We start from the raw sequence: 61,974 nt of genomic DNA, 5'->3' as shown, positions 1-61,974 counted from the left end.
AACACTGCTCACCTTCCGGCAGAAGAAACAAAAACACATGTGATCAACGTAGCCTTTTGCCCGGGACAAGAACTAGGGGTACGGTGTTGCAAAAGGGACAAACATCGCCATTTGCGGCATTCCCAGGGGAACATACAGCGTAACAGTGCCACCCTGTGGCGGATTTACATTACTACCTTACATATATAATATTTTACATATACTCCCTGTATGCGCCAGCATTCGTGTCATTCCCATCCCACAATATGTAAAAGTATTAGTTATTAACAACAACCACAACAACAACGACAACCCCCCCCATGTCTTTGGTACTGGCGGCGGCCCGCTGACACGTGACTGCGGTGACGTGGCAGCGGCACGCGCGACTTTTCAAGGCGGCGGTGATGGATTCTCCTCTGTTCGTCGTCGCTCGCAGGTTTGTAAATTCCCTCCCAAACAAAGTGTACTTACCCATGTTTACAAGATAAACATGTCGTTGGGGTGACGCCTGTGGCGGAAACACGTGTTACAGTTTAAGTAAGTGTATTTTTTGCTAACTGCTGTCGATGCTAGTCAAAGAGCGGGAAGGCTAACTTTAGCTAGCTAGCCACATGCAGATAAACTCTAAAGGTTATAACGGTAAGACGGAACGGCGTCCATTAGCCTTATTGTGAAAACAATGTTTTATAAAGCATTTACCTTCATTTAACAGTACTGTGTTTCCGTTCGTCGGTAACTCCATAATGTGTTACTAAGCTGTTGGGTAACTTTGCTAGCAAGTTGAGCTTAAAATGGGAAGCGAACACGTTGCATCCAGTACAGCAGTGTTTCTCAACCGGGGGTCCGCGGACCCCTAGTGGTCCGTGGTGTAATTGCAAGGGGTCCGTGAAAATAAAAGATCTTTAAAAAAAAAGATGCTATGACATTTATGGAAATAGGATTATTTTACTCAAACGTGACCGAGACCTTTATCTACCTAAACTATAAAGGGTAACAGGACTTTTTTCTCTAATTACATCTGTTTCACAAGTGTAATTTATTGTATTTTAATAAGAGATCTCGCTCCCGTTTGCATTGTTAAAAGTTACTGCATAAAAATTCTGTTGTTACATATATCTGAAAGTTACTGAATACATATTCTGTTTTGTTACATATATCTGAAAGTTACTGAATACATATTCTGTTTTGTTACATATATCTGAAAGTTACTGAATACATATTCTGTTTTGTTACATATATCTGAAAGTTACTGAATACATATTCTGTTTTGTTACATATATCTGAAAGTTACTGAATACATATTCTGTGTTGTTACATATATCTGAAAGTTACTGAATACATATTCTGTTTTGTTACATATATCTGAAAGTTACTGAATACATATTCTGTTTTGTTACATATATCTGAAAGTTACTGAATACATATTCTGTTTTGTTACATATATCTGAAAGTTACTGAATACATATTCTGTTTCGTTACATATATCTGAAAGTTACTGAATACATATTCTGTTTTGTTACATATATCTGAAAGTTACTGAATACATATTCTGTTTTGTTACATATATCTGAAAGTTACTGAATACATATTCTGTGTTGTTACATATATCTGAAAGTTACTGAATACATATTCTGTTTTGTTACATATATCTGAAAGTTACTGAATACATATTCTGTGTTGTTACATATATCTGAAAGTTACTGAATACATATTCTGTTTTGTTACACATATCTGAAAGTTACTGCCTAAGAATTCTGTTTTGTTAACTATATCTAAGTTACAACTGAAAGCTCTTAGTTTTGCCCCAAAGAGTGAATAAATGCTATAATGCAATTTAAAATGCAGTTTCTACTGTTTCTATCAAATTGCAACCCCCCTCCCCCAAGATCAGGTGGAGGGGTCCTCAGGGTAGATCAAAAATACGCAGGGGGTCCAGCACCCCAAAAAGGTTGAGAACTACTGCAGTACAGCAACCTGACCTTACAAGGCTGCACAGCATTTGCAGTATGCATTGCAGGCAGGTCAAATGCATGTTTTGTTGCGCTTTGTTGCATATTGCTTTCTTGCACTGTTCTATAGTCTTTATTATCAATACCTTATCATATGGCCATGAAACATGTTTTTCATTGCTGAAAACTTGTAAAATGGCAGTTTAAAACCGTTTGTTTTTTCTTTTTTTTTCCGGGGGAGCATGCCCCAGGACCCCCCCCCTTACAGGGTTTTGCCCCCCCCCTCATATAAAACTCTGTCCTACGCCCTTGTGTACAGATGAGGTTAAAACTGCTCTTTTTAGGGCCTACTGTACTCCGCTCTATACAGCCCACTTGTGGTGCACTTATAGCAAAGCAACAATGAAAAAGCTGCAGATAGCGTATAATGATGCATTCAGACTCTTGCTCACGTTTCCAAGATGGACAAGTGCAAGTCATATGTTTGTGGCTCGTGATGTTCCCACTTTTCATGCTGTGTTGGGGAATTTTATGTACAAATTTATTTGTTGAGTAATTGATTCCAAGAATGTAATTTTAATGCTCTTAACTGAGCCTACACCAGTGTTTCCCAACCCAGTCCTCAAGGACCCCCTATCCTGCAGATTTTCTTTGCAACCCTGAATAGGTACCCATTTGTAGTTATTCAACCAATCAGCCGGGAATTATGTCAGACGTTGCACACCTTGCATAATTAAGTGCTGTGAGATGATTGGTTGAGTAAGTACAAGCAGGGCTACCTATTCAGGGTTACAATGAACATCTGCAGGATAGGGGTTCCTTGAGGACTGGGTTGGGAAACGCTGGCCTACACAAAGTGACATCAGGTACTCCTCTGGTTTCTGGAAGCATTGGAACAAATGTCTGTATAGCTTTTAATCATTGTGGGCTTGTGAACTGCTGTTTTTGGCTATATTTTTGTGCTGTTGTTCTGTGTTGTATTTTGTTTTTTTAATATGGACCTGCCTATGTGTCTGATAAGATTCGAATTGAATAATAGGCAGGGGTGTCCCTCTGCTGGACATTAAAGTCCTCTACTCTGGAAAACAGGGACACCCTACTTCACGGCCGAACTGTTTCCTGTGTAACCTACATGACATTTTCAGCAGTGAAGCAGAACAACTCCTCTTAATGGCCGGGTACAGACGACAGTAAATGGTGGGTTTAAAATAGTGATGTAGTCCAGTAACACCGCATAAATCATAGAAACATTCTCCATAGAGAGGGGCGGGTTCATTGCTCTCAGTGCCCCCATAAGCTGTAGGCCGAAGTAGTCAACGGAAATGTGGATTAAACATCTAAAGTTTATCTTAATTGAATGTAACTTTATAAATGCCTATAAACTGGGAGTTTGCGCCTCTTCTACCCTAAGGAGGAACTGCCTGATTTTTTTTCTGGGATAGTTTTTCAAAAAAAAATTTTTTTCATTCTTAGTAACTCAAAAGTCGGGCAGCATGGTGGTGCAGTGGTTAGCGCGGTCGCCTCACAGCAAGAAGGCTCCTGGGTTCGAGCCCCGGGGTAGTCCAACCTTGGGGCGTCGTCCTCTGTGTGGAGTTTGCATGTTCTCCCCGTGTCTGCGTGGGTTTCCTCCGGAGGCTCCGGTTTCCTCCCACAGTCCAAAGACATGTAGGTCAGGTGAATCAGCCGTACTACATTGTCCCTAGGAATGAATGGGTGTGTGTGGGGTGTGGGGTCCTGTGATGGCCTGGCAGCCTGTCCAGGGTGTCTCCCCGCCTGCCGCCCAATGACTGCTGGCTGCAGCAACCGCGCAACCCTGAGAGCAGGATAAGCGGTCAAGATAATGGATGGATGGATGGACTTAAAAGTCTTTATAGCTTTTTTTGTTTGTTTTGAAGATTAAATAAAATGGTGCTATATTGTTTAAATTCATTAATAAAGGGCAGGAAATTTGGCTTGGTTCCTGACCTTTTTTTTTTTAATGAATATGGAATTTTCCAACAATAATAACTAGTTGTATGATATACAGCATGTTATTTCCAATCTTATCTTTACTAAAATATAGCATTACATCAAGCATATGTATTTCAATATTCATCTTAAGTCTGTACATCAATCCAGAACATTCTCGTCTATACACCGGAAGAACAGATGAGTAATACTCTCTTTTTCTAGTCCACAAAAACCACACTTATAGTCAATATCTAGCTGGACTCTTACTAACACAAGCTTTACCGGATACATTCTATGCAGTATCTTGAAAGACACTTCCTTAAACAGTATCTTGAAAGACCAACCTAGTGTCAGGTTTTCAACTGTACCTCGGGGCATGTCGTTGCCTCATTTCACCTTTGTCACCTTCGTGTAAACATTAGTGTCAATTTACGCCACCTGCTGGTTACGTTCATGGACAACAACGTTCTCGCTCAAAAAACCAAAAAAAATACAGCAGAAAACAAGAAAAAATTAAAGCGTTATTAAACGAACAAATAAATATGGAAGATCAAAAGAAATGCATACATATAACTGAAGATAGTGATTACATGTAAACAAAAACAACAACAACAACAACAACAAAACTACCACAGTGTAGGAGTAACATGGTATGGGAGCATCATCAAAGTGCTTGAAACAGGTGACATTTTTTTCTCATTAATTATTCTCCTAGATTGATATTTTGACTATTATAAAAGATTTTGCCAATAAGGAAGTTTTTTATTTCCTTTTCTTTCTTTTTTTTAAAATATCAAACAGGTTATGCAGCACATAGAGAACAGTGGGTTACATGCAATAGGAACACACAAACTCAATAATTCACCAAAAACACATTGTAAACAACAACAAAAGAAATTGCCAGAAAATACTTTTGGCTAAAAAAGAATGATAATTTCCAAGTTTTTTAGTTACTGATTTGTTTTTGACATTTTTTTAAAGTTTCAAGTAAGGAACTGTCAGATAAGACCCCCTTATCGCGTGGCGTAAAAGCTGCATTGTAAGCAAGATGCGCGTGCAGAACGTGTGGCGAAACACGGCCGAGAAACAACGTGCGTACCGATGAAACTCACAGGTGAAAGTGTATAAAACTTCAAATTAAACGGAGAGAAGGTAGAAATTGGAGAAAATGGAAATCTCAGAATATGTCGAAGGTCTGAGCAAGGAAGACAGAAAGCGTTACGAGTCGAAACTTAAGCTGAGCACTGGAGAACGACTCCCTGATCTGTTCATGCTCGCTGAAGCTCGGTGGACAAGCGATGTCACCAAGTCTCCAAACATCGGCTGGAGGGACGAGACTCAATACCTCACAGACACACCAAGTATATTTACCAAAGAATCGATGAAGGCATGCAAGTCTTTAGAAACATATTATTACTTTGTTGTTGGACAGGTCCGAGACTGCTTTTACCATCCGCTGTCCCGGGTAAGGCGCTAAACTGCAACCGCAGGCTGTAGAGGGGTAGCGCCTTACCTCAGCAAGGGCCCTTTGGCTAAGGACGACGTCCCTACTGGTAGATCTGCTCCTCCTGCATGCCTGCATGGTACTTCCCCTGGTGCCCAGTCCAGCCAACACATTGGGATAGGAGAAGGGAACTCTGATTTCAAATCCACCTGCTGCCTTGTGGGTTGATGCCTCTTTAGGCAAAGGCTAGGAGAAGGTCACTCTGAATTCAAATCCCCGGGCACAGTCTACCCAGCTGTCAGTACCCAGGGGGGGTAAACCATGGCGGCTCCGCTCAGTCAACTCGGCAGCAGTTCTGGCAAAAAGCGACAGGATTCTTCTGTGGCCGTCTCAGCTACGCTGTGCCACCGAACAACAGAAACTCTTGCCAAGGGGGCGCTATAGAGCACCTTCTTGCTGGTTGTCCATCGTGCCCGATGATGACCATCTTCTTCTATTTGTGGGTCCTTTGAGGACTCAGATAGCAGAAGATACCTGCGCAGAGATGGTTTTTAAAGTGGCATGGGGGGTGCGCTTCTCCCAACGCCACATGACTTGATTGTAGAGGAGATGGTTCCGATGGCAAGGGGGGTCCCTAGACGACCGGCACCTCCACACAACTGCAGGGGGCTGCCGGAAATCCAGTTTTTCGGAAACCGCCTCGAAGCGTGCCGCCACAGCTTGCTTTTCTGTTGGGGTGAGCTCCCTTAGCCTTATGTCTTCCAGACTCACCCACAAGGCAGCGGGGCAGTGGTTGATAGGTGCCAGGGCGTGTCCACCAGGGTGGGCCTGCACACCATATCTCTGGGGCCCACTGCTGCTCCGAGACCCCCTGCCAAGTTAGCCTGGGGCCACAAGACCCCAGTTACCACATGTGGCCACGGGGAGGCCTGGCAGGAGTCTTGGTGAAGGGGAGGCTATGTACTGGCAAGGGAAGGCTTACACGCTAGGATGCTTCCCTATTGGCCACAGAGGCTAGCCAGCGGCAGCAAGCTAAGGGCAGGAAGGACACAAGTGGGTTGGAAGAACACATGCACCTTCCCTCCAACTACACACTGCTGCACTAGACGCATCACAACACCCTGTGTGTATGTACACACACACACACACACAAGAGCACCACATAGTGTCATCTAGGGTGCAGCCTCACATTTGAATATGGAGATGGTGAATCATAGATATCTTGTGTATATACCATCTTTGTATTAACTTGTGTTTTACTCGTTTCGGGTGAAAGCGTGTATATTTGCTTCATCGAATCAAAGGTAAGCCCTCATAGGCTAATTGCTTGTATAGTTGAATTGTTTGTATTCAACAAAAGTTGAATTGTTTGTACGGTTATGAGATCGAGGCTGGGGTCAAATTATGACCTCAAACATCATGACACAAGCAAGCTGGTGGACTAGTGGTCAAACTTGAGGAGGGCACTAACAACTCAACCTGTGGTTTGGCAGTTGCTGTACTAGGACAGTATCACATTTAGAGCTGTTTACGTACGTGTGTTCAGTCACAACACTTATTTGTTTGGGAAAGGGACACACACCAGATATGAGATGTTCTCCTCAAATCTTCACGTTTGATGTTTGCTCTTCTGACCACGTCTTCCAGTCCTCCCGATGGATCGCATGAATCCACGCCTCCCTTCTTCATTTTTCGATTGGAGTTTTCTCTTTCGGCATGTGATAAAAATGCAGATGCTTGTTTTTACCATCTTTACAATTTGCACAGCCGACAGGTCAGCCTAGCCCTGGCCCGTCATTCCCACTGGATGGAGGCGGCATGTTTTCGACACTGTCCATGGCCTCTCCCACCCGGGGAAAAAGCCATCTCAAAGACTGGTGGCAGCCAAGTTCATGGCTCAAAAAGAAAAGAAAAAAAGACACGAGAGACTGGGCTGACACCTGCGTGGAGTGACAGTGCTCTAAAAGTGCACTGCCACACCAAAGCCCTTCTGGCGCAGTTCCGGTCCCCGAAAGGAGGTTTGACCACATAAACGTAGACCTGATGGGCCCCCTGCCCCCCTCCCACGGTTTTACTTACCTCCTCACAATGGTGGACAGGACCACTTGATGGTCAGAAGCCGACACTGTCGTTGACGACGTCCACCGAGGTAGCCTGAGCATTTTCCTTCTGGGCCACCCGGCTCAGCACCCCATCTACCCTCCCCTCTGACTGTAGCTCGCAGTTTACATCTGAGCTCTGGAACGCAGTCGCAGAGAGCCTAGGGGTGAAGCTCCACCACACCACCGCATACCACCCACAGGGCCAGTGGGTTGTGCAAATGGTTTTATCGCTCTGTGAAGGGTGCTGTTTGGGCCAGCCTCAAAGACAGCAGCTGGCTCGACAGGCTCCTGTGGGTCATGCTGGGCCTCAGAACCGCCCCTAAGGAAGACCTCAAGTTCTCATTCACTGAACTAGTTTACGTCCCCAACACCACAGCTCCCTGGTCTGCAGCCTACCAACGGACCACGCTTCTGGATAACGTCAGAGTTTTTGCACCAGTCCCCACTTCGCAACACGGCCTCTCAGTCTTAGGTCCCCGCAAGTCTGCAGTTGGCAGAATATGTTTTCATCCACTACGATGTCCACTGTGGACCCCTGCAGCCTCCCTACAATGGCCTGTTCTGTGTCCTGGAGACCGGGAACAAGCACTTTGTTGTGGACGTCGCTGACAAGCCGGAGCACATTTCCATGGATCGCCTCAAACCGGCTCACCTGGACTTGGACCGGGCTGTTGGACTGGCTCAGCCCCAGCGGTGGCGGCACCCTCCTACCCGGCCCCCACTCCCCAACAAGGTCCCCAAGGCTCTTCATCCCCAACCCTACCTTCATACTGTCACAGGGTCCCTAAGGCTCCTCCAGCGGGAGCCCCGGCCCCCACTCCCATTCGGCAGAGCCATTCCAGCCAGGCCATCCGGCCCCCACCTCGTTAACTCTTCCTGTTATGGTGAATTCTGGGGGGATGTGTGTAGTGGACTTATGGACATAATTCACCATAGCTTGTTGTTTGTATTAAGTTGACTTGCTCACTTTAAGGGCTCGGGGTGTAGCCATGGTAACAGAGCGCCGTGTGGTTGAGGCAGGGTTGTGAAATTAAAAAATAAATGACACAGACGTTCGTGTAGTGAAAGAGAGAAGTTGTTCTGTTTTCTTCCAACTTCCACATTATTTCCTTTGTCTTTGTTACTCAACTGTTTGTTTTTAACTGTAGCCTACTTGCTTTTGCATTGTGCTGTGTCAATTTTTGCCAGGCTGAGATATTTTGGCTATCAAATGTGTGGAATGTCAAGTCACCAGGTGCATTATTGCGTCCATCCATCCATCAATCTATCTATCCATCTGTCTGTCTGTCTATCCGTCCGTCCATCCATCCATCCCTCCCTCCCTCCTTTCCTTAACCCTGGGAAGTTACATTGAATGTGAGCTCCTAATTACAGTTAAGATAAATGATGACTAATGATAGCAACATGTTAATGAAACAGGATGTTGTTCTAAGAAACCTGTCCTAGTGAGTTCCTTTACTTTGCACGCTGTTGAAATTCTTTGGTATATTTATAAACCAGTGGAGACCCAATAAAATGTGTTTTCATCAGTGCGTATCCAGTGCCCCTTCCCGCCTGCCTTATTATCAGGACCCTGTGGTGTGACTAATAATACTGGCTGTAAAGACGGAGCAAATTACTAAGTCAGACCTATCGCTTGTTCTAGCGAATGTTGACCTTCTTGCATTGCTGTACTTTTTCAATGTATTGTATTTTTTCCGATGTTCCTTTGTTCCTTTCTCCACAGTGCATAAAAATGAAAGGTAATAAATAAAAGGCTTTTAACAATATCATAAACTAAGTACTTTGTTGCAAAAAAGTTTTTTACTATGTCTTAAATGAGTGATATTGGATCTGCTGTATACCATTTTGGCTATATTTTTTAAGGATGTATTAGTATGTTGCTGAGATGTTCTGTTATTGTTAATAAATGTTGGAAAATAGTTACAGCCAACAGTTAAAAAAAGCCATACTGGTGACCAACTGGACTGGACTGGCAACCGAGGAACTAACTCTGACTAATGGCCTCAAACTGTATTGAACTTAACAGCATTTTTCATTTTGAACATAAATAAAGGTATCACTTCAGGTTATCTCCCATTTCAGTTTGAGAGGCTCTAGGGCATGCAATAAGGCGGCACTTGTTCCAACAAACTTGTTTAAAAATATGCAAACAAGTTTGTTCCAGCAAAGCTGTTTGCATGTTTGCTCACAGAATGTTCCCTCCTTTGCACAAGGGTTAATATACTATGGGTAGCTTGTTTTAATAATGGCACCTTGCCTTACAAACACTATCAGGTTAAGGTCGCAGTACTGACACAGTGCTTATCAGTCTAATAGCAACAAAGATAAAGAGAGAGAAGAGGCATAGGTTGCTGGGAAAAAGACAGGAATTCACTTGGATGATCTTCAGTGTTGTTTCCCGATTCCTGCATTTCAGAAGTTTCTTGAAACAAGTGTAAAACAGGTACTGTTTGTCTGCTTCTTAACTAAACAGCGACACCGTGACATGATCTGCCCTACTGGGTACATCCTAATATTTGATTGGATGGTAGACCTTCCTGTACGGATACCCTTTTCAGGACTTTTTGGAATCAGTAATGGTTTTGGATGGGTACAATGGGTATAGTCATCACTTCTCGTGGTATTCCCTTGTCTTGATTTCTGTCCAATTGATTTAAAACCTTTGTCTTCAAACTCTTGAATGAAAATGTTGCGCCACAAATAATGTAATATTGTTTTGGCTGCTGTGAAAAAAAATATTTTAGTTTCCAAAGGAACTTGTTTTATATTTACAAGAGCTGGTTGATTCTATGCCATCTAAGCCCTTGTAAATGTACAACAGGAAAACTCACATTGTTCAAGCATGGCTGTTAGCATATGTATGTGGTGACATAGACCACCCATATCAATGTCAGACGCTCACAATATGTAGCCCCTGTGGCTTTTTAAGCTCTTATTTGGCCTGAGAGATGTATTTATAAATCACACATTTTGTGTATGATGTGAACTGTGACTCCAAAACCAGAACTGACTGCAATCAGCCCCCCCCCCCCATCCAAAGGTTTATGTTCTCTGTCAGAGATGGACGTGGACCTTAATGTGACTGAAAACGTTATTTAGCGTTTTGATAATATTGTGCAAAAATGGATGAAGAAACACATCGACCATGAGTGGTTGAAAGTCATAATATGAAGTTTTTTATCTTGGTCCCTTTTACTGTGATTGCCAAGCGAGGACGGGTGTGCCTTGCTCTGGGATAAAACATGGAGGAATGCAGTAGTCTGACAAACCCAGAGGAAGTTAAAGGATGTAAGTCATATACTTCTTTTTCAAGACAAAAATTAACAAATGAATATAAACATTCGTTGCAATTAGGAACTGATATTGTGCAGGTCACCTTTTTAAAAAAAAAAATTTTGATTTTTTTTTTCAACAGATGGCAAAAAAGGGTAAGTTTGTACCATAAGCGTGTTTGTTATGTCAACCCTCTGACTGATATCTGTATATTTAGATTTCTTTGTGATATTCATAAGCGTTCCTCTCATCAATATGTTTAACAGAAATGGCAAGAAAAAGGAGAAGACACAAAGTATTGCATTTTTTCAGCTGGTAAATATCATCAGTCATATAATTTCTGGAGCACTATTTGTTTCAACTCATCCATACTCTGTTTTCCTTTTGAAGACAAAATGAATTATTTGAAGCATTTTGCAAAAGACTTTTCTCGTTCAACCTAGTTTCGATTTGCCACTTGGAAGGACACTTTAATGATGGTGGTAGGAGGCTTGTGTGCCTTCATACATGGTGCAGCTGGCCCTTTTATTCTTCTGGTGTATAGCTGGATGACCAACACCTTTGTGAGTTATGAGATTGAGATCCAAGAATTGTCACACGTTAATAAAACATGCATCAACAACACAATCTACTGGACCAATGGCTCAATATATGAGAATTTTGAAAACACCACTGTCTATTGTGGGTAAGTGGAGATTCATTTATTGCTGCTTAATGCATTGATTGGATTCTAGTTGTAATAAAGAGCTGCTCTTAATTTAATTTCTGTGTATCAATTCCTTTGGCAGGGGCGGTATCGAAGATCAAATGACCATGTTTGCGTATTACTATGTTGCAATTGGAATAGTCGTCCTGCTTTGCAGTTATTTACAAGTAAGTACATGCACATCAAGTTTCCATAGTCGTATTGCAATTTGGAAAGTGGAACATAGCAGTACAAGTCAAAATTAAAATCATTTGTGAGTATGCCTTAAGGCAAATTAACAATGTTTCCCTAAGTATACAAACTTTGTCTTACTGAAAATATCATTATTGTAGACAGCCCTCTGGGTGACAGCAGCTGCAAGTCAAATTTGTAGAATCCGGGCAACATACTTCCAAAAAGTCATGCAAATGGAGATGGGCTGGTTTGACCTCAACTCTGTTGGTGAATTAAACACAAGGATATCTGAGTGAGTTGTGGGCCTGTCTGGAGATAGATATATGCAGGCTGGCTAAAAAATGTTTTCTAAACCTAATAAAGTTGAGAGACTTTTTTTTTTAAACGTTACATTTTTAATGTGTTCTCTTCAATTTAGTGGCATCAACAAGATCAATGGTGCCATTGCTAATCAGATGCCGGTCTTCATTGAGAAGATCTCCACGTTTATCTTTGGCTTCACGGTGGGCTTCATAGGGGGATGGAAGCTGACTGTGGTGGTAATTGCAGTGAGCCCACTAATTGGCCTAGGTGCTGGACTGATGGCTTGGGTGAGCAGCAATTTGACAGAATGATTGACTGGTAACTGCAGTTCAAAAGTACCAGCCTCCTGCTTCTAAGCTTTGTTGTATATTGCATGCATTGTTTTAAATATTGCAGCATTTTCTGATTGGAGCAAAAGTAATTTCAGCATTTTTCTGCTTTACCACTGAAGAGTTTGGCCAGAATGACACAGTGGGAGATAAAGGCCTATGCAAAGGCAGGCTCGGTGGCTGATGAGGTCCTATCATCCATTAGAACAGTGGCAGCCTTTGGAGGAGAGGAGAGGGAAGCTGAAAGGTATTTTTTTCATGCTTTCACATGATTAAGAACATGCCATTGAACATGAAAATGAAAATAATACATAAAATCTGACAGGTATGACACTAGCCTTGTGGAAGCCCAGAACTGGGGTGTGAAAAAAGGCACTATCATAGGAGTGTTTCAAGGCTTCATATGGTCCATCATATTGCTTTGTTTTGCTTTGGCATTCTGGTATGGATCTAAACTCGTCATTGACACTAAGGAGCTCTCTCCAGGTGGTCTCATGCAGGTATGCAAGAAAAGTAATTTTCATTTCCTTTTTATTCTCATTTTCCTTCTGAGATACTGTCTAATGCATTAGATCTATTGTTATTCTGCAAATTCTTAATTCTCTGGCCTCTGGTTCTTTTCCAGACATTTTTGAGCATGCCACTGTTCACCCATTGCTGAAGAAACCTAATTTAGATCCCCTGTCCCTAATAACTACAGAGCAATCTCCCAATTGTCTTTTTTCTATTGAAGGTTCTGGAGAGAGTAATTTCTTCTCAATTGATTTCTTTTATGAACATTAATAGTGTTTTTAATAGTTTCCAGTCTGGTTTTAGATCACTTCATAGTACCGAAACAGCTCTAGTTAAGGTCATTAATGACCTAATGCTGACTGCAGACAGAGGTGACTGCTCGATTTTAGTTCTTGTAGACTTAAGTGCTGCCTTTGACATAGTCGATCACAACATCCTCTTACATTGCTTAGACACTTAGGTTGGCATCAAGGGCTCGGCTCTTAGCTTATTACGCTCTTACCTCACCAACAGAACTTTTTCTGTTGTTCTAGGTAACTCTACCTCCTTGATGGCTCAGTTGAGTTGTGGTGTCCTGCAAGGTTCAGTTTTTGGCCCCCTTCTCTTTTCTATATACATGCTGCTCCTTGGCCAGGTCATTCAAAATTACGATGTGCTCTACCATTATTATGCTGACGACACTCAGGTATACATGCCACTAAAACCCACAGATCCTAGCGCTCTAACAAATCTCACAACTTGCCTCTGAAATTAAATCCTGGATGTCCAAACATTTTCTCAAACTTAATGATGATAAGTCTGAGGTCATTCTGTTCAGTCCCAAAAATTCCAGCAGCCCTTTTGTTACTAATCTTGGTGGTCTGTCAGGTAGTCTTAAATAGGCTGCTAGGAATCTTGGGGTAATATTCGACGCTAACCTCGGTTTTGAAATCAAATCAAACATGTTGTTCAGTCATCCTTTCCCCAGCTTAAACTAATCTCCAAAGTTAGGTCATTTTTATCAGGAATCAGGAACAATTTATTTGTCGTTTCATATTATGTACTACATACACAAAAGAAACAAAATTCCATTTCCCCCAGCCCACAGCAGTGCAACACAAAAACACATATCAATTGCCTATCTGCAAAAAGTTGTACATGCTTTTGTCTATTCTCAGCTTGACTATCTGTTCTCGGCTTGACTATCGACACTTTATTCTGGTGTCAGCAAAGGCTCCCTCCACCGTCTGCAGTTGGTACAAAACTCCACTGCTCGGTTCATTGCCGGAACAAAGAGGCATGACCATATCACTCCTGTGCTTGCCTCCCTACACTGGCTCTCTGTTATATTTCGAATTGATTTTAAAATTTTATTGCTCACTTTTAAGGCTTCAAATGGTCTTGCTCCTAGATACATTTCTGATTTATTGACCTGGTATATGACCCCTCGACTATTAAGTTCTGCAGATGGAGCCCTGCTAGTTATGCCCAGGTCTCGGTTTGTTACAAAGGGTGATCAGGCTTTTGCTGTTAGAGCCCCCACACCATGGAACCCTCTTCCTGTTGAACTAAGACAAACCAAGTCTCTAACTTCTTTAAATCTTTTCTTAAAACTTTGCTTTTTATGAAAGATATTTAGATATTGAGATATTTGTTTTTATGTATTTATACTGTTTTTGTTTTTACTCTTGCTTATTTGGCCTTACTCTTATTTTTGCCTTGTCTGGTTTTATTTCTTTGCAAAGCACTTTGTAACATTGTTTTAGAAAAGTGCTTTATAAGTAAATGTATTATCATTATTATTATTATTATTATCTATGACACTTAGAAGGTTTTGAGTTGACATGTGGTGGCCTCGTTTGTCCCCAGGTATTTTTTGGAGTACTCATAGCAGCTCTTAACCTGGGCCAAACTTCACCCTGCCTGGAGGCCTTTGCTTCCGGTCTTGCAGCAGCAAAACCTGTCTTTGACACCATCGACCGGGTAAGACCAAAATGTCCCTATAGACCTGGCTAGATATCATCCAAAACTAAAATTGGGGTAACAGATTTTAAGACATTTGGATGTAAACCATAAAACACATCTGTTTACTTTTCACCTTAACAGGAACCAGAAATCAACTGTTTCTCAGAAGAGGGTCACAAATTAGACCAAGTGAAGGGTGATATTGAATTCCACAATGTCACATTTTATTATGATTCTCGGCCCGAGGTCAAGGTATCTGTGTGCATAGGAATACTTTGACTTACATTTACACTTCTCAGAGTGAGACTTTCTAAGGGCCATGTGTGTTGTTTTTTTTCAGGTTTTAGACAATGTGAGTTTGCTGATCAAATCCGGACAAACTACCGCTTTTGTTGGACCAAGTGGATCCGGAAAGAGCACTTTAATCCAGCTAATCCAGAGGTTTTACAACCCAAACAAAGGAATGGTAACGATCATCCCACTTTTACAGACACACAGGACATCATTAGAAAGTGTGCAGGCTATTGCGCTAACACGGTGTTACATCACATGTCTATATCATCCCAGGTGACTTTAGATGGCCATGACATGCGTAGCCTGAATGTCAGGTGGCTGCGCTCTCTAATTGGTGTTGTGGAGCAGGAGCCAGCACTGTTTGCCACAACCATTGCTGAGAATATTCGTTACGGTCAACCAGGGGTCGCCACAGAGGATATTATCAAGGCATCAAAAGAAGCTAATGCTTATAATTTTATCATGGACCTGCCACAGGTACCCACAACACCTTCTCTTCTGAATAACAGTATAGTAGTTGATTTAACTAAAGCTGCAATCCTGAACATCCTTCTTTTTTTTTCTTTTTTTTTTTGTTTAACTCACAGAAAAATATGGTAGTACTATGAACTGCATTGGTGTCTGACCACATGGCAAGGCCCCAGAGATCCATGTGAAATGAAACTTGAGTTACCTTTGCTGTTATATCAGCACATTTTATACTGGCAAACATGAAAACATAGGGGTGTCCGGGTAGCGTAGCAGTCTATTCCGTTGCCTACCAACACAGGGATCGCCAGTTCGAATCCCCGTGTTACCTCCGGCTTGGTCGGGCATCCCTACAGACACAATTGGTCGTGTCTGCAGGCAGGAAGCCAGATGCGGGTATGTGTCCTGGTCGTTGCATTAGCGCCTCCTCTGGTCAGTTGGGGCACCTGTTCGGAGGGGAGGGGGAATTGGGGGGAATAGCGTGATCCTCCCACGTGCTATGTCCCCCTGGCGAAACTCCTCACTGTCAGGTGAAAAGAAGCGGCTGGCGACTCCACATAATATATCGGAGGAGGCATGTGGTAGTGTGCAGCCCCCCCCTGGATCGACAGAGGGGGGCGGAGCAGCGACCGGGACGGCTTGTAAGAGTGGGGTAATTGGCAAGATACAATTTGGAAGAAAAAAAGGGGGGGGGTGGATCCCCCAAAAAAAACATGCAAACATGATTGAACCTGAGTTTTAGCTATTGATGTATTAGTCTCTGTTAGCAAAGGCAGTATACGAGCTCTTCCATATTTTCTTGTCAGCGACATCAACATTGTTTCTTCTTCAAACTGGCAGCTACTTGCCTTATTCATTTGCAGTCTTGCTACAAAAGACATAAAAGAAATAGAACACTATGCACAATATCAGGAATGTCCTGAGTGATAGTGAATATTAAAATAATCCACTATCAAGATCTCATGATATGAATGTTTGTAGATCAGCTATTGTATAATGATGCCATGGATGGGAAGTATCAAAACTAACTTGTTTTTGCATGTGACTCTTCAATTACATCATCTTATTCAAGTTTACTTTGGTGCAATGTAACCTTTCGGCACAATATTTCAGAAATTTGATACCTTGGTGGGGGAGGGTGGTAGTCAGATGAGTGGAGGACAAAAGCAGAGGATTGCCATTGCCCGAGCTCTGATACGTAACCCCAAGATCCTGCTGTTGGACATGGCCACCTCTGCTTTAGACAATGAAAGTGAAACTGTCGTCCAGGAGGCATTGAATAAGGTGGACCCCTCTCTATTAGCAACCTCAGTGTTGGACGTAGACACAGTCACCTTTGATCCGTGACCCCAGTGATACCTTACATGACATGATATACCATTATGTATTTCAGGTGTGCACAGGCAGGACAACCGTCTCCGTCGCCCACCGTTTTTCCACAATCAGAAATGCAGATGTCATCATTGGGTTTGAGAATGGACGAAGTGTGGAGAGGGGAACACACAGTGAGCTTCTAGAAAAGCAGGGTGTCTACTTTACTCTGGTTAGCCTCCAAAACAGTGGGGGCAGTACTTCGGTGGAAGAAAACGGTAGGTCTCATGCATGGGGCATTCTCCTGTCCCTCAGCTTTGCTTGACACACGGCTGAATCTGTTGCAATGGTTTATGTGCCAGGTTTGGACAGCGAATCTAGTGAAGAAGAATCTGACATAAAAGCAAGTAATCTTAGCCGAGAAAACTCGAGATCCAGCATAAGGTAAATCCGGTTAACAGGCATATTGCATTACTTTCGACCACAGAATCATCCGTGAAAGCTTTTTGTTACAGGAAGAAAATGGGAGACAATGTCTATTGGCAATAACTGTGTTTTTCTCAATGCATTTCCTGTAGATCTCTTTGTCTGCGATCTCAATCCAAATTGTCTAGAGATTATTCACCAGATGCTATATCTAGTGATCTCAAAATAAATCCAGGCAGTGAAATGAGACCAGCAAAGGTGTTGAGCTTCTTTTCTGGATAGTGCCATACATGAATATAACTATTACCAACTCATTCCCTTGAGGGAATGAAATTATTTAGCTGTAACACAAATCTCTCAACAGGAATATGAGGATGATCCGGAGGACGATATAGAGCCAGCTTTAGTGGCATCTATCTTTAAGTACAACCAAAAAGAATGGCCTTATTTACTGCTGGGATCACTGGGAGCTTCCCTCAATGGCGCCGTCAGCCCTATCTATGCTGTGTTATTCAGCCAGCTCTTGGGGGTGAGGAAAATTATATAGTCATGCTTCGTTTCCTTTTTTCTTTGTTATCCTTATATTCACTATGCTTGTACACACCCAAAACTATGCAAACATTTACAGACACAAACTGAAGTAAAGATATATCCTCCTTATAAAACTACTACATCCTCACATCAATCCTCACCCCTGCAGCGTAAGAACTTTAAAACACTAAGCAATTATGTAAATGAGATGGGTGAGGTAAAAGTCTCATGCATGACTTGTTTTAGCAGAAATCAAGTCTCACTTTCTGGAAGTTGTTCATGTCTCTTTTGTATTCTCTAGACGTTTTCCATCCCCAACTTGAATGATCAGAGGCAGCAGATCAACGGAGTATGTGTTTTGTTTTGCATTCTGGCCGGGGCGAGTTTCTTCTCCCATTTCATTCAGGTCTGCATCACCAAGTGTGATTTAATTTTATGGTTAAGAGCAGATAACTTACACGCCAGCATAAATTGATGCCAAGTTGTCGTAGAGCAGAATCAAACCAGAATATGGGTAAATTGTTGGCATGGTCATTCATCCAGGGGTATGCCTTTGCTAAGTCTGGGGAACTGCTCTCCCGCCGCCTAAGGAAAAAGGGATTTCAGGCCATGTTAAGACAGGAGATAGGCTGGTTTGATGATCCCAGTAATAGCGCTGGGGCTCTAACCACCAGACTGGCCACTGATGCCTCCATGGTCAAAGGGGTGAGTAACAGTGACCACAAAGCTGCAGGCCTGTACCCACATAGCATTATCTTCAATATTAAGAAGGATAGCTTTCAAATCGTTATTGTGTTTGAGTTCTGTATGATTGTTCTTGTTTCTGTAGGCAACAGGACCTCAGATTGGCTTAGTTGTGAATTCCTTGACCAATGTTGGAGCAGCTTTAATCATTGCCTTTTACTTCAGCTGGAAGTTATCTTTGGTGGTTATGTGCTTCCTGCCACTCATCGGAGTGTCTATAGTCCTCCAAGTAAGACTGCTGACAGGTTTTGCAAATGAAGATAAGAAAGCAATGGAAGATGCGGGTCAGGTAAGATCCTCACACATGACTTTTCTCACCTTGCCAACATCCAGGGGAAACTGGGCAGATGGAGGGTGCGGGTACCTTGTTGGGGGGGGTCCATTTTGTCAGTGCTTCTGGCAGCAGTGGCATCTGCAGAGAATGGAGGTTGGCACTGAAAATGTTTAAAGTTTGTAGTATGTTCTTTACAACACATTTGCAGCTTACCCAGTTGTGCAATCAAGAAGAAGAGACATAATTTGGCAAACTGATGCAAACGACCATTTGAATATGATAAAATAAGAACCCTGTATGAAGTCATAGAGAATTAGAAATATTGTGCCCAAACCAGCTTTGCAGTCTCCCTTATTGCCACATGGTATCAACTGTTTGCTGACGATTCTATGGTGCAGTATTGAAATGGCTATATACAAGCCTATACATACATATTTAGATTTTAAGGTCTGTTGTAAGACTTGTAGTAATACTGATCTAAAACCAACAAGCTCATCGTGTATTGCTTATTGCCATGTGAACTGACCACTAAACAAAATCAGCATGTAGTTTTTTGTCTTGTTTCACTGTAGAAGGTTGGGTGGCAGCAGGGATGGCCAGGTATTTACTGGGGGTGGCCTTGGCTCAGATAATCAAAAATAACTGTTTATATTTTTCCCGTTTTAATAAATAAACATTTTTCCACACTTCTCTCCGAACATTCAGTAATTTTAACAGACATCCATTAATTACCTTGTGAAATCAAATACTACAGAATATGATCTCCGTGTTCTCCCACAGCTGTCCAGTGATGCTTTTGCCAAAATCAGAACCATTGCCAGCCTGGCCAAGGAGAGCGCTTTTGTGGAGCAATTCCAGCAGCGCCTTGAGTCTCCGTACAAGTCTGCCAAGAAGAGAGCAGTCATCTATGGCGTCTCTGTTGGTTTTGCCGAATGTATTGTTTTCATGGCAAATGCAGCTTCATTCAGATATGGGGGCTATTTGGTTAGCGCTGAAGGAGTACATTACATGGTGGTTTTCAGGTTTGTCCGTTTGACCATAGGCTTCACAGAATAATGTTCTTCCCTCATTTTACGTACAGATGTAATTAAAACCAAAATAGATTTTGCCAATCAGCTCTACTGATCTGTATTCAGATGTTTTGGTTTGCAGCGGCGCAGTCAAAGGGAACTGAACTAATGTTATTCCTTATTGCTCCTCAAGAGTAATTTCAGTCTTAGTTGTTGGTGCCACAGCTCTTGGGAAAGCTTCTTCCTTCACCCCGGATTATGCCAAAGCCAAGACTGCTGCTGCACAGATTTTCAAACTACTGGATCGGATTCCTAAAATCAGCATAAGCCACGCAGATGGAAAGAAATGGGTAGGTGAAATGTGTTCACCGTGAACAAGAGTGATCAAAACATAGTAAAGTGGGCGTCCGGGTGGCGTGGTGGTCTATTCTGTTGCCTACCAACATGGGGATCCGCGGTTCAAATCCCGTGTTACCTCCAGCTTGGTCAGGCATCCCTACAGACACAATTGACCATGCCTGCGGGTGGGAAGCCGGATGTGGGTATGTGTCCTGGTTGCTGCACTAGCGCCTCCTCTGGTCAGTCGGGGCGCCTGTTCAGGGGGGAGGGGGAACCGGGGGGGGGGGTAGCGTGATCCTCCCATGCGCTACGTCCCCCTGGCGAAACTCCTCACTGTCAGGTGAAAAGAAGCGGCTGGTGACTCCACATGTGAGGAGGCACGTGGCAGTCTGCAGCCCTCCCTGGATCGGCAGAGGGGGTGGAGCAACGACTGGGACGGCTCAGAAGAGTGGTTTAACCCCCCCCCCCCAAAAAAAACAAAGTATTTGGTGATGTCATGATCATTATTTACTTTGTATATGATTTAGCTTTATCTTCCATCTCTAGGACAGCTTTGAAGGTAAAGTGCAGTTTGTCAACTGTAAGTTCACCTATCCAACACGGCCAGATAGCCAGGTGCTGAACGGGCTGACGGTGACTGTGACGCCTGGACAGACTTTGGCATTTGTAGGTAGCAGCGGCTGTGGGAAAAGTACCAGTGTTCAACTGCTGGAGAGGTTCTATGATCCTGATGAGGGGGAAGTGGTTTGTACACCGATTTACACTTTTATCATTTGATTTTTGCTAATCATAAAATGTTTTACTCAAAAGAAGAGCCAATTAACGAATAGTTTTCACTTTCACGTTCAGCTGATTGATGGTTGCCCATCTCCGAAAATTAGCGTGCCCTTCCTGCGGGCTCAGATTGGCATAGTGTCCCAGGAGCCAGTGCTGTTTGACTGCAGCATCGCTGAGAATATACGGTATGGAGACAACACACGCAGCATTGGCATGGAGGAGATTGTTGACGCTGCTAAGAAAGCCTATCTCCATGACTTTGTGATGGCTCTGCCAGATGTGAGTTGTCCAGAAAGACAAAAACCATGTTGGAAACATTATTTATAACCTTTCATGTGACACAATCTAAGACCTATCAATTTAACAATAAACGATATAAAGAAAAGTATAAAACATGCAATTTTGTTTGTACAGTTCGACAGCATTTCTGATGTAATTTCCCATCGATGCACTTCTAACTGACAGAAATACGAGACTCAAGTTGGTTCCCAGGGGTCTCAGCTGTCTAGAGGACAGAAACAACGCATTGCCATTGCCCGGGCCATTGTCAGGAACCCCAGGATACTTCTGCTTGATGAAGCCACCTCTGCCCTTGATTGTGAAAGTGAAAAGGTACCCAATACCAATATGTCGTAGTGGCCTACCATATACATGATATACAGACAGATGACAAATTAAAGGAAAGACCTAAACACTTGACCCCAACGGTGAGGGGGTCCGGGGGCTCTGTTATGCTGTGGGGAGAATTTTTCCTGGCATGGTTTGGGTCCACTTGTACGGTTAGAGGGAAGGGTCACTGTAAATCAATAGAAAGTTATTCTGAGACATTTCTATCCTGATGGGAGTGGTCTCTTCTAGGATGACAATGTGCCCATCCACAGGGCACAAGGGGTCACTGAATGGTTTGATGAGGATGAAAATTATGTAAATCATATGCTATGGCCTTCACAGTCACCAGATCTCAACCCAATTGAACACATATGGGATATTTTGGACCGACGTGGTAGACAGTGCTCTGCACCACCGTCATCAAAACACCAAACGAGGGAATATCTTTTGGAAGAATGGTGTTCCGTCCCTCCAGTAGAGTTCAGAGACTTGTAGAATCTATGACAAGGAGCATTGAAGCCGTTCTGGAGGCTCGTGGTGGCCCAGCTCCTTTCTGAGACACTTTTATGTTGGTTATTCCTTAAATTTGTCACCCGTCTGTATAGATAAATTATCAAAGACACCCTCCTTCAGCCGATTTTCAAACGGCAAGTCACGTTTTCCGATTCTATTCCGTTGCCTACCAACACAGGGATCACCGGTTTGAATCCTCGCGTTACCTCTGGCTTGGTCGGGCGTCCCTACGGACACAATTGGCCATGTCTGCGGGTGGGAAGCCGGATGTAGGTATGTGTCCTGGTCGCTGCACTAGTGCCTCCTCTGGTCGGTCGGGGCGCTTGTTCGGGGGGGGAAGGGAAACTGGGGGGAATAGCGTGATCCTCCCATGCGCTACGTCCCCCCGGTGAAACACCTCACTGTCAGGTGAAAAGAAGAAGCTGGCGACTCCACATGTATCAGAGGAGGCATGTGGTAGTCTGCAGCCCTCCCCGGATCAGCAGAGGGGGTGGAGCAGCGACCGGGATGGCTCGGAAGAGTGGGGTAATGGGCTATGTACAACTGGGAGAAAAGGGGGGAGGGGAATAAAAAGCCTTTGTTTTCTGTTTTCCCACAGACTGTCCAAGACGCTCTGGATGAAGCCCGAAATGGACGAACCTGCGTCGTCATCGCCCACCGACTGTCCACTATCCAGACTGCTGATATCATAGCAGTGATGTCTCAGGGAGTTATCATAGAGAAGGGCACCCACGACGAACTCATGGCTAAGAAGGGTGCTTATTTTAAATTGGTCACAACAGGGGCTCCTCTAAGCTAGGCCTTAGCAAGGTAGGCCTTAGCAAGGACTTTTTATGGGCATGAGGTCCAAGTGTGTGTTATATAATTAATATGATTGATATCAATATTATAATTCTTGTTGTTGTTATCATCCTCATTCTCCCAAATAATATACACTTAGAGAATCTTCCTAATTTGTGCACTGAGAGCAAATATTTCTATTTGTTTATGAGTTCATGTAGTTATTTTGATTTTAATTTAGAAGGCTTTTTAAATGTGTCCGAACAAGATTTTCTTTTTCAACTACAATGAACATTTTTAGCTGTTGTCGTTTAACACGTGGTGGTTTTAGCATAGAACAGTAACAGGAATGTACTGCATTCGTTTCAGAGCGAGGCGTACAATGACGTCTCGTCTTTGCAGTGTCCTTGATCAACCCTGATAGTGTTAAATTAGCAGAAGCCACAAAATGCCGTGACGTGGTTTTTTTCTCCATCATGTGCCCACTGTTTTATTGAGAGACATTTTTTTAATATATTTTGAACCAAAAACCTTAATCTAACTAGGAATAAATAAGGATGAATAGAGGGCTTGCGCATAATAAAATGAGAATAAATTGCAACCAAACTTAATTTAGTTTCCTGTCTTCATACCCTATCAGTAAGTGAACACAGTAAGGAACTAGGGGCAACCACACTAAGAGGAATTAAAACACTCTCAGGGTGATAGCGTGTAAATCAAAACTTCACTGTGAGTTGGGACTTTTATGAAATTATAAAGCTGCAGAGAGGTGAGAGTTGCTGTAACACACATTAGTTTAAACTTGTCTTGTAACCATTCTCCCCTTTGCAACTGTCAACAAACATCTCAGGTCCAGACTAAGTAAGGCCCCCAGGTTTCTCATCACACTACTAAATGGCGTTCCAGTCTGGGTTAGCACACCATGGCTTTGCTTTAAGCATGAACCACAACACATCAATTTCCATCAGTTTCAAGAGCAAATAAAGGCAAATGGCAAAAGGAAAAAAAAAGAAAAATATTCGTCTGGAGGTACACCTAACTTGCAGTGTGGATTGAGGGGATGTGAGCAAACAACTCAATAACTAGCATACTTAAGAAATGTAAGGAAGAAGAGCATGCAAATTATGCCTATATCTACCAGAGGGCATCACAAAAAAAAAGATAACTTGTGAATTTTGTAGTAAAAATATGGAAGTTAAAAGTTAAAACACCAAGGATAACCTGATGTAGGAAATGTGTTGCAATGGAAATCTTTGAGATGCAAACACTTATTTGAATGACCCAAAAAGGCACCAATAATCAGGACCAAATGAGAAAAATTCAGAACAAATAGGAATATCGAGACCAAACAACATGATTGCCCACCTCTGAAAGCCATGGACAGAGTTGTCCTTGGTAGGCCTGGTGAAATTAAGGTTTGAAGTGGCCATCAAATACCACACATGGCGAGCCCATTGCATCACCAGATGGGATAACTTCAGACCATGCCATGTTATTTTTCACAAACGCACTGCCGGTTGATGCATCCCACAACCCAGCCACTGAGGATGCACAAGCCAGTGCATTCTTAGTGCCGGTCCCAAGCCCGGATAAATGGGGAGGGTTGCGTCAGGAAGGGCATCCGGCGTAAAATCTTTTCCAAATCAAATATGTGGATCATAAGTCAGATTTCCATACCGGATCGGCCGAGGCTTGGGTTACTAATGACCGCCACAATACTGTTGGCCAGCAGGGTGCGGGTGGAAACTATGCTACTGTTGGGTGAAGGAGAAGAAGAGGGGGAAGGCATGTCTGGAGGCAGCGGGAGAGGAGGAAGGGTAGGAGTGTGAAGTGAGAGTTGGAACCTTGAATGTTGGCACTATGACTGGTAAAGGGAGAGAGCTGGCTGATATGATGGAAAGAAGAAAGGTAGGCATACTGTGTGTGCAAGAGACCAGCTGGAAGGGGAGTAAGGCCAGGAACATCGGAGGTGGGTTCAAACTCTACTACCATGGTGTGAATGGGAGGAGTAATGGGGTAGGGGTAATTCTGAAGGAAGAGTATGTCAAGAGCGTGCTGGAGGTGAAGAGAGTGTCAGACAGAGTGATGAGTATGAAGCTGGAAATCGAAGGTGTATTGCTGAATGTTATCAGCACATATGCCCCCGCAAGTTGGGTGTGAGATGGAAGAGAAAGAAGAATTCTGGAGTGAGTTGGATGAAGTGGTGGAGAGGGTACCCAAGGAGGAGAGAGTGGTGATTGGAGCGGACTTCAATGGGCATGTTGGTGAAGGAAACAGAGGTGATGAGGAGGTGATGGGAAGGTATGGTGTCAAGGAGAGAAATGTGGAAGGACAGATGGTGGTGGATTTTGCGAAAAGGAGGGAAATCTGTGGTGAATACATATTTCAAGAAGAGGGAGGAACACAGGGTGACGTACAAGAGTGGAGGAAAGTGCAAACAGGTGGACTATATCTTATGTAGAAGGCGCCATCTAAAAGGGATTGGAGACTGCAAGGTGGTGACAGGGGAGAACGTAGCTAGGCAGCATCGGATGGTGGTCTGTAGGATGACTTTGGAGACCAAGAAGAGGAAGCGAGTGAAGGCAGAGCCGAGGATCAAATAGTGGAAGTTGAAGAAGGAAGACTGTTGTGTGGAGTTCAGGCAGGAGTTAAGACAGGCACTGGGTGGTAGTGAAGAGTTGCCAGATGGCTGGACAACCACTGCAGAAATAGTGAGGGAGACAGCTAGGAAGGTACTTGGTGTGTCATCAGGACAGAGGAAGGAAGACAATGAGACTCGGTGGTGGAACGAGGAATTACAGCAAAGTATACAGAGGAAGAGGTTGGCAAAGAAGAAGTGAGATAGTCAGAGAGATGAAGAAAGTAGACAGGAGTACAAGGAGATGCAGCGTAAAGCAAAGAGAGAGGTGGAAAAGGCGTATGGTGAGTTGTATGACAGATTAGACACTAAGGAAGGACAAAAGGACTTGTACCGATTGGCTAGACAGAGGGACCAAGCTAGGAAGGATGTGTAGCAAGTTAGGGTGATGAAGGATAGAGATGGAAATGTGCTGACAAGCGAGGAGAGTGTGCTAAGAAGGTGGAAGGAGTACTTTGAGGGGCTGATGAATGAAGAAAATGAGATCGAGAGAAGGTTGGATGATGTGGGGATAGTGAATCAGGAAGTTCAGCGGATTAGCAAGGAGGAAGTGAGGGCAGCTATGAAGAGGATGAAGAGTGGAAAAGCAGTTGGTCCTGATGACATACCTGTGGAGGCATGGAGGTGTTTAGGAGAGATGGCAGTGGAGTTTTTAACTAGATTGTTTAACACAATCCTGGAAAGTGAGAGGATGCCTGAGGAGTGGAGAAGAAACCTACTGGTACCAATTTTCAAGAACAAGGGTGATGTGCAGAACTGTAGCAACTACAGAGGTATAAAGTTGATCAGCCACAGCATGAAGATATGGGAAAGAGTAATAGAAGCTAGGTTAAGAGGAGAGGTGATGATCAGCGAGCAGCAGTATGGTTTCATGCCAGGAAAGAGCACCACAGATGTGATGTTTACTTTGAGAATGTTGATGGAGAAGTATAGAGAAGGTCAGAAGGAGTTACATTGTGTCTTTGTGGATTTAGAGAAAGCATACGACAGGGTGCCGAGAGAGGAGGTGTGGTATTGTATGAGGAAGTCGGGAGTTGCAGAGAAGTATGTAGGAGTGGTGCAGGATATGTATGAGGGCAGTGTGACAGTGGTGAGGTGTGCGGTTGGAATGACAGATGGGTTCAAGGTGGAGGTGGGATTACATCAAGGATCGGTTCTGAGCCCTTTCTTGTTTCCAATGGTGATGGACAGGTTGACGGGCGAGATCAGGCAGGAGTCTCCATGGACGATGATGTTTGCGGATGACATTGTGATCTGTAGCGAGAGTAGGTTGCAGGTGGAGGTGAGCCTGGAGAGGTGGAGGTGTAAACTGGAGAGAAGAATGAACATAAGTTGGAGCAAAATGGAATACCTATGCATGAATGAGAGGGAGGACAGTGGAATGGTGAGGATGCAAGGAGTGGAGGTGATGAAGGCGTATGAGTTGAAATACTTGGGGTCAACTGTACAAAGTAATGGGGAGTGCAGAAGAGAGGTGAAGAAGAGAGTGCAGGCAGGGTGGAGTGGGTGGAGAAGAGTATCCGGAGTGATGTGTGACAGAAGGGTACCAGCAAGAGTTAAAGGGAAGGTTTTCAATACGGTTGTGAGACCAGCTATGTTGTATGGTTTGGAGACAGTGGCACTAATGAAAAGACAGGCGGTGGAGGTGGAGGTGGCAGAGGTGAAGATAATATTTTCATTGGGAGTGATGAAGAAGGACAGGATTAGGAACGAGTATATTAGAGGGACAGCTCAGGTTGGATGGTTTGGAGACAAAGCAAGAGAGGCAAGATGGAGATGGTTTGGACATGTGTGGAGGAGAGATGCTGGGTATATTGGGAGAAGGATGCTGAATATGGAGCTGCCAGGGAAGAGGAGAAGAGGAAGGCCAAAGAGGAGGTTTATGGATGTGGTGAGGGAGGACATGCAGGTGGCTGGTGTGACAGAGGACGATGCAGAGGACAGGAAGAGATGGAAACGGATGGTCCGCTGTGGCGCCCCCTAACGGGAGCAGCCAAAAGTAGTAGTAGTAGTAGTAGTAGTAGTAGTAGTAGTAGTAGTAGTAGTGGTAGTAGACACTGCCAGCTGATGAAAGGTAATATATGCATAACACTAACCTGGTTTCACAGGTAATGTAAAATTGTCCCAGATGTGGTCGTGAGTCATTATGGTAAAGGTGAGTTTCCCATACCCACCAGTAAGATCAGTGACCAAACAGAATCCTAAGAAAAATCAAAATTGATTTAAGAGATACTTTTGCAAAAAAATACAAAATAAAATGAAGTTGGTATGTCACGTGAATATAAAACACAACAACATCAAAGACGACTTACCATTTAAAAATGAGATTCGAACCATACACCAATAACTGCCACCCAGATCATTTTGGTACCAGTGGAACCAGAGAGGGCAATAGATGGAGTAGATGCTACTGGGGTGCATATCATGTCAAGGAAGTCATAGTAGTAGTCCTTATAGTTTTCTGGAGGTGCTGTATAAGGAGGGCTCCACTGCTGTAGATAATGTCCACCTAAAGTTCTTTCTTTTTTGGGGGGGGGGGGCAGCGACTTCCCTGGCCAAAGCTCTTCAGTTAAGCAACGAACACAATATTCTCTCTCCTTTTTACATCAAAGACTGCTTTATATCTCTACCTGGAGTCATAAATCATTTCACAGAGTGTGGCCGCACTTGTAGACTCTAGGGTTTAAATCCACGTGGTGTAAAATAAAGTGGCACGGGAGCCATGAGAACTCAGAATTTTAAGAGTTTACAGGATGACTGTTTATACAGTAGATATTTCACAGGACAATTCCTTTTATTAGTTTAAACAGCAGCCACCGCCTAAACTCTAGGGACAGAACTCTTATGCAAACAAATGCATCCTTTCAGCTCCATTAGTATTCTCATTCTCTGTTAACATAGCAACCATGGCCCTCTCATACTGCTGCAACTGAGAACACAGCCCATCTGTTTTGTACAACTAGAAGTCCCTAGTCAATATGCCCCTCGTTATATGACCCCTTATATTAGCCTTGTTTAGGCTACAATCAAATACTATATGTATCATATTACAAAAAGAGGAAAACGACATAGGCGAAATGACTGCTCAGCACTCAGTGTTGGTATCCAATTCAAGGCACATAGTTAAATAGAAACAGAAAGATCAGTAACACTTTATAATAACTACACAAATGAAGCACTAGTTAAGTATTAGTAACCACTGAATTCATCATTTGTAAAGCAAGGCATGCACCAATGGTTAGTGTTAATAGATGTTTATAAATACTTATTAATACTGCAATTCATGATTAATTCAGGTAGTTACTAGTTGTCAGTGAAGTATTTTGTAAGAGCTCATCTAAAGTGAGGACTAGCTAGCATATACACATGAGACTGAAAGGCCAGCAGCACATTGAGACTCACAACAGTCTAAAGGATCATGAGATCCTTCAGAAAGTGTAAGTACACGATTAACACACTATTTACATGTACATTTATACATGAATTAATCATGAATTGCAGTATTAATAAGTATTTATAAACATCTATTAACACTCACTAACCATTGGTGCATGGCTTGCTTTACAAACGACGACTTCAGTAGTTACTAATACTTAACCTAAGGCGTCATTTGTGTAGTTTTTGTTACCAAAATATTTTTCCCCCTGTCCGCCTTGGAGAGATGCAATCTTCCACCACAAGGTGGCACTGCGTCGTAACAAAACAAAGCACCGCGTGTCGGGGCGCCAGGCGACGCCCGTAATTTTATTTTAAAAAACAAATTCCGATGAAGAATCCACTGGAAAACACACAGGGGTCGATGTTCGACACAATACTTGGAAGTCGGGGAAATGTGTCCGTTTCACTGTGGAGAAGAGTAAAACTTGACGTCGCCGACAAGAACAGGAAGCGCGATGGCGGAAATGGCGTCGGAGAGCGAGACCGGAAGCGAACGCGAGGACGCGAGAGGACTTGAAAGCCAGAAGAGGGAGAAGGCGTCAGGGGGGAACTTGCGGATGTAGGGTCGGTTAGGGCAGTGTTTCTCAACCGGGGGTCCGCGGACCCCTAGTGGTCCGTGGTGTAATTGCAAGGGGTCCGTAAAATATCTTTAAAAAAAAGATCCTATGACATTTATAGAAATAGAAATTTTACTCAAATGTGACCGAGACCTTTATCTACCTAAACTATAAAGGGTAACAGGACTTTTTTCTCTAATTACATCTGTTTCACAAGTGTAATTTATTGTATTTTAATAAGAGATCTCGCTCCCGTTTGCATTGTTAAAAGTTACTGCATAAAAATTGTGTTGTTACACATATCTGAAAGTTACTGAATACATATTCTGTTTTGTTACATATATCTGAAAGTTACTGAATACATATTCTGTTTTGTTACATATATCTGAAAGTTACTGATTACATATTCTGTTTTGTTACATATATCTGAAAGTTACTGAATACATATTCTGTTTTGTTACATATATCTGAAAGTTACTGAATACATATTCTGTTTTGTTACACATATCTGAAAGTTACTGAAGACATATTCTGTGTTGTTACATATATCTGAAAGTTACTGAATACATATTCTGTTTTGTTACATGTATCTGAAAGTTACTGAATACATATTCTGTTTTGTTACATATATCTGAAAGTTACTGAATACATATTCTGTTTTGTTACATATATCTGAAAGTTACTGAATATATATTCTGTTTTGTTACATATATCTGAAAGTTACTGCATAAGAATTCTGTGTTGTTACATATATCTGAAAGTTACTGAATACATATTCTGTTTTGTTACACATATCTGAAAGTTACTACTGAAAGCTCTTATTTTTGCCCCAAAGAGTGAATAAATGCTATAATGCAATTTAAAATGCAGTTTCTACTGTTTCTATCAAATTGCAACCCCCCTCCCCCAAGATCAGGTGGAGGGGTCCTCAGGGTAGATCAAAAACACGCAGGGGGTCCGGTTTGACATCTTGCATATATCATTTAAGTACAGAATGAACAGTTTTGGGCCTAAAATCGACCCCTGGGGTACACCACAGGTAATATAACGATTTATGTTCACCTATCTTTACAAACTGCTGCCTTTTACTTAAATAGCCTATTAGCCAGTTCTGCACCCCCACCCCTGTGATACCACACCTTTCCAATTCATCTATTGTGGCGAATTCAAGGGGGGGGCAGCCCTGGTTAACCCGGGAACCTCGGCTGCGGCGGTTCCCGGCTGCCCCCCTGAATTCGCTACTGCTAATCTATTGTGATCAATAGTGTCAAAAGCTTTTGTTAGATCTATAAATATTCCCACAGCAAACTCTTTTCTTTTGTTGTTTTGTTGTCTGTAATTGGTTATTTCTTCAATTAATTCAATGAGCGCCAGAGACGTGGATCTGTTTGGTCGAAACCCGTACTGGCTGTTGGTCAACAGATTGTGCTTAATGAATTTGTCTAACAGCAACTAGTTTTTCCAATATTTTGGAGAATTGTGACAATAATGAAATCGGTCTGTAGTTTTTAAATTGGCGTCTGTCTCCGGTTTAATATAAAAGGTTTGGCTTCTGCGGTTTTCATGTTGCTTGGCGCTTCAGCAGATTGAAAGGACGTGTTATAGATGTGGGTTAGTGGTTTTGCAATCTACTCCTGTATTGTCACAATGTGTGTCCGGTGTGTGGTGTGTGTCTGTGCGGGAGTCTATAAACGGCCAAACTAAAGCACTTGGGGCCTTGACTCTTTTTGGAGGTTATTGGGGATGATCGGGGGCACCTATAAAAAATAGCAGAAAATTATGCATAATTAATTATGCATAAATATGCAAAATATGAAATTTTCTAAAAATGGCTAAAAAACACTTTTCTCGGCATTTCAGATGTTTCTGAGCATCTTTGATTTTTTTCACCTATAAAAAAAAATTCTGGGACTTACAAATGTTTTGGCATTATGCAAAATAATATGCATTTTTTGCAAAAATGCACTTATGATCCTCTTTATTTTTTGAGGTGGTAGGTATTGTTCCAGAGAGGACCAGAAAAATAGCAGAAAATTAAAATAATTATGCATAATTATGCAAAATATGCATTTTCCAAAAATGGCTAAAAACCACTTTTCTCGGCATTTCAGATGATTCTGAGCATCTTTGATTTTTTTCACCTATAAAAATTTTTTTTTCTGGGACTCAAAATGTTTTGACATAATGCAAAATAAATGCATTTTTGCAAAAATGCACTTATGATCCTCTTTATTTTTGGAGGTGGTAGGTATTGTTCCAGAGAGGACCAGAAAAATAGTAGAACATTATAATAATTATGCATAATTATGCAAAATATGCATGTATCTAAAAATGGCTAAAAACCACTTTTCTCGGCATTTCAGATGATTCTGAGCATTTGGGGGGAGGGAGTTGGAGTGGGGGGGGTTTAGGGGCAGGGGGAAGGCGGTTAGCTGGCAGGATGAAGAGGAGGGAGATTTAGACGGGTGGAGAACCGAACCGCTACACTGTAGCGGGGTTCTTCTAGTACCTTCATAGTGTAACGTGCATGGATTAGTAGTCACGCTGGCCGCTGGCTCGCGGGGCTGACCCTTTAGTCTAGCGGTTAGCGATGCCCCCTGCGGTGCGGGCGAGACGGGTTCGCTTCCCGGCCGTGGCAGTTCCTGTGGTTCCGTTGTCCCCCCGAATTCGCTACAATATATCAACGTCATTCCAGTCGGGCGACTTTTAGCTGTCGCATTGGTTTACAGTGTCCGTGATTTCCCTCCCATCTACTGCTCTTAGATAATAATCACCATCATTCCCCTCCGTGATTGTGTGTCACTGATTTGTTTTTCCTGCCTGATTCGAGCCCACACTTACCAGGAGTCTTGAAACCATTGACCACGTCGTCCATGTACAATAATATCTAGACTTGGATGGGCGACTATGATCCAGGCAGATGCGACGACGATGGGCAAGAAGAACCAACAGAGCATGTTACGCTACACTGTCAGAGCTCTGAGGCAGAAAGAAGACATTAAATGTGGACATGTAATGTCTCCTCCCAGATGACGACTCTCTTTTATACACGTTTTGTGGAGACAGTTTTAATGCACTGTGTTGTTGCTTGGTTTGGTCATGTGACTCTGGCCAATAAAAAAAAAGGCTTGATAGTCTCATCAAATGGGCTAGCAGGATTTCAGGGAGAAGCAAAGCCCAGCTGACTGACCTTTATAATAGGAAGGTGGTCAGAAGGGCTGCTTCCCTTCTGGAGTGCCAAGGTCACCCTCTTTGGTCAGAGTTTGGGCTGGTACCCTCAGGTTGTCGGTTGAGGACGCCCTGTATTAGGACTAAGAGGTACAAGGCTTCCTTTGTCCCCCCTGCCATCCAACTGTTAAATAGCAGATAGTGTTCATCTGTAGTCTGCAGGTCGCTTGTTTCCATGGTCTGTATATCTGAACTCCTTTGGGTCTCCTCGCCCACCATGTCCTGTTGTTTTTTTGTTGCCCATCAGTGATGTGTCAATTCTGCCTTGGTGCTTGTATGTTTTGTGTGAGGGTTTTATATGTACTGGCCGCAAACTAAGTTCCCTGTAAGGGACTATAAAGATACTTTGACTTTGACTTGAGCAGCATGGTGGCGCAGTGGTCAGCGCAGTCGCCTTGCAGCAAGAAGGTCCTGGGTTCGAGCCCCGGGGTAGTCCAACCTTGGTGGGTCATCCCGGTTCGTCCTCTGTGTTGAGTTTGCATGTTCTCCCCGTGTCTGCGCGAGTTTCCTCCCACAGTCCAAAGACATGGCGGTCAGGTGAATTGGACGTACTAAATTGTGTGTGTGGGGGGGGGCCCTGGGATGGCGTCTCCCCGCCTGCTGGGATAGGCTCCAGCATCCCTGAGAGCAGGATAAGCGGTACAGATAATGGATGGATGGACTTTGACTTGAAAGAAGGAATCTGATTCGAAACCTTCGAAATTAAGAGTTAAAACTGAACTTAGCAGACATTCTACAAAGGAACTCAAGAAACGAGACTTATCGAATTTTATTTCAGTATCTTAGAATAACTAGTTTGATTGAGAAGAGAAGAGAATTCTTTTTTTTTAAAATAGACGTTCCGGTCCACACTCCAGTCCACTTGGTGGCGGTAATGCGCCAAATTGTTGTTTACAGCCGCCAATAAACCCGAGGAGGAGGAAGAAACCCGAGGCGACCGCGGGTTTTTTGAAAACAGTGACCGGACCGGATAGATGGTTTCAGGTAACGAGACTTGTTTCCTTTGTTGGTCTTGTTTTGGTTTTCGGCCTCAGGATAAAACAAAACAAAACGGGTGGTTCCAGCACTCAAGCACGTTTCCTTTTTGTTTCAAAGACCGACTGAATATTCGGCTAGTTTCGTCGGACGGTAACGTCGCAACGGCTCTTCCGCCGCCGCCGCTGGTGGCTAGCGGTAGCGTTAGCATGCTAAGCTAGCGAGGCACTTCGTGTGAAGGATGTAAAGATTTAACGTCTCGCCAAAGACACACACCCACCCACCCGGCTGGCTGGGCGGTACGTAATCTCTTACGTTTATCATTATTGATAATAATAATCGTTACGTTTATATAGCACTTTTTCTAGACATCCGAAGCGCTTCACATTGAGGAAAAACCCACCACCCCATTTAACAATCAGAATAAGTTAATTTGGCGACGCCTTTTCTGCTTTAGACGACTCCGCCAACTCCACTGGGGGTTCCTCTCTTCACGATTAGAAATATTAACGTCTCTCCTTCTTCTAATGACATGTTTGTAGATATTGTTATTCGTAGATGTTTCACTTCAGGCTGAACTGTAATTGACATTTGGGAACCCGTGCATGAAGGGATGAGAAGTACTTCACTTTCTGGAAACGTGTTGGAAACTTGACAGCCAGCAAACGTAGGAAGCAGGTTGCTTAGTGTTTCTCAACCGGGGGTCCGCGGACCCCTAGTGGTCCGTGGCGTAATTGCAAGGGGTCCGTGAAAATAAAATATCTTTAAAAAAAGGATCCTATGACATTTATAGAAATAGGATTATTTTACTCAAATGTGACCGAGACCTTTATCTACCTAAACTATAAAGGGTAACAGGACTTTTTTCTCTAATTACATCTGTTTCACAAGTGTAATTTATTGTATTTTAATAAGAGATCTCGCTCCCGTTTGCATTGTTAAAAGTTACTGCATAAGAATTCTGTTGTTACATATATCTGAAAGTTACTGAATACATATTCTGTTTTGTTACATATATCTGAAAGTTACTGAATACATATTCTGTTTTGTTACATATATCTGAAAGTTACTGAATACATATTCTGTTTTGTTACATATATCTGAAAGTTACTGAATACATATTCTGTTTTGTTACATATATCTGAATGTTACTGAATACATATTCTGTTTTGTTACATATATCTGAAAGTTACTGAATACATATTCTGTTTTGTTACATATATCTGAAAGTTACTGAATACATATTCTGTTTTGTTACATATATCTGAAAGTTACTGCATAAGAATTCTGTTTTGTTAACTGTATCTAAGTTACAACTGAAAGCTCTTATTTTTGCCCCAATATAAATGCTATAATGCAATTTAAAATGCAGTTTCTATCAAATTGCAACCCCCCTCCCCCAAGATCAGGTGGAGGGGTCCTCAGGGTAGATCAAAAATACGCAGGGGGTCCAGGACCCCAAAAAGGTTGAGAACCACTGGCTTAGATGGACCAAGAATTGGTATGGGGGGTTAAAGAAATGGCTTCAAACATGTCAGTGGAAAATATCATGTATATTGTTAGACGTAACACAGTGTTTTTGATCAAATCTGGGGATTGTTTCTGTACTTCTTAAGACGTAATACTAATGTTGGTAACTTGCTTCAGCAAGAACAAGCTCTGGGGGAGTAGAACAACTCTACCTGATTGTTTATATGCGTAAAAGCAACTGGAAAAAAAACCCCACACCCTCTAATCAGTCTGTGAAAGAAATGATTGTTATTATTATTTTATTTTATTATTTTTATTAATTTAATTTTTATCTTTATTATCTTCTTTAACCCTGCTTTGAATTGTATTACTTGTTATAGGGACGGGGTTATGGGGGGGGGGTAGGGTGAAAATGTTTGCTGTACTGTGCTATTACTTGTTTTGATGTAATTTGCAAACAAAATTCAGTAAATGTATTGCTTAAAAAAAGTAGGTTGCTTAGCAGACTGGTCGCATAGTACAGTGGTTCTCAACCTTTTTGGGGTCCTGGACCCCCTGCGTATTTTTGATCTACCCTGAGGACCCCTCCACCTGATCTTGGGGGAGGGGGGTTGCAATTTGATAGAAACAGTAGAAACTGCATTTTAAATTGCATTATAGCATTTATTCATTCTTTGGGGCAAAAATAAGAGCTTTCAGTTGTAACTTAGATATAGTTAACAAAACAGAATTCTTATGCAGTAACTTTCAGATATATGTAACAAAAAAGAATATGTATTCAGTAACTTTCAGATATATGTAACAAAACAGAATATGTATTCAGTAACTTTCAGATATATGTAACAAAACAGAATATGTATTCAGTAACTTTTAACAACGCAAACGAGAGCGAGATCTCTTATTAAAATACAATAAATGACACTTGTGAAACAGATGTAATTAGAGAAACAAGTCCTGTTACCCTTTATAGTTCAGGTAGATAAAGGTCTCAGTCACATTTGAGTAAAATAATCCTATTTCTATAAATGTCATAGGATCTTTTTTTTAAAGATATTTTATTTTCACGGACCCCTTGCAATTACACCACGGACCACTAGGGGTCTGCGGACCCCCGGTTGAGAAACACTGGCATAGTATGTAGCACAGAAACCCGGTCATTTAACAAGAAAATAGCCATTAACTGTGTCCCGACCCAGCGGAATATTTATGAATCGCTTGACCCTCCACGACGTACAGTGGGGTCGGGGGGGTAGTCTAACGAGCTAAACCCGTCCAGAGCCCTAGACAGAGAGAGTCACGTCAACTCCCTAGACGCCGATGGGCCAATTATATAACAGCAATGGCGGATCATGGGAGCCCCGGATGGTTCCAAACAGTGCGCATAGAATATGTGTCACGTTGGAATATATCTATATCTATATATAAATGTAAAAATCCGAACATATTGGCTAGTAGCTACTAGAAATGGCGCTAAGCAGTTCATTTAAATGAGCCGCCAAGCTTCGTTTGGAACTATTCGGCGGCTACGTGAACCACGTGACCCTCTCACGTTCTGACCCCTCATTGACGTAACGCTCTCTTTCTAGGGCTCTGAACCCGTCGTTTCGGGGGGGGGGGTATTCTAATAAGCTAAACCCGTCGTTTCGGGGGGGGGGTCTAACAAGCTAAACCCGTCGTTTCAGTGGGGGGGGTATTCTAACAAGCTAAACCCGTCGTTTCGGGGGGGGGGGTATTCTAACAAGCTAAACCCGTCGTTTCAGGGGGGGGTATTCTAACAAGCTAAACCCGTCGTTTCAGGGGGGGGGGGTATTCTAACAAGCTAAACCCGTCGTTTCAGTGGGGGGGTATTCTAACAAGCTAAAACCGTCGTTTCGGGGGGGGGGTATTCTAACAAGCTAAACGGGGGTATTCTAACAAGCTAAACCCGTCGTTTCAGGGGGGGGGTTTCTAACAAGCTAAACCCGTCGTTTCAGGGGGGGTATTCTAACAAGCTAAACCCGTCGTTTCAGTGGGGGGGTATTCTAACAAGCTAAACCCGTCGTTTCGGGGGGGGGGTATTCTAACAAGCTAAACCCATCGTTTCAGGGGGGTATTCTAACAAGCTAAACCCGTCGTTTCAGTGGGGGTATTCTAACAAGCTAAACCCGTCGTTTCTGGGGGGGGTATTCTAACAAGCTAAACCCGTCGTTTCAGTGGGGGTATTCTAAAAAGCTAAACCCGTCGTTTCTGGGGGGGGGGGGGTATTCTAACAAGCTAAACCCGTCGTTTCAGGGGGGGGTATTCTAACAAGCTAAACCCGTCGTTTCAGGGGGGGGGGGTATTCTAACAAGCTAAACCCGTCGTTTCAGGGGGGGGTATTCTAACAAGCTAAACCCGTCGTTTCAGGGGGGGTATTCTAACAAGCTAAACCCGTCGTTTCAGTGGGGAGGTATTCCAACAAGCTAAACCCGTCGTTTCAGGGGGGGGGGGTATTCTAACAAGCTAAACCCGTCGTTTCAGGGGGGGTATTCTAACAAGCTAAGCCCGTCGTTTCTGGGGGGGGGGTATTCTAACAAGCTAAACCCGTCGTTTCAGGGGGGGGGGTATTCTAACAAGCTAAACCCGTCGTTTCAGTGGGGGTATTCTAACAAGCTAAGCCCGTCGTTTCTGGGGGGAGGGTATTCTAACAAGCTAAACCCGTCGTTTCAGTGGGGGGGGTATTCTAACAAGCTAAACCCATTGTTTCGGGGGGGTATTCTAACAAGCTAAACCCGTCGTTTCAGTGGGGGGGGGTATTCTAACAAGCTAAACCCGTCGTTTCAGTGGGGGGGGTATTCTAACAAGCTAAACCCATTGTTTCGGGGGGGTATTCTAACAAGCTAAACCCGTCGTTTCGGGGGGGTATTCTAACAAGCTAAACCCGTCGTTTAGGGTGGGGGTATTCTAACAAGCTAAACCCGTTGTGGGGGGGTTTTCTAACAAGCTAAACCCATTGTTTCGGGGGGGTATTCTAACAAGCTAAACCCGTCGTTTCGGGGGGGTATTCTAACAAGCTAAACCCGTCGTTTAGGGTGGGGGTATTCTAACAAGCTAAACCCGTTGTGGGGGGGTATTCTAACAAGCTAAACCCATCGTTTCGGGGGGGGGTATTCTAAAAAGCTAAACCCGTCGTTGGGGGGGGTATTCTAACAAGCTAAACCCGTCGTGGGGGGGGTATTCGTCTTTCTTAACGGGCCAGCGGGCGAAAAGAGAGGACTATTTTATTCCAGTTTTTACAAAAAAGAAAAGAGAAGTCAGTTCGCAACATTAAAAAAACAATTTCAGACTCATATTTATTGTTTTCCACTGTTAAACTTTGTACGAGAGGACCACTCGCTCAATTTGGGACAGACAATTATAGTATACAAATGTAACTTTAATTGGAGACAAACAGAACATAATACAGCCACTACACAGTATAGTTCTCTGTTAGAAAAGCAGAAATAAATGTCGAAAACTGACTGAAAACTGAGGCACCCCGTAAACCAAAAGAACTGGAATTTATTCACCCGAGGGCAAGGCAACAAGACTGACGCGTTTCCACTTTCCTTGTTGCCTTGCCCTTGGGTGAATACATTCCATCTCTTTTGGTTTACGGAGTGCCTCAGTTTTCAGTCATTTTTCCTTATTTCTCTACCCACCATACTGAAGAGCACCTGTCACCATTAAGCCACTGGACCCATGCAGCGCTTCCTACCCCTCCTTGTTCTAGAAATAAATGTCATTCTCTACCTTGGTGGGACCGCTGGCACTGGGAGGAGGAGGCTAGTTTCTCCTAGTCAGGGTTGTAGCAGCTGGTTGCAAGCCTTAGGCAGGCCAGAAGGCGGTCATCTGTCATTGTGGATCTGTACTTCGACTTGATCTTCATGTGAGAAAAGGCAGATTCGCACAGGTAGGTTCCAGAAAGTGCTGTGAAGTTCATGGCACATCTCCGTAGGTTGGGGTACTTGTCCTGCAGCAGTAGCTCCCAGAATGCTCCCTTCATCCCTTGTGTTGCCCTGGATTTAATCTCAATGTCAGCTTGAAGTGTGAGGATCTCATTCTCCACAGCAGGGCTGTCCAGGTGAAACAGTGATGCCACTTTGGAGGCGATGCCATGCACGTCAGTACTTCCAAATGGAAAACACAGGTAGCTGGCAACAGGTTCAATGGATGCAAAGTCAGTAAAGCGCCTGTCAAACTTTGACAAGCAGCTCTGAACTTGCTCCTCAATGTGCATTACCAAGCTGTGCTGTGTCGTTACCCTGACGTGTAAGTTCTGCCTGCACGTGAGCAAAGTTTCGCAGGTCACTGCATTGCAGCCTACTTGACAGAAGTTGGAGCTTGCTTTTAAACGCGTTCACTGAGCTGATCATGTTTTTTTACATATTTATCCGTTCCCTGTAGTTCTAAATTCAGCTCATTCCGCGTGCTGGCGAGATCGGCTAGGAATGCCACATCCAAAGGCCACTTGTTGTCCCCTAGCTGTGTATATTCAACATGTTTAGCGAGCTTGAGAAAATCTCTGATTTGATGCAACAACTCACTGAATCTCTCCAAAAAACTTGCCTCTGCTCAGCCACCTTACATCCATATGCAGCAACAGGTCTGTGTTCTGCTCCGGTCTAATAGCCTCCTCTGTAGGCTCCTTGCCCTAACCGAGCACACAATCTCCATAGCAATATCCATCACTTCTCTTAGCAATATCCATCACTTCTCTTAGCAATATCCATCACTTCTCTTAGCAATATCCATCACTTCTCTTAGCAATATCCATCACTTCTCTTAGCAATATCCATCACATCTCTTAGCAATATCCATCACTTCTTTCATGTTTAAGATCGTCCCACACAGCGCTTGTTGGTGAATTATGCAATGATAATTAAGGAAGTCCGGGAGAAAACACTTTGCTTGCACAATTCAACAAACCCATTAGTAGGGCCTACCATAGCAGGTGCCATCGGTTGTAATGGAGATGAGTTTAAAAATGAGCAGTTTATTCTGGTTGACGAATTCCACGAATGCCTGAAAAATATCTTCGCCTCTAGTCTTTCCTTTAGGTGGCAAAATGGTGAGCAGCTCTTCTTTTGCGCTCGTGTCTCCAGAGGCCATTCTAACGACGGTGCCTCGTCTACCGTATCGGTTGGCTCGTGGAACTGCAGGGGGAACACGCGCACGCCTCGGCGTCCTCCTTCCGGTGCTCGTGAAGACCCTCGGCCGTTTCCTCACAGCGCCGTGTGGCGGTATTCCGGGGTAGCTGGACGTGTCTAATGGCGTGCACAGTGCCCGTTCTGCTCTTGAAATCACCGGAGTGCGTCCGCAGCTACGACAGACGCCTCCTTCACAGTTCCGCCGTCTTTGGAAGAGTTCTTACAGCAAGAGCATGGCCGACGCCGTACGATGCTGTCGTTGCAGCCTTGCCCTTGGCCTTGGGGCTCGGAAAGCTTGGCTGTTGCGCCGCTAGCTGAGACTTCAGTTCCTGCAGTCTTCCGGTTGGCAGAGCCGTTTCCCCTGGGAAAGCTACTGTAACCAGTTTTTCTGGACTTGCCTGTTAGTGATTTTAAGTTCCTGTTATAAGCTGTTGCCACAGTATATGCCTTGAGCTCTTATTTTGAAGGCTGAAGAAAGAGCGGAAGTGCTGTACGCAGTGTTGTTGCCGTGGAGTGCGGTTGGGGGAAGAATCCAAGTAACGTGGTCCTCGTGTGAAAGTGGAACCTCCGTATTTGTTATTTTATAGTTTCATACAGTATAGGCGACATCTACAAACCCTCGGTTACATTGGTGGCAGCGGTGGGATCCGGAAGTGTGCGGATCCTCAGAAGTCTCTTCGGAGCGCGGTATGACAAAGCGCGAGGGCGCGCTTCCGGGGAGGGTGACGACTGTAAACTACTAATAAGACACGTTAGCCACTAGCTAACGAGTCTGACCCTTTAGCCAAGCGGTTAGTGACGTCGCCTTGTGGCGCAGTACACCTCGTATCGAATCCCGCATCGGGCAGAAAAATAGGTTACACCAGTGTTTCTCAACCGGGGGTCCGCGGACCCCTAGTGGTCCGTGGTGTAATTGCAGGGGGTCCGTGAAAATAAAATATCTTTAAAAAAAAAGATCCTATGACATTTATAGAAATAGGGTTATTTTACTCAAATGTGACCGAGACCTTTATCTACCTAAACTATAAAGGGTAACAGGACTTTTTTCTCTAATTACATCTGTTTCACAAGTGTAATTTGTTGTATTTTAATAAGAGATCTCGCTCCCGTTTGCATTGTTAAAAGTTACTGCATAAAAATTCTGTTGTTACATATATCTGGAAGTTACTGAATACATATTCTGTTTTGTTACATATATCTGAAAGTTACTGAATACATATTCTGTTTTGTTACATACATCTGAAAGTTACTGAATACATATTCTGTTTTGTTACACATATCTGAAAGTTACTGAATACATATTCTGTTTTGTTACATATATCTGAAAGTTACTGAATACATATTCTGTTTTGTTACATATATCTGAAAGTTACTGCATAAGAATTCTGTTTTGTTACATATATCTAAGTTACAACTGAAAGCTCTTATTTTTGCCCCAAAGAGTGAATAAATGCTATAACGCAATTTAAAATGCAGTTTCTACTGTTTCTATCAAATTGCAACCCCCTCCCCCAAAATCAGGTGGAGGGGTCCTCAGGGTAGATCAAAAATACGCAGGGGGTCCAGGACCCCAAAAAGGTGGAGAACCACTGGGTCACACTAGCATAGCTGTTGTGCACCGCTCCAGATGACCCCTCTTCAGTATAGCCTCACTAGCTAGCGTCGCTCATCAGACAGATGGGAGTTTTCGTTGGAATAAACGAGAAAGAAAAAAAACAAGCTTCCTCCCATTCGTTGTGGAAATGAGAAGTTTTCGATCTTTTGGCTTCTGCCGTTTTTGCTGTTTGTCTCCGAACACACAGAAGAAAACGAGAGAGAAGTGGGTCTGGTTAACGTTAGTTAGTCTCAACTCGTCTCCCCTCTGAGGCTGCCGGTGAACGTAAGGTTACGCCTCCATACGTCACAGCTCGCGAGCGAGACGCTAATTCGCCGACGATGCCTTGATTGATGCTCTATCTGATACGGGGCTAATGCAGACCTCGCCTCTTGGTGGTTAGTCAGATTCTCCGTCAATCAAGATGTGAACACGAGCCGGTTTTATTTATTTATTTATTTTCAAACTCTCACTCCATTTTTCATAATCATCTTGCGACCGACTTCACGGCTGGTTGGTCACCCCGGGTTTACGCTAATTAAACCGCCCCTCGTGTCTACCCACAGTGCCCCTCGCTAGCCCCGCCCACTGTCTTAAAGGGCCCGTCTCCGGTCCGCATGCTGGCTATGTAAGTAGGTCACTTCTGCATGTGCTTCTCTGAGATTTGACAACATGGCCAAATGCTCTGTGAATAGTGCACATGGCCATGGAAACGCTAGCTAATGATTACGCCCATATTTGCATATGAAACTGATGTTGCGCCACTGTATCGTTTATTAGGGGGGAATACCTGCAGTCAGTTTACCCTGAGACGTATCTGTCAATAAACCTCGTATGCAGATGAACTGATTCAACTTTCTTTGGTACTTTTACAGGAAGGCTTTTTAGAGTAAATGTGTTGTTGGCCAGTTTTATCACTTGTTTTAATCATCCGCTTTTGTCTTACCGGGTTCTGTGTTTTCTGTTCTTGTGATCTTTATCCTGAGTCCTGACTGTTTTACCTTGTTCTGTAACGCAGATCTGAGGTCTTGTGCTTTGTTTTTGTTTTTATCTTGACTGTGTTTACTATTTTATCTTGTATTGTAAAGCACCTTGTAACATGGTTTTGAAAGGCTTTGTATAAAGTTTATTATTATTATTAATTACCCGCACCCAATAAACTTTTTTTCTGTATTATGTCATCACAGATCAATCCATCATTCGAACACCATGGCCTCCATTAAAGATTCAAACGTCTGTGAGTTGTTCAGCAAATCAATGGAGGAGACGCATAACAAACTTGTTGTCACGACATCTGGGGAGATAACCGAAGCATGTTTGGAGTTGTACCACTCCAGTAAACAGATTTTGAAATCTGCCTTTGGTATGGTTTTGATTTTTCCTGTTACATTCCACCAACTGTTTTAATTTTTTTTCTGTGTTATTCAACACTAATTGTTGTTAAATTTCAAAACATGTAGCATGTAGTAGATAGGCTGTAGTATGTACTAGGTCAGTCATGGAGAGCCGAGTCTGTGTGCTACTTTACAACTATTTGCTTCTTGAATGTGGCTCCTTCGTTAATTTCATAATTCTGTTGTACAGCAACAGATACCACTGTCCAAAGTGAATTAAATCATAGTTTTTGGATTATTGGATTGTTAGTTAAAGGGAAATACGGGTGTTTTTGTTTTTGATGGGAAATGTGAAATTCTTTTAATAGTTATTTCGGCCCTAATTACAATCAGTTGCCCAATCATGACATATTAATTTGATCTAAATTGTAACCTACATAATGGTTCAAGCTACAATTCTGAAAAGCCTCATTTTTGTTGGCTCACTAACACCTACAGTGATGCTAATAACTGCACTCATGTTTCAGCATCCATCCAAATTGAAACAGTGGTTAGTGGTGTTGTTTCAGCACCTTCGTCTCTGATGGACAAAAGACATGGTTGAACCTGAGTTTTAGTTATAGATGTTGCCATATTTGTTGGAAAAGCTCCTTTATGAGTTTGGTCTGCCATATCTTCTTGTTCGCTACATCTTTCCTTTTCCTTCAGTGTACTTGTTGCCTGTTTCTTCCACATTTTGCTGCTGTGTTGAGGGCAAAACTGTATGCAGTGTATAATTTTCTTTTATGGCATCTATTTTATTATTTGCGTATTTATGAATTAGCTATTGTCCTCAATACATCAGTTGTATTAAGTATCAAAAAGGAAGGTGCTTTAAGTACTTTCCCCCTTTTCTTTCCCAGATACATGTTCAAAGAAATTTAAGGATGATGAAAAAATGTTTGAGACAGTGCAGGCATACAGAAGAGGTAAGCTTTACGTTTTCTGTGTAGTTCCATACATTTTTCAACTGGCCAATTTGCAATCACTCAGTTTTTCCTTGTTTATTTTTATCTGCAGGTTTGAAATATTTTTTTAGTTTGGTTTCATATTAATGGTAGCACTAAAACCCTTTTTTAAATTTTTATTTTTGGGTACTTCACTAATCGAAAAAGCACAATTTTTACCTGTTCTTGTGAGAGAAATAAAGTGATATTGTAATACTTACATTTCACATTCTGCTCCAGTACCAATTGGAATTTACTTGGTATTTGGACCCACTACTACAAAACAAATGCAAAGGACTCTAATGCAATTTTTGTTCCATCAGAGTTGGAACACATGGCTGTATCAGTTAAGCAGAAACAGGATTCAATTTCTGAGACCTTGTCTGACATCAAGCAAAAGGAGGAACGGAAAAATGACCTGAGCCAGAAGATACAGAGACTCGGAGAGGAGCAAGCCAGGAAGAAAAAGTGTAAGTTGATATTTAAAAACGGTCTTCATACTGTTTCTGGGTTTGATGATCAGAACACTCAAAAGAGATCCTGTTTGGCCACATATTGTCTTGCATAATACATGTTAACTCCATTTTTGGTCATTAACAGTTACTGAAAAAACATCCCAAAGACATCTGTGAAATGTTGTCTATTATTCTGATGCTTTGTATTCTGATGCTTTTCTTTATTCCTAAGTGATGGAATCTCAGAAAAAAGTAAACAAAGAGAAACTGAAGAATCTCAACAGAGCCAAAGAAGTGTTTCAGGAACATTTGGGGTTGGAGATCAGAAAAATCCGGGGTAAGGCCCATATTGCATACAATTAAATCATCAACAGTTTTGATAAAACTTATTAATATAAGACAGCAGTTGTCTTTGTGTGTGTGTGGGGGGGGGTGCAGGTGAATAAAATTAGTCTGACAGGAAATTGATTCTTTGTAAGTTCAAACAAGTGTGATATATTGCTAAAGCTGATGCTGGTACAGATTAGCTAGCTAGCAAGCATCTACTGAAAACAGTGCTGAATGGTTTCAAAGCAAGAAAAGAAAGGAAAAATTAATTTTTAGTTCAAGGATTTAATTGTTTGTTTGCTTGTTTGGTTTTTATTTGAAAGGTGAAAAGCTACAATTTATTTTCCGCAACATCAACCCCGCAGAAGATTATGCATCCACCTTCATAATGGGAATTCAAGCTGATGGGATATACCAGAGTAAGTATGAAAGAGAGGACAAAAAGTCATTGCATATATATTAGGCTGTGGGAGTGCAGGAATGATGAAATGGAGAGATCGAGTTGAGTCAATTCCGTTTACTCGCCACACAAAACGACACCGATACAGCACAATCTCTCGTGGCAACCAGCTAACCGCTAGGCTGCTGCAAACATGGCTCCACCCCGAAAACTCTAAGCAGTGCCTACGTCAGCACTCTGAATGTCTGCCTTAAAGGAGCAGCAGCCCCTGGTGAATCTACCCTCAATTGTGTATCACCACAAGGCCACCTTTACAAGACATGCAAAACATGTTCTTGACATAAAAACATTCTTTCAATTTTTTTTCTTTCTTTATTTAGTAACGTTACAGACTGAGATTGGTTCGGATGTAGCCCCAACTTATTGATTTGAATGACACAGTGATGCAACCAGCAAGTTTCTCCACTGTGAGCTGTCATTAGCCAGATGTTAAAAAATCTGACGTTTTTGGCAGTAACCTGAGTTTGTCACAGCTGGAGAATTGTGACATGGGTTCCCGGGCTGCCATAAAATATTTCAAGTGCGTATATAGGTTTCCATTACCACCCATGTCCTATGCTATGTTGTTGTCTTCATCCACATTTTTCTGCCCCGCCACTAGTAACCATCTCTTGAAACTGAAATGAAAAGGCCATCTTGTAGTTCAACCAATAACTAGAGTACTGTACAACATGCTAACCTGTAGATTTAGTTATAATCTCAGACATTCCAAAAGGCAAATGCTTAGTAGTTAACCCCCCCATGTGGTTATAACACATTGTGCCACACATCTCCTAAAGATGTAAACTGCCCCAATGCATTCATTTGGCTTGAGACTAAGTCAACATCAGCTTTTCCCATTTGCTATATAAATGATACCATGACAGTTACCACAGCAAGATGTCAGCCTTGATAATCAGCAGTCAGGACACATGTCTTTATGCATGCTCAGTAATCCAGGTAAGAAAATCACATAAAGTTGAATCAGTTCATCTGGACATAACGTGTATTGACAGATACGTTTCATCACTCATCTAAGTCAAGTCAAGTCAGTTTTATTTGTATAGCCCAATATCACCAATTATACATTTGCCTCAAGGGGCTTTACAGCAACACAACATCCTGCCCTAGACCCTTACATTGGATAAGGAACAACTCCCTAAACACCTTTAACAAGGAGGAAAAACAGGAAGAAACCTCAGGGAGAGCAACAGAGGAGGATCTCTCTCCCAAGACGGACAACGTCAAATGATGTTGTGTTTACACAAGTTACACAATACAACATTATAATGGAATTATAAAATTTATGAAGAATATGATGAGCAGGATGCCAAACAGTGTCCATACCTCGACAGATCGGTGACAGATGTACTCTATGTGAAGAGGGAATGACCATCCCTGAACTGAGGGGAGGTCAAGAGTACATCCGTCACCATCTTACAATGCTGTGATTGCAAACATTCCCAAATCCTCTGTGAGTAGTACACATGGCCATTGAAACTACTTAATGGTCACGCCCATATTTGCATATTAAAATTAATCGTTGGTTTGGGTCATTATGCAGCTGTGTGGTTTATAAGGGTGGGGATCCTGCAGGCACTTTAGACCAGCGTTTCTCAAACCTCTCCTGGAGGACCACTTGTCCTGCATGTTTTAGAGCTCTCCCTGCTCCAACACAGCTGATGCAAATGATCAACTCGTTATGAGCTCCCGAAGCTGCCTAATAATAAAACTGATCATTTAAATCAGCTGTGTTTGGAGCAGGGAGAGATCTAAAACATGCAGGACAAGTGGTCCTCCAGGAGAGGTTTGAGAAGCGCTGCTTTAGACTGAAGACGAAACGTTTGTCTCAAGCGTTGTCTCCACATGAACCCATTCAACTTTCTTTGAATTAGGACATATGTGTAAAACCAGTTTTATGCTCATGCATTAAAACACTCCGAAATCACATGTGAAATAGGGCTTACATGTACTGTGACAGGATTGCTCACATCAGTTCATCAGTAAATACTGTGCAACAAGTTGCTATATAACAACACTTTGGATTTTGGCACCAATAGACCCCATACTCATTTCTTTTAAGCCGCCCCCCCCCCCCCACACACACACACACACTTGCAGCAGGTAACATTCATAAACATGTCACTGAGCGGTACTGTACGGAAAGCAAAAACAACGCAGTCTGGTAAAAACCGTCACATTAATGATGTGAATTTATAGTTTGTGTCCATCACTGTGAAGAACTAATTAAACCGACATTTTTTTTTTCTTCTCGCCCCAGTTTTGTCCAGTGACCCCCCGATCGAGTGCCTGCCTGCTTTGGAAAAAAGACTCCAGGAGACCAATAACTTCTCAGCCTTCCTGGCAAACGTCAGGAAAGAATTCGTCTGTCAGGCGCGTTGCCTTTAAGCGCTCCAGAACGCAGGCGCACGTGCACGGGCTGGAATGACTGGATGGGACAAAGGCGCTTGTAGTGATGCTCTTGTTTTTGTACAGAAGTAGCTGAGACGTTTCATGCTCAGATATTTTAGTTTATATCAAGTTTAATGTTTTACAGTTAAATTTTTATGTTCTACGATTAACAGCTTTCAAAAGTGTACATACAAAAAAACCCTGTGAATAAATATTTTCTAAACAGACATATGCTCATCTACAATTACCTACTTAAAACGCAAAAACTTCAAGCTAGGACGATGTAAATATTATAATTTGTTTAATTAGATTCACAAATGTGGTCTATTTTCCCCCTGGTGTTTATCCTGTAAGAATATGCTGCTTCTCATTCCTGGACGTCATTGTACCTAGAAAAACAGATTGTCTTGTGAAAGCGGTAAATGTAAGTACTTTAAATGTTATTTTGCATTATAAACCTCTACATTATAACTCAAGTAAGCACATACACACAAGGTTGGCTGCTTTTTAGTTGATATGAAATGGATCTGACAAATTCCAACATTTGAGAATTTAAGAAAATTAAGAATGACTCGACTGACACATGCATTTGTGTTTTGTGTCTGTACAGTTAAAGCATGTCACACGTCAGATGACTTGACTACTTAAAACGGGTAGTTCCTCGACGTAGGTTGATGGGAAATGGCCCGTCTTCCCATTAAGAATGCCGAACCACCAACCACTGTCCTCCTTTTGGTAGATATCAAGAAGATCCCCTGTGAAACAAAAATCAAGTTGTCATCACTTCATTCCATCCTAGTTGTTTGTGTAATTCGGCTATTTATGTTATTTCTATGAAGCTCTTTAATTTTTGCATCAATTTCTGTGAAAATTGTGTGTATTTTTTCTGTAATAAATTGCCACTTGCCTTCTTTTAAATTTAACTCGTCATCTTGTTTCGATGTGAAGTCATACAGGGCCTTGCATCTTCCTATACTGAGCCACTCTCCGCTTGTTTGACCTGTACAGTGAACAGTTTCATTCCTTAACTTGCTCAATTAAACATATCAGTAACAAGCCTTGTAACTTTGGGCTACAGCTGTTTCTTTTTCTTCACCTTGCCCTTTGCCATTGTCATCACTTGTAGATGTGTCTCCATTAAGAGCCCCGGCAGACTCCTCAGCTGCCGGGTCTGTGGTCGAGGCGGCAGAAGAGACTGGGGCGGTGGAGCAGAATGAAGGACCCACAGGTGGTGCTACCACAGAGTTTGCAGGTCCCTTATAAATGATTGAAGCTCTCAGTGACTGACGGGATTTGAAAGGCGTCTTCCTGATTTTGACTGGGCGGGTAAGTTGAACAACACTGTGCTCACAGTCCTGGAACAAGAACACAGTTGTGGTTACGTTGGCGGTAGATTTTCTGCACAACAGAGCTGAAGCGATAACAACGTTGAGTCAGTTCATCTGGACACGTTTACTGGGAGAAATGTTTCATCACTCATCCAGGTGACTTCTTCAGTCTCAGCTGACTGCAGGTATCCCCACCCTTATGTTTTTTTATTTTTCCCCCCTTTTCTCCCCAATTGTACTTGGCCAATTACCCAATTTCCCGAGCCGTCCCGGTCGCTGTAGCCCACCCCCTCTGCCAATGCGGGGAGGGCTGCAGACTACCACATGCCTCCTCCCATACATGTGGAGTCACCAGCCGCTTCTTTTCACCTGACAGGAGTTTCACCAGGGGAATGTAGCACATGGGAGAATCACGCTATTCCCCCCAGTCCCCCCCCCACCAAACAGGCACCCCGACTGACCAGAGGAGGCGCTAGTGCAGTGACCAGGACACATACCCACATCCGGCTTCCCACCCGCAGACATGGCCAATTATGTCTGCAGGGACGCCCGACCAAGACAGAGGTAACACAGGGATTTGAACTGGCGATCCCCATGTTGGTAGGCAACAGAATAGACCGCCACGCCACCCGGATGCCCTCCCCACCCTTATACACAGCACAGCTGTGTATAACAACTGCAACCAACAATCAGTTTCATATGCAAATTGCTGTGACCATTATGACCACTTGAGCGTGCATCAAGACATCTGGAGCAGATATTCCCACACTCGGTCATAAACTGGCGTGTTGGTAGATGTTAGCCTACCTTGTCTTTCCATTTTGTAATACTGTCACTGAATCGATACGATGTCTTGGGTTTTCCGTCTAATTCGGACAGTGATAGGGAGAGTTTGTAATGAGTCGCCTCCAGAAGATCCAGTTTAAGAGTGGTCTACAGGTTAACAAAGAAGAAGAACATGTAGATAAACAATTCCGGTTTGGAAAATGCTCATTTGATACATGTAAACTGATGTACCTCGTCAAGCAGCTGTTCGGTTTCTTCAAGGTTCTTTTGGTTTGAAAATGATGGATTGTCAGAGTAGGATTTCATCAGTTTCTCAAGCCCTGATGAGAATATTACAGACTATTTAAAGGCAGAAAAGGAATGACCTCGGTCAGCAATGACCTCTTTGAATCACAAATGTTGTGTAACAGCTGTTGCCAACCTCTGAATAATGGAGCTGTTACTCCAGGGAAGATGAAAACTTAATACAAAGGTTCCCTCGTGTAATCACAATGCAAGGTCAATGGTTAATACAGGACACTTTTGAGCCTTTAGTTACCTTCACAGTCCTTCTTTGTTTTTGTGATACTGTCATCCAGCCGCTGGAGTTTGACTTTTATGGCCTCCCTTCGTCTGTCTTTTCCCATCAGTGACTTGCTGTCTTCCTCCTGGTGAATATAACACGGCAGTAGTTTTAGAGAGATCTACAGAGACATTCCACAACAAAAATGCACTATGCAGGGATGGGCAACGTGATCCAGAAAGGGCCTGGATCCAGAAGGGCGTCTGGGTAGCGCAGTGGTCTAGTCCGTTGCCTACCAACACGGGGATCGCTGGTTCAAATCCCTGTGTTGCCTCCAGCTTGGTCAGGCGTCCCTACAGACACAATTGGTCATGTCTGCAGATGGGAAGCCGGATGTGGGCATGTGTGCTGGTCGCAGCACTAGCGCCTCCTCTGGTTGGTCAGGGCGCCTGTTCGGGGGGACTGGGTGGAATAGTGTGATCCTCACACATGCGAAGTCCCCCTGGTGAAACTCCTCACTGTCAGGTGAAAAGAAGCGGCTGGCGACTCCACATGTATGGGAGGAGGCATGTGGTAGTCTGCAGCCCTCCCTGGATCAGCAGAGGGGGTGGAGCAGCGACCGGGACGGCTCAAAAGAGTGGGGTAATTGGGTGGATACAACTGGGGAGAAAAGGGGGGAAACCCCCACCCCCCCAAAAAAAGAAAGGGCCGGTGTGGGTGCAGGTTTTTGTTCCAACCAAGCAGGTACACACCTGATTCTATTAGTCAACCAATAGCCTTGTTCCAATTTTTTTCCCCAAGTTTCTCGTTTTGTTAAATTGTCCCTAGGTGTGAATGTGTATGTGTGTGTGTGTGTCGGCCCGGTGATGGTCCTGCGGCCTGTTCAGGGTGTCTCCCCGCTTGCTGCCCAATGACTGCTGGGATAGGCTCCAGCATCCCCGCGACCCTGAGAGCAGGATAAGCAGTTTGGATAATGGGTGGTGGATAGTCTTGTTCCAACCAAGCAGTTACACACCTGATTCCGTTAGTCAACCAATAGTTTTTGCTAAGGACCTTGATTTGTAGAATCAGGTGTGTAACTGCTCGGTTGGAACAAAGACCTGCACCCACACCAGCCCTTTCTGGATCATGTTGCCCATCCCTGCTAGATGCTATAAAGCTTACACAATTCAGATATAGCCTCTTTTGTAACTATTTAGCTATGAATATGATTTCACAGCACTGCATGTTGTCATGTCTACACATTAAATGCGAGAATGGGCACAGCAGCCAACAACAGTTGTCTTCAGGAGATACCAAATACTTACCAAATACTTACCAAATAATCGGTCATTAAAAACTCTGCTTTGTTATCCTCAGTTGTGATTCTGATTTCCTGTACCAGGCTTTGTATGTCTTTCTCCACGTCGACCCTTTGGACTGCCTGCTCTATCTGCCTTTGGCCCTGGAAGTGGGGAAAAAGTACAGGTGAATAATGACGTCTTTGGAGGGCTTGTGAGTGTCTCCTACGGTTCAGGGTCTCACATGTATGAGAGTCTGTACAAAGCTGGACATGTGGAGGTTGTATCTAGTCAGGATGTTGCACAAAACCTCGATCCTCTGCTTCTCCAGGTCCTGGATGATCTGAAATGGACGTGGCACATTGGAAAAATACTTAATGCCATCATGTACCACACATTCACTCTAAATCAGAGTCCTTAAGTGCTGTCCTGTTGCCTGGTAATTTTGTCATCCTTTCTTGAGGTAACATTCAGAAAGAAATAACAAGACTGGCTGAAAATGTCACAAGTGTGATCTTAGCTACAGCTAAGACGTGCACTGTTTAAGTGTCCTTCGATAAGGCACTGAACCCCGATGTGTGACCAAAATTGTTGCCCGAGTCTGTACCCCATACCCTCATCCCCCTGCTGCAGTGTGAGCACATACAGTATACTGGAGATGTGCCACGGAGGGAGACACCGAGGCATAAATTCATAATTACACTGGGTGGGATCAGAATTTGTTTTACTTTTTTAATTATTTGTCTGTTTATTTATTGGATTTTTTTGCCCTTTTTCTCCCTAATTGTACCTGTCCAATTTCCAATTACCCCACTCTTCCGAGCCGTCCCGGTCGCTGCTCCATCCCCTCTGCCAATCCAGGGAGGGCTGCAGACTACCACATGCTTCCTCCCATACATGTGGTGTCGCCAGCCACTTCTTTTCACCTGACAGTGAGGAGTTTCACCAGGGGGGCGTAGCGCGGGGGAGGATCACGCTGTTCCCCCCGGTCCCCCGAACAGGCACCCCGACTTACCAGAGGAGGCGCTAGTGCAGCGATCAGGATACATACCCACATCCAGCTTCCCACCCGCAGACACAGCCAATTGTGTCTGTAGGGACGCCCGACCAAGCCAGAGGTAACACGGGGATTCGAACCTACGATCCCTGTGTTGATAGGCAACGGAGTAGACCGCCAGGCTACCCGGACACCCCTCTGTTTTACTTGCCGGGTAAATTTCACATACATAGAATTAAACTTGATGCATTCCCCCTGTGACAAATAAGTCAGAGTAAAAAAATCTATTGTGTGGTGAATTGTATTAAATTAGACTGTCACGATGGAGTTGACCAACTCTGCCAGCAGCATAGCCTTGTAGTTTAAGAGACTGTCCCGCAGCCAGAGGGTCACAGGCTCAATCCCTACCACAGTGTCCATTTGCGAGCATCTGCTCGTTGTGAGTTGCTCTATGTAGACGTGTCAGTGACTGTAAGTGTAGCAGCCTGTCCCTCCACACCTGGTAACAGTTTTTCAACGTGTTTTCCCACTTCAGTCTGAAGTGATGGCCTTCCATGTTGATATTAAAGTACTCCTCGTCTACTCGCACCTGAGTCTCCGCAGACTTAGTGAGCCTGTTAAGCATCTGTAGTAAGTAACAAAGAACACCATTATAAAGCATCCTGACAGCATCAGCAAGACATAACCATGCCCAAAATAAAAATAAAAACAACGGTAGTGATGAAAAGCGAGAACACTGTACCTTTTGTTTCTCTTTCTCAGTGCAAATTTGCCTGTTGTTCTCAACAAAATTGAATAGAGCCTCATGTTCTCTTGTTATCCCAACCAACTTCTTCTTTATCTGTTTCCACAGAGTAAATGCAAGAAACCAGGTAAAAAATGCATTTAATTAATATTTTATGAGTCTTTATGCAAATTAGCTTAACTGTACCTGTCTTTCTATTACGATAACATTAAAATCCTTGGTCAAAAGAGGATTTGATGTCGTACATGGAATTATCTACGAAAATTTACATGTTTCTGATTGAAAATGGTTACATAAATCAATTTATATTCACATATTAAAAGTCATATAAAGGATTTTTAATCAGTCCCTAATTAACTTGAGTAATTCGAGAAAGTTTTTTATGCATGGTAACTAATTTATTTTTGCAAAATACTGTGTGAAATGAGCTCAAAAGTGGCACATATGAATCTTTTCGTTTTCATTGCCATTGTTTTATTTTCTATTTTTTGAATAAGATGCTGACCTTGAGTTGCTCATTCCAGTTAGCAGCAAGAAGTTTTCCATTTTTTTCAATGACGTTATCAAGCTTTGGAATTACAAAACAATGAAATGAGATTGCAAGTATAGAGATATGGCTGGGTGACTGACTGACAGACAGACAAACAGACTGACCGACCAGAATACTAAAGTGAAAAAATAAATTGCATACAGGCCTTTTCCTCTTGTTGTGCTCATCCAAGACTTGCCGTAACTCCAAAACAGCTTCTTGCTGGAACGCATTTCCCAGTGTTCTGAAATTAGATGACCAACTCATTTTTTTTTTTTACAGTGTCCAATCCAAAGTACACCAAAACTGGTGACAGGAAGCTTTACAATAGGAATGGAGTTGAAAACTACCTGTGTGTGTCTGCTGTTGAGTACATCTCATCTGACACATGACACCATGCAGTGTAGGTGGAACTAAGCAGGGAGCCGAGGTGAAAAGATCGGAGTTGGGGCTAGTTAGTGCTACATGTGCTTGTGATTTGATCATATTAAGCCTCGTTGCAATTGTTTGCAGATGTAGAACAGAAACACAACGATACCAGTCACTTTGAAACTCTGTTACATGTTGCTCACTTGTTTGACATTCCTTTCGACGCCTTGATAAGTTTGCCGGCAAGTTTTTGTAGTCCTTTGGCATAAGTATGTTCCAGCTCAGCCCTACAGTGGGGACAAGTTTGCATCAGCAGACAATAAGTGACTACTCTGAATAACTCTTCTGTCATTTCCAACTCCCCCTGGAAGACATGATTTCAACCTGCGCTTACGAATGGAGGGGAGGTGGCATAAACATAGTAATAACAATAATTATCATATACATTTATATAGCGCTTTTCTAGACACCCAAAGCGCTTCATATTAAAGGGGGTAACTCACTTCAACCACCACCAATGTGTAGCACCACCTGGGTGGTACACGGCAGCCATTTTATGCCAGAACGCTCACCACACATCAGCTTAAGGTGGAGAGGGAAGAATCATTGAGCCAATTACATGGGGGGATGATTAGGAGGCCAGATGGAGACAGCCATCCTGGGAATTTTGCCAGGACACCGGGGAACCCCCTACTCTTTGTGATAAGTGCCATGGGATCTTTAATGACCACAGTGAGTCAGGACCTCGGTTTAACGTCTCATCCAAAGGACAGCAGCTCCTACAGCACAGTGTCCCCGTCACTGCACTGGAGCATCGGGATTTAATATTTTTGTTGTTGTTTAAATTAGGACCAGAGGGAAGATTGCCCCCTACTGGCCCACCAACATCACTTCTGGCAGCAACTCAGCTTTCCCTGAAGGTCTCCCATCCAAGTACTAGCCAAGCCCACACCTGCTGTCATTTGGCAGAGCCAGGGTACATGCTGGTATGGCTGCCGGCAAGTGAGGAATAGAATAACTTCAATTTCTGAATAGATTATGAATCGGACGCAATCTAATAGGGAGCCTCTTAGAGTTTGTTTTTTTTGTGGCAAAAATGGTGCACCACATAGCTGCCAGCAATTGAAGAGCTAGATGGAGCCATTTTCACATAGAAACAAACAATTTTGCAGGAGTTTTGTGCTTAGTGCCAGTTATATAAGAAACTTTAAGAATTAGTCATTGCACCACAATGATTTCATATAGACCTGCTAAAGGTCGTTCAGTTAATGTTCTTGCCGTGGTTCTGAATGGTTTTCCATCGCTCTTAATCTCACTTAAAAGTGGTTGCTTGAAAGAGCTGACCTCTGGAAACCTCATTGTGCCATGTTCGAAATAGTGATAAAATGGCTTAATTGTTGAGGTTTGGTCCCTAAAGTAGAAGTGTGTGATTAAAATATGAATAAAGGTCTTCAATAAGAGATTCTACACAACGTCAAACGTCGTCACCATATCACATGCTGCGTTCACATGGAATCCGGTAAACGGTTGACGGAAAACCGGAAGTCATTATTGTGGCTGAGAGCAGGGCGGTAAAATCAGATGACGCTGACAAAATATGCCAGCAACGGCGGTCATCCAAAATTAAAAATGTACAACCGGATGTGACATAGCCCATCGCAGCGCAGAAAAGATAGACCACCGGAACACTTCCGGGTACCTTGACAACAGGACGCCAGGAGAGGGGGATAGAAAACCCAAGCCGCCAAGCCGCACTGTATTAGATACGCAGCCTAGCCGTAGCTACGATGCCCAAGAGTTGCTGTGTGCTGGACTGTACTGTTAACAAGAAAAACAACCCAAATATTCGGTTTTTTGTATTGCCTAAAAGGCAGAAGGGGGGAGAAAAACGATTGAAATGGCTCCAGGCGATCAGAAGGAAAGACAAGGATGGACAACTTTGGGATCCTGACCAGTTTGGTCTGGCGCAGGTTGAGCCGGTGGCTATGTGGAATTCCACAGTTAGCTAAACCTGTCTGAATGGGATCACATTCTTCAAACCCACGTGTATTTTTATCCATTAAAATTCATAAAATGGTCCCTCCCCCCTGAATATTTGGTCACGTGCTCAATTTTGTTTCTCTTTCCTAGAAACAAGGGGTAACTACCCCGGCCTCTCTTACCCAGTTAAAATGCAAACATTGTTATCACATTGTTATTGTCATCCTTATTGAGTAGTATATCATGCATCATTGCATGCAGTCATGTGGAATCCAGTAAAAAGTAATAATTGAATAAAATGCAAACATTTGTTGAAAATGTAGCCTAGCTCCTATGTAATTGTAGATGTCGCCATAAGACACATCTGGCCATTGAGTTGGGGTTATTAACCCATTCCCCTGTTCGACTGAAAGGACCCTGGCCACCGATACTGCCAATTTTTCGCAAATATGGGTTCTTGTCCGCAGCAGCCAACCTAGCGACACAGTCAGCCATTTAAACCGTGTTCAAACTTGCCGGCTTCTATCCCCCTCTAGCGCCCCCCCGCTCTAACGTTCGAACACGGAAGTGCAGTGGTCTACGGCGTATTAGTTTTATAGGTGTATGACAGAATTACTGTCTTTGATTCAATAAAACAAACACAAAACACGTTTGTACAGTTTTGCACACAATACAGCGTCACCATAGCAACCTATGTAGATCTGTTTTACCGCCCCGCCGTTGTCACGCAGATTGTGGTCCCCCCCCCCCCATTCCGTTTTGCCACCTGCTGTTTATCGTCTCCCAGATTGCTCCAATCACATGGTTGCTATGGTGATGCATTTTTTAGCAGAAAAAAAATGGTACAAAAGTGTTTGTTTTATATAATCCTGCCAATTCATACACCTACAGATTTAATGCACAACCTTTTCTGTGTCGTGGTGTGCCGCGTGACATCCGATTGTAAATTCCGTCGCAGAGAACGGCAAAAAGTTAAAATAGTGTAAATGTGGACGGCAGCGCTGTCTGCCGTTGCTGGTGTGCACAGAATTGGACCACTGTCGTCGTCCCGGTACACAAGAACCGGGGGGGAAATCGATTTATTGACGGAAGTATGTCCCACCCCGGTACGGTAGGTGGCGATATGCCTCCCCGTCAACCGGTTGCTGTTGGACCGCGGGAACTATGGCGCATGCGCAGAACGCCTCGGTCAGTTCGGGGCCGATTGAAGCGTATACATGCCAGAGTACATCCATCCCCAGCCGCATCATCTAGGCGTGTCAGTCCGACTTGGAGAAATTCGATTTAGTGCGATTTCAGTCGGACTAACGCGTTTACGTGTATTTTAAAAAGTCCAGTTTTACTCGGACTAACACAATAAATCCACTTTTTCTAACGTCATGTAAACGAACTGTCCCGCTCTCGTCCACAATAACGACTTCCGGTTGGCCGTTTACCGGATTCCATGTGGATGCAGCATGACAAATGGACACCGCTGGGTACTGGTGAGCCGGGGTGTTCTCTCAGCATGGAGAAGAGAAAGCTGAGCATGATGGGCGGCATGAGGATTATCAGCATCACATCTTGAGCTTACCTTTGCTGGAAAACTGTCATAAGCTCTTTGAAGAAGTACTCTCCGTTTTTGGAAAATCGCTTCACATGTTGGTACAAAAGGTTGTACTGAAACACAACGAGCAGAAAGAAGGCTTGGTGAGACTGATGGCAGCGACAGCTAGTTAATAAGAAATGAACATTACTTGCTTAGCACTCTCGCTTCTTCTGAGAGTATACTTGTGCAAACAATTGTCTTTTACTTGATCTTGAAAAGAGCAACCCTGTGCGGTTTTTACAACAAATACAAAGGAGTACTTACAGAGCAGGTGCTCACAGGGTCCTTCATCTTACGACTCTGGCTGTTTATTGACTTTGGACGTAGAACTTTGACCACCCTCCTCCCAAAGTCCCTCATGCGGAAATCACCTGAGCTCTGTCGGCGCGCCTTACCACACAAATCCCATTGAACTGTTCAGCAGCAGAAGTGTAAAAACTCTCTTGCCGTTGTGTGCATTATGTAAAAGTTTCCGACCAACGCAAAGTGAAATTGTTCTGATATTTCACAAGTCTTACTACCCCCCTACCCAATGAATTGAGCCTACTATTCAACCCATCTGGGAATATTAGATATGTACTGTCACGTTTCCATGCAGTACTCGAAGTAGGCCGGTATTCACCGGTACACAGCACTACCAACAGTTCTACCTTTTACTCTTTAGCGTACCGTGACTTCTCCTCGCGCACCGGCACATCTCAAGAGCTGCCGGTACTCTTCTTCCATCTCCACATCAGCTTGTCTGGGGGCAACTCATACTGGCCCTAAATAAACTACATTACCCAAGAGGCACTGGGGCACTACGTAACTACGTTACGCCCACCTGTTCCCGTTAATTATAATGTTTGTGTTGCACATGTTTCACAATTATTTAGGTTGAACCCCCTTAAGGGTACCTGAAGCTGATGCACAATCTTTCTAACCAGTACTAGTCTGGTGTATGTTATTGCGCCAATGACAATAATGGCGAAAATAATGAAGATATTGAAATGTACACGAATAAGTAGACACGTTAATTAGTCGACTAGTTAACGTCGCTTGCGGTGTGGGAGACACGGGTTCGCGTCCCGGCTGTGGCGGTTCCCGGGCTGCCCCCCCCCACCGAATTTTCTACATTATGTTTTCAGTATATCTGTGGTGGTGATAGGATTACATTAATATATAGAGATAGGACAAGTAGTTTCGATAAATATGTATAGTATATTGATGTAATGGGCGAAGATCTGTTATAACTTATGCTAGCTAACGTAGCTGACTAGCCAAGCGTTGTCAGGGCAACGAAGGAATCACGTGCATTGACAGGAGCGACGCCAACGTCAGAGCGGCAACGTTTCACCGGCCAATCAGGTAGCGCTTCTTTTGTGAATATTAACGAGCCTTCCCCTGTCACTCTGCATTTCGGAAATTCGCAACCGGCCTGGTGACGTCATTGCACCGTACACTTAAGCTAGTGTACATATGTAGTCAAATATTTTTACTTGATTAATTGAAACGGTTGTCCCCTTGATTAAACACATTTATTTTGTGAACACCAGCAATACCTTTTTCTTCACTGCAGGAATTCAGAATGTAATAATGATTTGATGATATCGTTGTTCTGAAGATTCATGCTGTTCTGTCGAAAAATAGACCCCCCTTATCGCGTGACGTAAGAGCTGCGTCGTAAACAAGATGCGCGCGCAGAGCGTGTGGCAAAACATGGCCGTGAAACAACACGCGAACCTATGAAACTCACAGACGAAAGCGTATAAAATTTAGAATTAAACGGAGAGAAGTTAGACATTTCGAGAAAATGGAAATCTCAGAATATGCCGAAGGTCTGAGCAAGGAAGACAGAAAGCATTACGAGTCGAAACTTAAGCTGAGCACTGGAGAACGACTTCCTGATGCGTTTATGCTCGCTGAAGCTCAGTGGCCAAGCGATATCACCAAGTCTCCAAACATCGGCTGGAGGGACGAGACTCAATACCTCACAGACACACCAAGTATATTTACGAAAGAATCGATAAAGGCATACACGTTGTTAGAACAGGGGTGGGCAAGCTTATCCAGAGAGGGCCGGTGTGGGTGAAGGTTCCAACCAAGCAGTTACACACCTGATCCCACTAATTAACCAGCAGAGTCTTTGCTGAGGACCTTGATTAGGAGACACAGGTGTGTAATTGCTTTGTTGGAACAAAAAACCTTCACCCACACCGGCCTCTTTCTGGATAAGCTTGCCCACCCCTGGTTCAGAAGCATGCGATTACCTTGTTGGTGGACATGTCCAAGACTGCTTTACCTTCCGCTATCGAAGGAAAACAAGTTTTGCTTCATCAAGTCAAAGGTAAGCCCCCGTAGTTTTAATTGTACGGCGGAATTGTTTGTATTCAACAACAGTTTTTTTTTCACCTTGATTTGTTTCCCCCTTTTTCCTCGCCAATTACCCCACTCTTCCGAGCCGTCCCCGTCGCTGCTCCACCCCCTCTCTGGCGATCCGGGGAGGGCTGCAGACTACCACATGCCTCCTCCCATACATGTGGAGTCACCAGCCGCTTCTTTGCACCTGACAGTGAGGAGTTTCACCAGGGGGACGTGGCGCGTGGGAGGATCACGCTATTCCCCCCAGTTCCCCCTCCCCCCTAAACAGGCGCCCCGGCTGACCAGAGGAGGCGCTGTGCAGCGACTAGGACACATACCAACATCCGGCTTCCCACCCGCAGACATGGCCAGTTGTGTCTGTAGGGACGCCCGACCAAGCCGGAGGTAACGCGGGGATTCGAACCGGCGATCCCCGTGTTGCTAGGCAACGGAATAAACCACTACGCCACCCGGACGCCGTATTTAACAGAAGTTGAATTGTTTGCACTGTTATGAGATCGAGGCTGGAGTCAAATTATGACCTCAAACGCCATGACACAAGAAAGCTGGCGGAATCGTTCAAACTTGAGGAATGCGAGGCGCTAACAACTGTGAGAAACGGGTCCATACCAGATATGAAATATTCTCCGCGAATCTTCGCGTTTGATATTTGCTCTTCTGATCACGTCTTCCAGTCCTCCCGACGGATCGCCTGAGTCCACGCCTTCTTCTTTTTTCCGATTGGAGTGTAAACTACTAATAAGACACGTTAGCCCCTAGCTAACGGGTCTGACCCTTTAGCCGAGCGGTTAGTGACGTCGCCTTGTGGTGCAGTACACCCCGTATCGAATCCCGCGCCGGGCAAGAAAATAACCGGTTACATTGGTGGCAGCGGTGGGATCCGGAAGTGTGCAGATCCTCAGAAGTCTCTTCGGAGCGCGGGAAGAACAAAGCGCGAGGGCGCGCTTCCGGGGAGGGTGACGACTGTAAACTACTAATAAGACTAACGAGTCTGACCCTTTAGCCGAGCGGTTAGTGATGTCGCCTTGTGGTGCAGTACACCCCGTATCGAATCCCGCACCGGGCAAGAAAATAACCGGTTACAGGAGTTTTTCTCCTTTCGGCGCGGGATAAAAATGCAGATTCTTGTTTTTACCATCTTTATGATTTGTACAACCGACATTTCGTTTCGTTTTAAATCAATTTCTTCGCGATGATCTCTTCGAAATGAACGTAGTAACGTTCACAAACACAAGACTCGTGGCCCCTTTTTGCCTCACAATCTGCTCACGCACATTTGGCGCGTGTAAACAAGGGAACACGTCTATGCAACCGTGGCGCGTATCGTTAACTGTCAAAATATCTTTATTGTCCCTTACAGGTAAATTAGTTTGCAGCCATCTCATCATCAGCCGCTTCTCCGGGGTCGGGTCACGGTGGCAGCAAGCTAAGTAGGGCACTCCAGACGTCCCTCTCCCCAACAACGCCCTCCAGCTCCTCCTGGGGGATCCCAAGGTGTTCCCAGGCCAGATTGGACATGTAGTCCCTCCAGAGAGTTCTGGGTCTACCCCGGGGTCTCCTCCCAGTTGGCCGTGCCCGGTAAACCTCCAAAGGAAGGCGCCCAGGAGGCATCCTGATCAGATGCCTGAACCACCTCAACTGGCTCCTTTCGATGCGAAGGAGCAGTGGCTCTACTCCGAGCTCCCTCCGGATGTCCGAGCTCCTCGCCCTATCTCTAAGGCTGAGCCCAGACACCCTATGGAGGAAACTCATTTCAGCTGCTTG

General features: G+C 43.6%; 3 protein-coding genes, 1 long non-coding RNA gene and 1 pseudogene across 4 annotated transcripts; 3 read left to right on the top strand and 2 right to left on the bottom strand.

The window, feature by feature from the left end:
• The first annotated feature begins 9,810 nt into the window (after positions 1-9,810).
• LOC130120639 (uncharacterized) lies at positions 9,811-10,853 on the top strand. The gene is made up of 3 exons (XR_008810994.1): positions 9,811-9,870; positions 10,637-10,715; positions 10,843-10,853. It is a non-coding gene; the product is annotated as an uncharacterized LOC130120639 (long non-coding RNA).
• Positions 10,854-10,955: 102 nt separating this feature from the next.
• On the top strand, positions 10,956-22,868 carry abcb11a (ATP-binding cassette, sub-family B (MDR/TAP), member 11a). The gene is made up of 24 exons (XM_056289805.1): positions 10,956-11,015; positions 11,144-11,385; positions 11,489-11,573; positions 11,739-11,872; positions 11,999-12,170; positions 12,335-12,459; positions 12,538-12,712; positions 14,574-14,687; positions 14,811-14,921; positions 15,010-15,135; positions 15,237-15,440; positions 16,545-16,715; positions 16,825-17,020; positions 17,321-17,382; positions 17,533-17,697; positions 18,001-18,105; positions 18,243-18,404; positions 18,529-18,732; positions 19,498-19,739; positions 19,921-20,077; positions 20,613-20,810; positions 20,916-21,122; positions 21,309-21,455; positions 22,564-22,868. The coding sequence occupies exons 1-24, from the start codon at positions 10,956-10,958 to the stop codon at positions 22,762-22,764; spliced, it is 3,765 nt and encodes a 1,254-aa protein (XP_056145780.1). The 3' UTR covers positions 22,765-22,868.
• Positions 22,869-23,352: 484 nt separating this feature from the next.
• LOC130120976 (glucose-6-phosphatase 2-like) lies at positions 23,353-32,237 on the bottom strand (annotated as a pseudogene).
• A 1,342-nt stretch (positions 32,238-33,579) lies between these two features.
• Positions 33,580-47,745, top strand: spc25 (SPC25 component of NDC80 kinetochore complex). The gene is made up of 7 exons (XM_056289702.1): positions 33,580-33,590; positions 42,980-43,155; positions 44,029-44,094; positions 44,436-44,582; positions 44,800-44,904; positions 45,218-45,313; positions 47,615-47,745. Exons 2-7 carry the CDS (start codon positions 43,002-43,004, stop codon positions 47,740-47,742), a joined length of 696 nt encoding a protein of 231 aa, XP_056145677.1. The 5' UTR covers positions 33,580-33,590; positions 42,980-43,001; the 3' UTR covers positions 47,743-47,745.
• Positions 47,746-48,372: 627 nt separating this feature from the next.
• Positions 48,373-58,563, bottom strand: nostrin (nitric oxide synthase trafficking). Its single transcript, XM_056289701.1, has 16 exons — positions 58,519-58,563; positions 58,114-58,239; positions 57,835-57,920; positions 54,485-54,568; positions 54,263-54,325; positions 54,075-54,156; positions 53,381-53,479; positions 53,138-53,263; positions 51,886-51,984; positions 51,680-51,805; positions 50,398-50,506; positions 50,091-50,179; positions 49,881-50,006; positions 48,842-49,100; positions 48,653-48,745; positions 48,373-48,500 (listed from the first exon to the last, which is right to left on the bottom strand). Exons 2-16 carry the CDS (start codon positions 58,207-58,209, stop codon positions 48,373-48,375), a joined length of 1,665 nt encoding a protein of 554 aa, XP_056145676.1. The 5' UTR covers positions 58,210-58,239; positions 58,519-58,563.
• Between the last annotated feature and the right edge of the window lie 3,411 nt (positions 58,564-61,974).

This window comes from Lampris incognitus, chromosome 11 (genome assembly GCF_029633865.1).
Source record: "Lampris incognitus isolate fLamInc1 chromosome 11, fLamInc1.hap2, whole genome shotgun sequence".
Classification (NCBI taxonomy): domain Eukaryota; kingdom Metazoa; phylum Chordata; class Actinopteri; order Lampriformes; family Lampridae; genus Lampris; species Lampris incognitus.
The sequence above is the reverse complement of the archived record's forward strand: the minus strand, read 5'-3'. Positions and strand labels throughout refer to the sequence as shown.

Excerpts from the sequence above, each read along its gene's own strand:
- abcb11a (XM_056289805.1), top strand. The coding sequence starts at position 10,956 with ATGTTTAACAGAAATGGCAAGAAAAAGGAGAAGACACAAAGTATTGCA. Across the intron at positions 17,698-18,000 it reads TATTCAGCCAGCTCTTGGGG|ACGTTTTCCATCCCCAACTT; the intron begins GTGAGGAAAATT and ends TGTATTCTCTAG. Across the intron at positions 20,811-20,915 it reads ATCCTGATGAGGGGGAAGTG|CTGATTGATGGTTGCCCATC; the intron begins GTTTGTACACCG and ends TTTCACGTTCAG.
- spc25 (XM_056289702.1), top strand. The coding sequence starts at position 43,002 with ATGGCCTCCATTAAAGATTCAAACGTCTGTGAGTTGTTCAGCAAATCA. Across the intron at positions 44,583-44,799 it reads GCAAGCCAGGAAGAAAAAGT|TGATGGAATCTCAGAAAAAA; the intron begins GTAAGTTGATAT and ends TTTATTCCTAAG. Across the intron at positions 45,314-47,614 it reads AGCTGATGGGATATACCAGA|TTTTGTCCAGTGACCCCCCG; the intron begins GTAAGTATGAAA and ends TTCTCGCCCCAG.
- nostrin (XM_056289701.1), bottom strand. The coding sequence starts at position 58,209 with ATGAGGGACTTTGGGAGGAGGGTGGTCAAAGTTCTACGTCCAAAGTCA. Across the intron at positions 54,326-54,484 it reads TCGAAAGGAATGTCAAACAA|TTCCACCTACACTGCATGGT; the intron begins GTGAGCAACATG and ends CTCCCTGCTTAG. Across the intron at positions 51,806-51,885 it reads TTGTACAGACTCTCATACAT|GGCCAAAGGCAGATAGAGCA; the intron begins GTGAGACCCTGA and ends CCCCACTTCCAG.